Source organism: Triticum aestivum, chromosome 1B (assembly GCF_018294505.1).
Source record: "Triticum aestivum cultivar Chinese Spring chromosome 1B, IWGSC CS RefSeq v2.1, whole genome shotgun sequence".
Taxonomy (NCBI): domain Eukaryota; kingdom Viridiplantae; phylum Streptophyta; class Magnoliopsida; order Poales; family Poaceae; genus Triticum; species Triticum aestivum.
Genome location: NC_057795.1, coordinates 345,141,780 through 345,213,868, shown reverse-complemented (window position 1 = coordinate 345,213,868; position 72,089 = coordinate 345,141,780). Strand labels below are relative to the sequence as shown.

Here is a 72,089-nt window from a genome sequence, read left to right as displayed (position 1 = left end):
TAGAATTGAATGCCATCCCATTTCCTAAAGAAAGAGATTTCCAATATACGTGAATCACGAAAGAACCAATGCTGTAACTTGCTTCATCCGGCATTCTAAGTAATCAATGAGATTTTCTTCCTCGAGAACAAAAAGCTACACAAGGAGAGCCTTGTTTACTAATATGTTACTAAAAGACCAGAGGTGATGGCCTCTGAATTGCAGGGTATGGAAAGTGGGTGTTAATCAACAAGATTATCTACATTTGCGGAAACCACTACTGGAATAAAGTTAGATCTTTATTTCATTTCAAGGAAAAGTTTCAGGGTTTAGCCACCACTCAGACAGTAGTGAAAAATAAAACTAACTCTAGGCGAAAGTGCATGGAGGATCTGTGATTCCTCCTACCTTATGAGCCCTTACGAAATGCCATTTTGAATGATGGACAAATCATGGGTGTCGGCGGCCTAGTCAGAGCATTTTGGAGCGCCTGAGCAGGCAAAGTAGGTTGACCCATCCCGAGGGGGAGGGAACAAATGGGCAATTGAACACCATAGGGCACAAACGAATCACTAGTAACGACCTGTATATATCAGGCAAGAGGTGCTACTCCGACCCGGAATCCTGCGTGATGGTTGGTCACCTTACCAATAATCTTCTTAATGTTGGAGAAAATGAGGATCATTGACTTAAATTGGAATTGATACCTAGAAAACTTGGTTCTAGCTTGCCACCCCAGAAGGCAACGTATACACAAGTATAGACTATAGGTAACACTGTAGGGTACAACCTTGGGTAGTCTTAGGGTTTTCCAAGATATGATATGATCGGGTTATTTATTAGAATTGGAAATAGCTAGACAAATAAGTAGGCTTTAAAAGGACGAATAAAGTAGGCCTTCTAACTCAAATTACTCCAGCTTAAGGAAAGACATGCAACATTGGTGATCAACGTGTGGAATTTTGCTATTCCGTTCCGGGAAAACACTTGTTTTTCACGTTTTTCCTTCGCTGTTCTTTCCTGGATTTTTTGTTGATGATCCTTCCCCTTAAAAAAAGCTTTTCCCTATAAAAAATATGTGGCCCTTTTCTTTCCCGAAAAGGCATTCATTGTTCGTTCTGTGCCAGGAACCAGATTTGAACTGGTGACACGAGGATTTTCAATCCTCTGCTCTACCAACTGAGCTATCCTGACTATTTATTGTGCATCATCCTAGTAGAGTACTTGTATCTATGTCAATTAAAGGGACTCAAAAAGAAAAAAGTATTCTCAAATTGGACTTAGTAAATATCAGGATAATGATATGGATTGTGAATGACTTACTCCCTCTGTCACGGTTTAGAAGGCGCGCTTGGAAATTCTCTGGGACCTAGGTGGTTTTCTATTGGTTGTGAGACGGGCTAAAAAATAGCATTCACACTACGCATGCATATAGAAATAGTACTCTGGAGTACTAATTAGCTACTAGAAATAAATGCAATGCGTCCTAAACCTTGTCTATTGTGGAAACGCACGCAAATTTAACTGTGCCTTCTAAACTGTGACGGAGGAAGTACTTAATAATAGGGATTACTTGCCTATACTATAATATGTTCATTTGTATGAATGGGATAAGATCCAAAAAAGTCAGTTCGGATCCGTTTGTGAAAGAGTAGAATAAGAAAGATAGTGAATCTTGTTTGAACCATTAATGAAAAATAGAGGTTGGTACAATAGTTAGCAAGTAAAATGGGCTTTTTATTGGGGATAGAGGGACTTGACCCTCACGATTTAGAAAGTCAACGGATTTTCCTCTTACTAGAAATTTCATTGTGGTCGGTAACATTGGTGAATTAACACAAACAGAAAGAGAGGGATTCGAACCCTCGGTAAACAAAAGCCTACATAGCAGTTCCAATGCTACGCCTTGAACCACTCGGCCATCTCTCCTACATAATCTTATTATTGACCAGAAACTGAGTGAATAGCGAGTTTTCGTATCACTAAAGTACAGGTACAACCGATCACAGGTTCCATAGGGAGTTTGACTTCCTTTCCAATTTCATATTTCTCAACAACAACTTCTCTCATCCCCATGGATCTATTCAAAATTCTGGAATCGTCCCATGTTTCTATTTCGATTGTATGGCGTGGCGTATACACGTTATGCAAACAGAAGGTATGGTTACTTTACTCTATTTTCTCATGGCTTGTTAAACCTTTCTTTTTTCTTTTTGGATCATAACCAAATAAAAACTTCTCGAGTTATCAGAATCCATAGTCAAATTCAGTCCTTGGTTATTCAAGTTAGATGAAATAGTAATAGTTTGGCTCACATTGGTATACTACGAAATCCAATCTGATTCAAATATTGAATTTCTCTCCTTGTCGGGACAATTTAAGCAGAATAAAATATCTATTATCGATTTTTTAGAATAGAATTAGTCTGGTTTTTTTTGCTATTTCGTACTATATAATTCCTTTGTTTATGGGATCATTTTCCCCGAGGGTTTCCAATCAATGGGGGCGTAGTATAGGTAGTTAGAGAGTGTAGGCTCCCCTAGCTTGAATTCTTCTTACCCATTCTTTGAGAGTGATAGGTTTGATTTTTCCGTACCGTAATAGAAGAGCTCAGAAGAAAGATCTAATTATATAAAAACACGACCATTCAAGCTAAAGATCAGAGGATCCGTAATAGGACTCTCATAGACTTGCCGGGAAATAGAAAATTTGGAATCGGCTTTTCTTTTGCGCTAAAAAAAACTTGAGGCCTTTTCCCTTATTATATGGCATATCCATACTTTAATAACCTAGTGCCTGATCGATTGAAAGCAATATTTACTGTCAGATAGAGAGATGCTGATAGGAAAAAGGATGGTATTTACTTATTCTCAAGAATATATAGAAAGGGAAAAGCTTAATAGCCACTATTGATCCCCTGAACAGAGCACATGATTCGGGATCAGGTGCGATGTGAAGAGGTAGCCTAGCCTTTTATGAGAGTCAATTGGGAAGTGGAAAGGCAAAACCATTAGTTTAAGTTCCCGGCTTTAGTCCTCTGTGAAGTTCAGTCAACCATTTGAGTCAATTTTGAGTAAATAGTAAGACTTCGGATCGCACCATTCATAATGTTGCATCTCAATACTTGGCATCTTTTTCTCACCGCTGGCTCAGAAATTCGCCTTGGTTTCACCGGAATTCGTTTATTTCGTTCATTAATTCGTTCTGATAGCTACGCAGAGGTCTTTCCTTACGACTCCCGTGCTTAATACGAAAAGCGGTTCTTGTGTGAAAAGTGCCAACTGACTATCTCCTTATTTTCTGATTGTTCTTCCGATAGGAATATTCCCTTGATCAGCTAACCTGGCCCAAGCATAATCATAGTGCATTTCCCCTTGATGGTATGATTTACATATCTTCTACCTCTGCTACTTCTGTTCAGGAAGGTTAGTTTAGGCACTCCATCCCTGAGGGCTGCATGAGCTTATCTTTCTAGAAATCCCAGCTATAAGCTAGATCGGTATAAATAGGGCATTAAGCAACAATAACAGAGATAGCATCCATGAGTTTTTTAATCCATCCTTTAGCATCGCCTGACTCGGACAAGGTGTTTCCCGCATGCCATAAAAAATACTTCTTTTTTTATGGCCCGTCATATAAAGATAGAATAGATATGGATAGAGAGACATTCTATTGATTCGCGAAATGGCTCGTCGATCCAAATGAATCATTCTTCTGGTCTCTCTCTGCCCCCCGCCCCAAAACTTACCCACGACACAGCGCCCATTCATTTCGCGCGGGAAGGCAAGAAGTTCAGTTCAAAAGACCACAGCAGAGTGGAGCAGCCGCGACACGAAGTTCCTTACCTTAGCTGGATCTCGCTGGTGCCACCTAAACGGTAGGTATAGGCGGCGGATGTCTGACGTTTGGAGTTGTCGTTCGTGCACCTGTCCCCAATAGAAGAATGAGTGATCCCTTCCCCTGCGGATCATGGCCTTACCACTAGGTCCCCGATGGCCAGCGGGGGATTCGGTATAGCAGCTCACGTTCGTTTGCGCTTCGCGTTCCCGCTGGACTGGACACGTGTTAGCGGTAGGAAGTATCGTTACGAAAGTGACTTTGGTTTGCCAGTTCAGGCTCAACTCCTCGCTTTACGTTAGCAGACTTACAGGTCAGGCCGGGGCTCCACGCTCTTTCTTTCTGTGTGGGACGATGCCGGGGAATGTGTCGAGGCGGCGAACAACAACAAGACAACTAACTACATTTGCTTTTTCCCTCCATGAGATGAGCCAGTGCATTGGACCGATGGATAATAGAACTGAGCTGGCCAAACGCTTGGGCGCTCTACATACGATGTAGAAAAAATAAGATACATATCGATTTCTTTCTGATGGATCCAGAATAGATAGATATCTTGTATCATCAATAGATAGAAAGAGGTCAACCCTTATTATTGATAGAAAACCTTTCGATCTATCAGAACAGATCAGGCCATCTATCAATCGATTTGAATCATCTCGCTTTTCGTTCATTTCGGCCACGCCATAATAGCCGCCACAATAAGAAAGAAGCAAGCGAAACAGCTAGAAGCGCTCGCTTCGCCGCGCCCAACAATTCTTATTCATGGGAAAGCCAACCGAAAGATTCGATACGAACTTCGTAGAGCCGGTGCTGCTGCTGTCTGCGTAGGGCCGTCCCCCACTCCCGTCCCGGGGCGCTAAGGGGTTTTATTTTAGGAATAGACGGCGGTGTTTTGCTGACGCCTCGAATCGACGCTTTTGTTGCGACATGCTAAGTTTTCTCCCCTATTGCTAGTAGGTTGATGGGTTGCACGCCCGACACACATGTTTTGGCCTTGCTTGTGTGTCCATAACTCAAAATAGGTGACCTAACGGCCGCCGCCCGACTAAACATACCAACAGTCACCAAATTCATATGGGCTACTGAGGTGTAGGCAATGATCTTCTTAAGATCGATCTGTCTTAAAGTGGTCAAGGAAGTATATATTATAGCAATCGCGCTTAGAGTATAAATGAAAGGAGTGAAAAAAAGTGTCGCCTCGGGAAACATGGGTATGGAAAATCTTAAAAACCCGTAGGTTCCCAATTTTAAATGAATTCCAGCCAAGATGACGGATCCAGCCGTAGGTTCCTCTACATGGGCTTCGGGTAACCAAATATGAACTGGTACCATAGGCACTTTGACGGCAAAAGAGGCAAAAAAAGCAATCCATAGAAGGATTTGGCGCCGCTCACTAAATTTAGTGGTTAATAAAATTTGTAAATCGGTGGTTCCTGTTTGGAGAAGAATCAACAGAATAGCTAATAGCGTAAAAACGGATCCAAGTAAAGTATATAGGAAAAACTGATATGCTGCCTTGATCTTTCTTTGTCTCAAACCCCATACCCCTATAATGATGGTAGAGTCAGGGGTGGCCCCAAAGCGGAATTGACCGGTGGTAGTTGGTCGAAGCTCCAGTGGGTAGCCACTCCCTTCTCAGGGAACCGTACGCGAGACTTCCGCATCATACGGCTCCATCCCGAGCTTCCGTCGTCAGCCCTTGTCATTAGACCACTATGCTTGTCTTTTCCGCCTTGACTCTCGAATCTTTTGTTTCTCGGGTGGTGGCGAACAATGCTGCTTGCGTAGCGGGAGATGCCCGCCCGTCGTTTAGGCCTGCTTCCTGCCTGAAAGAAGGCTAGCCGGACTACTGGTAGGGGACCCGACCGTAAAAAACCCTACCCTATTCTCGAACCCTCTGCCGAGCTCTACCCTGCCCGCATTTATTTGGAAGGGGGCCAAAGAAATGTCTCCACCTGCTGCCAATAGTCTTTCTTCGGAATTCTACTGAACGGGTTGATCCTCCCCTCCGTTTGTTTTAGCAACTTATCCTAAGGTCTCTTCGCCAAGAACTCTCCGGCAACGACAGAGGAACTAACCTGCCTGCAGTGGCGGGGCGGCTTTTTTTAATAAGACCTGGACGATTATCCCTACCCTCGGTAGCTTACGAGTTTACGTCCATCCCTGGTCGGGTACAATTTCCTTTATTTTTATCCCTTGTAGCCGTTACCCGAATTCGCGCAAGTGTGTCCACACCCCCCCTGACTTGACGAGGAATTCATTCTCGTGAACAAACACACCCCCTACACACACCTAGGAGCACCCCTTCCTGCATATCCATACAAGACCTGAGTAGGCGGGTCGAGGTCCTACGAGGTACCCACTACTCGGAGTACCCTCCCACCAAAAAAAGATGTGTGGTTCGGTGGTTCGACCAGAAATGCTATGCTTACGCACAAGACTACCCCTCTTCTCGAAAGCTTCGCGAGGACCTTTACTACTTTACGACGACGGGGGACCGCCCGTAGGGGGTTTACTGCACAAGGCCCCTACAGAGGAAAAGCTTGATCCCAGCGAATAGAAGATGCTCAGCTCCGCACAACATAGGGATTGACACGCTTTTGGAAAGAACATAGAATAGTAGAGGATCCAGCATGCAGGACACGGCGATCATTAGAAATTCACGAATTAGAAATGCTGTAATATACTCTTTCCCAAAACTTCTCATACCAGACCAACCCACTGAAATGCAAACAGGGATCAGAAATGTGGTCAATATCACGAAGAATAATGAAAGACCGTCTATACCCATATACAAATGGATGTTTTCATAAGGAAGCCATCGAATGCTTTCCACAAATTGAGATTTGGCCGTAGAAGGATCGAATTGTATCCGAGGAACAGGGGGATACAAAAAAGTAATAAGAGAAACGCACAGACCAATCAATCGTATCGGTCTTATTGAAGAATTTGGAATGAAAAGAGGAGTAATGCTTCCTAGCATGGGTCAGAGAATAGGACCACTTAGATCGAAATAGCATTCATAGAAATGTTCTAACATAGAGTAGAATTGAACATTGAAATGATTAGTTGACAACTGTCAATCAAAAGATGGGGCGCCAAATTACTAAACAATAGGGGTCTTTCTGTGCAAGTCAGCTGAACACCGTAATTGATGAGTGAGTAGGTGGGTTAGGTGCACCCCTCGCCCAGTGGGAAGTCATGAGGCTAGCCCCCCCTGAATGAAGAAGTAGTGGGGCCCCCTGCCCGCCCACGTATGCGCCTTTATTTAGATTCTAACTAAATATTCTACTGAACTTTATCCAGGAATCTTTCTAAAGAATCCATCTGGCAAAACGCAATTTGTCGATTTCAATCTAAGGTGCACCTTGCCTTTTTCAGGTAGCTTTGTTACGCCTATTCAACTAGGTGGGGCATTGGTCATAGCCGAAGTCGAAGGGAAAAAATAAGGTAATGAGATGATGGTGCCATCAAGAAGTTTTCGACGAACGTAGTAGCGGCCAAAAATTAAACTCTTGCATGAAAGACCAGATTTGACGCAAGATGAATGGCGTTGGGTTTTTTCAAATGAAACCCGCGATTAGAAAGTCATCAACGGAGCCATACAATCTATCTAGTAGTGTGCCATGGCACGGTACTCCGCTTCGGCAGTGGAAGGAGCAACTATCTATTGCTTTTATCTCATCCAAGATAGTGTCTCGTCTCCCCATAAAATAGATAAGCCTGTAGTTGAGCACCTATCTGAAGGCCCAATCGGCATCAGTAGTTGCACGCAACTCTAAAGAAGACAATGACGAAAAAAGGACGGCTCGAGAAAAGGTACCTTGAATATATCTAAGAATCCGATGAACTGCTGCAAAGTGAACTGACCGGGGGGCAGCCATGAAAGGCTGACTTTCTTAGGAAAAGCCATCTGGGCAAGAGATCGTCAGATAAACCAAAATGCCGACCTACTGTCTATACTGCGTCGGATCAGATAATGGTGAGCCATCAGTCAGACGGAGTTTAACGTAAAGCTCCAAGGGAGTGTCAACAGTCTTCTCATCATTGAGTTGAGCTTGAGTGATCAAGTCATGACGTTATCTGATCTGAGATACCAAATATCCACGAGGAGAATGTGCGACCTCCAAGCCAAGAAAAGGCTTAGGGCGCGTCAGTGCCTTCATAGCAAATAATTGATGAAGGCGACACTTGATCAGCGATATGGTAACGGAGTAATCACCAGTCAGTTTGATATCATCAACATACAACAATAGAATAGAACGTCCTCGAGAATAAACTGATACGAACATGGCCGAATCATGATCACTCCGAGCAAACCCTGCCTGGATAACATAACCACTGTGCTGAACTTCAAAAACCGACGCTATCGGGGCTTGTTGAGACCATAGATCGCTTTGCGTAAAGGACAGACAAGAGAAGAAGTCAGAAGGGCAGGTTCTCTTTCATCCGTATTTTCTAGGTGCGCATCTCCATCTACTAAAAGTAGGGGTGGTTGCCATAGATAGATTGGGTCATTCATAACCTGAGCAATAACCGATGCTACTACAGCAATAACGGAAATAACCGATGCTACAACAGAAACTACAGCTATACGTGGCGGCCCCACACGCAGCTTTGTTTAACAAGCATCACCCTTCCTTTCTTTTCAAATGCTTCCTCAGTCAATCAGCAGCTTATTCGATTCCTATTCTTATTAAACATCTGATATAGATGGTGGGAACAATGAAGCAGATTCTTCATCTGTAGGTTGCAATCCGTATGATTTCTTTTCTCGATCTCCTGCTTGTGTTTCACCTCGCACCTAAGCATCACGTTCCTAGGGACAGAGACATCTGCACTCTAAGGCAATCATAGTACTACCAGCATGGTTACATCGTTCTGTGGGCAAGCTTCAACTTCAAAGTCACCTGATTTGGCACCAGCCAAAGGAGTAGGAACAACAGCTGGGGAAGCACCATTACCATCCATGGGATGCTTTGTGAACAGCCCCCTCTATTCAATACCGATACCTGTCAGATTCCATAGCTGATGAATCTCTTTCTTTTTCCACTCTTTCCCCGTCATGCAAGATGCTTTTCTGGCACAAACCTAGTAGTTATTTGTCCTGCTGATCTTGGGTGAACTGATGACACTGATGCTCCAAGACCAAGAGTTTTCACAGCCAAAGCTATTGAAGCTGCTCCCTCCCATGAATCACAGCTTTTTGGACGCACTGCTTGAACACCATGGAGCAAGATAGAGAAAAAACTCCTATCCCAGTTGATTGAGCTGAACCCACCCACCACCGGGCAGGTGCATCATCCTCTTCTTTCTAGTTTCCGACAGGGCTACCCGCACTAGCCTCTGACCTCTACTCCAAAACCTGAACTTCACAGATCCGAAGCCTAAACCTTCACTACTTCCATCACTTCACAGAGCAGGTCTTGTTTTCAAACTTGCTTTCGGGTTAAGTGCAGAAAATCAATTCAATATTCCTGTCATTAAGGATCTATTAGATGAGCTACATGGTGCACAACTCTTTTCCAAACTTGATTTGAGATCAGGTTATCATCAGATAAGAATGAGAAGAGAAGACATTCCAAAATTTTAGGACATATTTTTGTCATTATGAATACTTAGTGATGCCATTTGGACTCACTACTGCACCTGCTACCTTCCAATCTTTAATGAATCATGTTTTTGCTCCGGAAATACCTTTTGGTATTCTTTGATGATATTCTGATATATAGCAAGACCAAACAAGCTCATCTCAAGCATCTCAAGTTAGTCCTGGACATTCTAAGGTCATAAAAACTATATGCTAAGATTAGCAAATGCAGTTTTCCTGTCCCTCAAGTGGAGTATTTAGGGCATGTTATCTAAGGATAGGGTCTATCTACAGACCCCCACAAAATAGTTGCCATCAAAGAATGGCCAACACCTAAGACTATCACTCAGTTGAGGAGTTTTCTTGGTATGGCTGCAGAAAAAGAAGATTTGTCAAGAATTATGGGATAAATTCTAGGCCACTTCATGACTGTCTAAAAAAAGAATCATTCCAGTGGTCAGATGCTCAAATTGAGGCCTTCACAACATTGAAGAATTGTCTGGTCAGTGCTCCTGTTATGGCTTTGCCTGATTTGACCCTACCATTTACTTTTTAAACAGATGCATCAGGTCAAGGTATTGGTTCTGTCCTCATGCAACAAGGCAGACCAATTGCTTATTTCAGTAAAACCCTTGGACCCAGAAATGCAGCTATGTCAACTTATGATAAGGAGAAGCTTTAGCTATTTGTGAATCCTTGAAGAGATGGCGCCACTACTTTCTTGGTTCCCAATTCTTTTATTGATCAAAACTGATCAACAGAGCCTCAAATACATCACAGAACAAAAAGTCTCTGAGGGCATCTAGCACAAGCTTATGTGAAAATTGCTTGAATTCAATTACAAGATTGAATACAAAAAAAAGAAAACAAGGTTGCAAATTCTTTGAGCAGAAGAGATTCTCTTATGATGGCAGTCACTATAGTTACTCCTGCTTGGGCTTCAACTGTAGAAACCAGCTACACTAATGATGATCACTGCAAATCTCTGCTTGAGAAGCTCACTGTATCAGCCAATGCAGCACCCCCTTAGACTCTTCATTCTGGCATTTTGAGATATAAAGGAAGAATATATGTGGGATCAGATGTTGTTCTTAAACACCAAATCATTGATTCACTTCACAACTCTCCCATAGGAGGCCATGCAGGCATTGTGGCTATTTATCAAAGGGTAAAAAAGCTATTTGATTGGCGCCAGGCCAGGAGATTGAAACTTTTCTACATGAGTGTGCAATTTGCCAAAGAGTCAAGGGAGAGCATTGCCACTACCCTGGTCTCCTAGATCCACTGCCATTACCTACTTCTGCTTGGACTGACATCTCCCTGGATTTCTTTGAGGGTCTTCCCAAACCATTGGGCAAAGAAGTCATATTGTTGGTGGTGGACAGGTTCACTAAATATTCTCATTTCATTCCCCTTGCTCACCCTTATACAGTACAATCAGTCTCTCATGCTTTCATGGATAATGTTTTTAAGTGGAATGGATTTCCAAAGTCATTAGTCTCTGATAGAAACTGGATATTCACAAGTAACATGTGGCAGGCTTTCTTCAAAGCACTGCAAGTGAAATTGAGGTTTAGCTCTGCCTATCACCCACAATCAGATGGCCAGACAGAACGTGTGAATCAGTGTGTGGAAAATTACTTGCGTTGCATGGTTTTTCAGCAACCAAGGAAGTGGGCTAGTTTGGATCAAGCAAATGCCACTTGGGAGGATGTCGACTTCATCAAAGGTCTCTTTCCGGAGTTCTATACAGCTCCTATTCGTGGTTGGTGCCCTAATTCCAACACTTGACAATGCTTTGGGGGAGGTATTGCCATATCTGAATATTACTGTACCTAACTCTCGATTGAATTCAGAGTGCTGCCTTTACTTCATCTGCCGTGAACGGAGCCAAGAGGCTTGCGTTCATTTCTTCAGTTACTCGCCTGTTTACTTTCCCCAGTAGCCCAGGGTCGGGAGCTAGGACTTCTGAGGTGAACAGTCCCTCAAAGTAACCCTGTATCAGAGATGCTAACTGATCATTACCTTCGATCCTGTTGCCGTTTGAGTCATTCAGAAACTTTATTATGTTCTTCTTTTTTCTCTGTTGCAAAATGATGTGATGAAAGAAGCTCGTATTTCGGTCTCCATGGCGGAGCCAATTAGCCCGTCCTCTTTGCAGCCATTAATCCGAGTGCAAACTCTCTCAATTAAGTGTTGGAAGCAGTCGCTCCTATCGACTCCTACCAGGGAGGGGAGCCCCAAGTATTTGTCAGTGAGCGATTCGGTGACAATATTCAGCAGGTTGCATACCTCTTGTCTGTCCCCCCTATCTGTCTAAGGGTCCTTGGTAAAACTCTCTTCATTGAAGGCAGTACATGGGTATCCATCTTATCTACGGTCTGCGGGTCATCCACATGACCAAAACAAAGGGTACGAAAGCAGTGAAACCGATATATCTGTTGAAGGCGATCCCACCGGTCCTATTTATTAAGTTGCAATGGCGAGTATCTTTGGACCCCAAAGAGTTGTATAAGTTGGAAAATGGAGATTTGCCTGTGGCATTGGCCGTTGGGCAGCTAGCTATTGCATTTGAAGGCTCCACAGAAAGAACCCGCAGGTACTATTACGACAGGTGGCTTCGAATCCAGTTTGTTAGTCGTTTGCATCTCGGTTAACAAAAATAAGCTTGAATCCCTCCATTCGTAGATCAATTAGCTAAAGTTGTTAAAACAATGCCCCGGTAAAAAGGTAGCAGAAGGTCGTTCTTTCTTACTCTAAGTTGCACTCAGGTGCTGCCGTTTTAGAGCTAGGCGATATTCTCTGTGTAAACCAGTATTGTATCTGTTCGATATGGACCATTCTATAAGTATAGTCATTTCAGTCTTCCTCAAAGGATCTCCGATCTATTGTGCAACCTTCCCTTCGAAACCCACCCCACACGAATACTTCTACCCCTTATCACAGCTCCAATGCCCACAGGCATCTGTCTCTAGCACAAATCTTTTACTGAAATCAGGGAGAACCAACACAGGGGCCTCAATTAAAGCTTGCTTGAGAACATCAAAGGATTGCTTTGGCTTGTCCACACAAATGATACTCCTTTCTTTAACAAGTTCATGAGAGGTCTCCTAATTATGTATATACAGGATGAGTCACATCTTGACCGGAGCCATGCGGAGCACAAAAAGTGAAGAGAAAGGATGTATTCACCACTTTAAGCCAAAAGATAGAAATGAAAGTTGTTCCCATAGAATGAGATTAGATCCCGCAAGTGAGCTATTTATACCGAAGCTTACAAGAAGCAAAGTTGAAACGGGAGCTTTACCACCACGGCATCCAACTCTTCTCTTCCGTAAGCAAAGGGGCTTTCAACGAGATAGGGAGCTGTATAATTTCACCCGTGGGTGGGGATGGCTACGCTTGCTAGATTGGATCAAATATACGTGTCCTACGCTAGGCGGAATCGTTGTTTCACTCCTCCAAGCGTTCCTTGCCAATGGGTAAAGCCTTTATCTATCACTTCGGTCGGAGACATATTAATTACCTTTTTTATCCTTGGACCCTTGAAAGCTCGCTTCCCTTCCTGAACTGAGGGAAACCGGTGCCTGAGAGATCCGTTATCTGCAGTCTCTGAGCTTGATTGCACATCTTTTCCTGCTCATACATGTGTTTTTGCATGCTTGAGACCTCCTCTTTCGCTTGGCTATCCGAGGAAAGATGTCTTACGAGGTGGGTTGGACAACGTACGTAGTGAGCCTGTTGCTATCAGTGTGAAGATGAGCATCTATCTTTCTTTTCAGGATTTAGTGTGTGTGTGTGCTTGTTCTTAAGGGAACGTGCAAATCCCCCAATCATATCAGGATGGATCCAATGGGTGTGATTTTTGTCTGTATTGATCACTTACCGACGCTATAAGAAGAAGGGCGTCATGGAAGAGTTTGGGGTCCAAAGCCACACCTTCTTTCCCCCATAGGAACAGAGGTCAGGAGCTGCCGGCAGGGTGCTGCATTCAATCTGACTGATGGCTCAAGATAAGTATGAGACGTACTTGAGATAGGTAATTTATGTATTTCGCTATTTCGAATACCTAAACTGCTGCTAACAAGAATAAGTACGGAGCGATTGGATCTCCCTGGTGTTGGTGTCAAAAGCGGCGGATCTCGGGTAGGGGGTCCCGAACTGTGCGTCTAGGCGGATGGTAACAGGAGACAAGGGACATGATGTTTTTACCCAGGTTCGGGCCCTCTCGATGGAGGTAAAACCCTACTCCTGCTTGATTGATATTGATGATATGGGTAGTACAAGAGTGGATCTACCACGAGATCAAGGAGGCTAAACCCTAGAAGCTAGCCTATGGTATGATTGTTGTAATGGTTGTTCGTCCTATGGACTAAAACCCTCCGGTTTATATAGACACCGGAGAGGGCTAGGGTTACACAGAGTCAGTTACAATGGTAGGAGATCTACATATCCGTATCGCCAAGCTTGCCTCCCACGCCAAGGAAAGTCCCATCCGGACACGGGACGAAGTCTTCAATCTTGTATCTTCATAGTCTTGGAGTCCGGCCGATGATGATAGTCTGGCTATCCGGACACCCCCTAGTCCAGGACTCCCTCACCTGGCGTAGTCCCTGAGAAGGTTTGAATTCCTCAAGACGCTCCCCATTGAAAAGAACCGAGAAGGTAACTGAAGTCACTAACCTCATCACCATAGAAATCCCACCTTCGCTGAAAAAAGTGGGCTGGATAGCCGTCCGGGCCAGGGGCCTTTCAGGGTACATCTTAAAAAGGTCACACTTCAGAACCAGTAAAGGGCGCAGTCAATTGCTCATTCATTGCTTGAGGTACTTTCCGAGGAACTGTCGACAGAACGAACATCCTCCATTCTTTCAGTACCTTCAGCAGTATAGAGATGTTTAAAGAACTCATTCGTCATCCCACTCATCTCCTCTGAAGGGACAACGAAGGATTGTCTGAAGTAGGACCTATTCGTAGCTCATTTCAAATGGGCCAAAGAAACTAGGGCCACAGAGACCCCCCCTGTGTCATGAAAAGAGAAACTTTTGGTAGTCACAAAACCCTATTTCAAGAAATAAGTCAATAGATCCCGTATCAGCTATAGCAGTGAAGTTCTCATAAGCTTTCATCATGTCGAGCTTTAGTGCACACACCTGATCATCTCGTGCCTCTTATATAGTTTCTAGTTTAGGAGTCCGAGCTGGAAGAACAAAAGGTGGAGCTCCGCCCTAGTGTTACCCTTTGCCTCGCTCTTTAGATGCATGAGTGGTCACAACTTGACGTAGTCTAGCAGTTCTATTTGGCGCACGAATTGCGTATAGAAAAGTTGAAGAAGGCATTCTAGGAGCTAAAGGCTTCTCACTCGTCTCTCATTCGCTCGATGCTTAAGTACCGGTTTGCTTCTACATCTACGGTTGAACTTGAAGGCCTCGGATTCCGAAACCTGTAGAGCTTGCACGGTGAAGAACAAGTACGTACTTCATACGAAGAAATGGTAGTCGGACTCCTGTGGTTTTCTCCACAGTAGGAGTAAGCATAATCCTAAAGCCTTCCCAATGGGCTATATTTCTTTAGAGTACTCAAAAAGTATGCTTTTGTCGGAGGGAGATTGCCGGGTCTATGTAGAATAGAGAAGCAGCAAAAGAAAATAAATTGAGTAGCCAAAGGCCTCGTGCACAGTATGGAAGGAAGAGGAAAAATGCACGGTACGCAATGTATGATGATGAACGTATGGAGTTACTTCGGTGGGTTGGTTGGGGAGTAGGGCCAGGGGGAGAAACTTGTCCCTTCTTGATGGCGAGTATATGCCTCGATCGATTCTTGTGCTCCCTATGCGTGTGTTCTTGATCACCGAACAAGTTACAAAATAAGTTTATGCGCTCCTATCCTTGTTCTTGTGAGTCCTTGTGAAGCTACATTGGTGATGGTTGGTGGTAGATGCGGATTATCAGCGAGCTCTGGATGCTACTCTTAGGGATATTATTACTGTGCTTTTTTGCTATGGTTGGTCATGATTACTGATCAGTTGAGCGGTTCTTTTGAATGTACCAATTTTATTTTTTCATTTATTTGTTTCCCCCCATTTGAAACAGGGCTCAAGTCGCTTCCGGAGATGCATTTCACACCTGACTCACCTCCCACGCCTAAAATGTCTCCAGGTAAACGTTTTTCTGCTTGTCTAGTAATTCGGTGAATCTGCGGCCACTAATGCCATTCAGAGACTCTTGGCCATTTCGGCTTTCGCACCATATGATCCCTGCTCATCTGCCCACAACAAAACGGAATTTTTTTATTTTCACTTGTGGTGTTCTCTCCATTTCTTGTTATATGCTGCTATAGGGCTACATGAATACAGATTCAAACTTGATTGTATGATGAAACTGATTATTGATTCAATTCTTCTACTCACAGCATCTGTTCTATTAACTTGTAACTGCCTACTAATTACAGTATCGAGTGTCCTGGTGATGCGGATGCTATATATATAGTCTTCTCAAACTCTGAGTGCACAGATCTGTTAAGTTGTAACTGTACCTTCTAGTTTTTTAATCTGAGCAATCGTTGATCATCTCATCCATTTGATCGTTTGAACACTACACTAGAATTAATATCTTTGCGGAATCGTTGATCATACTTCGTGTGTACTAATTGAAATCAGTTGTGCATGTCCATGCTGCTGCCTCCCCAGGATAAGTGAAGTGCCCCCGTCGACTATGGAGGAGCTTTCAACGTCCGTGCCGCGCGATCGGTCGGGATCGGTGGCCTTCAGTTCCTGCCGGATTTCCCTTGTGACGTTAGTCCTCGCAGCAGCAGCTGCAGCCTTGATCACGTTGCAGTTTTGATACATGCTTGTTTGACCTCGCTCTTGAACTTGTGCATGTCTGCTTCGTCTTTCTTGATCGGTTCCTCGTGTTGCATACAATGAAGTGGTGTCATGTGACGCTGGGCATAATCTCTGAAAACTCCTGACTGGTTCGGTGTGGTTTTGTTTATTCAACACCAATTGCCTTAGCTTTCTTTTTCTGAAGGAGACAGAGAAGAGAGTAGTTAGATTTCTTTTTCTATTTTGATTTACAAATGGTCCGGTTTTATTTCAAAATGGTTCGTACTTTTCGATCTTTGGGCTTATTAAGCTTAAGAATCTTACTTAATAGGAGAAAATAGCCTCCTAAACATATGGCTAGCAACTGGTTCACCAGGAGTACGCAAGAAAGACAAAAGCACTACGAATTATTGATTTAGGAATGGGAATGGGCTAGAACCCTGGGTTATTCCTTATATAATTAATGGTCTTTTCATTCTAATACTCTATCCGAGAGTTCTCAGTATTTAGCAAAGATGTTCCTATCTAACGGATAAAAACAGGATCAAATGACAAAGACATTGTTTGTGGAGAAAGAGGTGGCTTTTCCCGGATGAAATGAAACATTTGATTTGTGTAACAGGAGAAAGATTTCCCACTCCTTAGCCATAAAGATATGTGGCCATGAAAAAGGGAGGGGATTCAGTGGAACAGGATTGGCCGGGCGGTAGAGTCGTGGAAACACTTGTTGATTCCTATTTTGGACCCTAGCTCCATGGAACAATATGCTACTGCGGAAACATGGAAGAATTGCAATCTTAGATCAAAACACTATGTGTGGAAAGCTTGATAAGGGTCAGTTACTTGTACATTTGATTAGTATGAGCCACTCACATCGTTTTTTAAGGATAGGTGGGAGTAGGACCCTACAATAAAGAGCAGATAGCCCACATGAATCATGGGAATAACAATACGAGGCCTTTGACGAGTAAAGGAGAAATGCAAGATTTGGATCCGCGATTTCAACAAGTAGTTCGTGCTTCGTCGGCAGGGGAGACTATAGGCCATGAAAACCCACCCCTGGTATCTCCACCTGTGGATTGAGAGTCAAAAAGTGTGAATTTCGTATGTCCCGCTGGCACACAATTTCGATTACTTTTCTTGTTTCCCGTTTTGGAGATCCGATAATGGAATGCTAAATCGATATCTTGGGGTCGAGCCAGGGTACTTATCCTCCCGTCTATAAATCAATGACCAATAAAAGACCAAAGCGGTGATAAATCAAGGGGCGGACAGGAGCAGCATCGTAGCTAGGAACATGTGCTGCACCGTAGCTAGTAGGAAGAAGTACAGCATAGCTACATTCCCCATAGGGTTGGCGCCCCTCTTCTCCAATACAAATTGAATCATAGCAAGGGCTAAGCTATCTTAAAACCTACTATCAATCTGTTTATAGAACTCAATACTACTATCCATGAGATCATCATAACAAAAACTAGAATTGCCCAGCGAAATAGGAATAGAAAGAAATCTAGGGTAACTTGTATCATGAGATGGGTCCATTCCAATTGGAATTCCGTATGGCTACAACTCTTTTTACCTTTCCGCATCGTCCTTCTCTATTGGGGGCTCCCAACACCTCAGCCAATTCGTGCAGCATCTTATTCAGGATCTCGGTGCTCCCAAAAGTTGTGAGCGACTCCAGGAACAAGACTCTGCCACCTCTGTGCGTTACCGAATGAAGGAAGGAAAGAGCATGTCGTACATAAACCTGGATTTTTTCCATGTCGTCCGTATCTACGCACGGCACGATACATAAATCCTGCAACAGGAAGCACAATTTTGCTACTGGATCAACATCCACCGTCTTCTTCGGACTCATACACAAGAACGAAACCGCCAAAAACATGAAACAGAACAAAGAGGAGTAGTACAGCAACTGAATCATAGTCTGACACCGTCGATGGTTGGCTGTCGTGAGGAGGGTGCATTGCAGCAGTTGCTGGTAGGATTTTGGTGTTGCTATGTTCTTGCCGCAGATGATGATATATGTAGATGGGTGAGGTTTTGGACTCGAGATATTGCTGGGAGATCACATTTGCCGTCGCATTCCAAACAATTCGTGAGCCGTTTAGCTGGTTTAGAGGACATTTGCCTTGTTGATCAACTGTTTGGTATACCCAGTTCTGTAGAATTGTTTTGTTCCTGGAACTCCGAACGACCCTTATACTGTTTTGCTTTCTGCTGCTTCTTGTTCTGCTTTGCCGAGAGAATTTCACCTCTGTGGAATGCCCTATAGCTATATTTAGCTATATTACTCCTCTAGCTATATTTAGCTAGTTCACCACTGTATACGACCAAGGTTTACACCTGAGAGTCGTAGTAAATCCTTGCATTCGTGAAACTGACCAGATGAGAACGAAACTGGTGGGAACAATCAACTATACGGCAGCTGTGAAGTTCTAGTTGGCTTCTGAAAATCAACTATGCTGAAATAGATTCTCTTTTGAGAGCCCTACATATACCGATCAAACATTCCATTTCAGACTTGTCTGCTTTACTATCTAATAAGTTTGATAGAAATCAAGGCGGGTATAGCTTCCTTTGATCCATACTGTAATATTCAAGCTGACTTTGTCAACTTATTCCCCTTTTTTCAGGTTGAATTGACAACGCTGTACTTTCTTCAACCATAGGAATCAGAATTTCGTAGGTAGAGGGGGCCAAGGTGCCAGAAACATGGATTTCATGGAAACAAGGTAATCCGTAGTTGGTAGCAGATGTTCCGCGGGATCAGATATCCTCCGTCTTGTCTCTGCATTCGAGGAATGCTTGTAGCTGTGCTAGGCATGAGAAGAACTCTACAATACGATTTCTACGATTGGTACCAGATTGAAATTCATTCTCGGAACTCTCCTCTAGAGAATGGCCTGGCTAAAGAGAGTGATAGATCCATCGTGTCGTGTGGAAACTAAAGCTAGGCGCTGCTATTCGTCCTCAGCCGTATTCTCATTCTGGGAAAAGGTATGGCTCGTTCTGGGAAACGATCAGTAGTAGTGGTGGATGGCAGGTATGGAAGGATCCCGGCAAGTTCCTATCTGAGATTACCACTGGCCCTGCCCTTAGCTGACTTCTTTGCTAGTAGTGAAGTGCGTTTTCACTTAGCTGGAAAAGTCCATAATCCGATTTGACCTCGGGAGCCTATCCACGGATCTGATCAAAGTATGATTCCCTAGTGCCAAAAGTCCTAAAGCCTATGGCGCCAAGCATGGGGAGTCCGCGGAGAAGAAAAACTCTATTTCGCTATGGGCCAAAACTAGTGTTTTTTCGGATTTCTAGTCTAGTTTAAGTGCAGGGCTAGAGAATTCTCTTCCAGTATTCTTAGCTGACTGTCCGCTTGCTTGACTCGAAAAAATAGCTTTTGTTTCCACAAGACGGATTCTGGCTGGAAGGAAGGGTTCTCGTATTGGTTCTTCTGGTGCGCTACTTCCTTGTGCTGTGCCAGATTGGAATTGGTATCGGAATCCTGGTTGGTAGAAGGAAGCTCGGGTATTGCTTATTGTTGAAAGCTTCGTTTGTTCCGGCTCGTGAGTTCAAAGCACTCATTTGTTCTGGCCCGTGATGTGTCTGACGCATGCATAGAATCAAGATCTATTGAGACCAGGATGTTTGTTTCTTCCTCGAAACAAGAGATATGCTCTGGCTTATTTGCATTCGACCGGAGAACCTCACTTATCAACCGCCCTGGATTGGATCTACTTACGATTTGAGAAACTGGCTCCAGAACCCCTATTTTTGATGCAGAATCGGTGGTTCCTTCTCTTTTTCGTGATTTCATCCATAAATCAATGGAAAGAGCACTTTATTCAGTGAATTGACACGTTCCTGATGCTTTTACAGTAGCAGCAGTCTCGGTAGCAGAAGTAGATCCGAGTGTAGATACCGGGATCATATCACCACTATTGACTATTTCAATTCATTCACATCTGCTCGTATCAATCAAAGTTTCCTATCAAGCAATCCCGGCAGCAATCAAGTTGGCACCCACTATATAAGATGCACTATTTCCTGATCTTGTCCCAAACCCAACTCGGCACTTTTAGACCTGGCCTGGATCCCTCCATTCTCCGACAATATATGCAACCTTAAAGAAAAGAGACCACTCTCAGAACGACCCTTCGGAAAGCCCCAAACAAGCTATCCCAGAAGAAATTGTATAACTTGGCCAAAGTATTCACTTCCAGTTCCCTTTGCAATAAGATCACAGTAGATACTGTTTAGAAGGCTCACTCTCTCGTCTACAAAAAAGAGATGTGTGCTTACTTCTTGGAGATTGACTCCTGCCGGTAAGTGCACACCCTCAATAGTATCTCTATAGACTTTATAGAGTATTTCCAATTGATAAATGATTTGTTCTTTAAGAACATCTTTGGATATATCAGTTACTTGTGTTTCAACATTAATAGCATTTATGTGATGGATCATCCGGCCAGCCCTAACGGCGACAAGAATAGCTATCGACAATGACAAACCCAATGAGACAATATACTCAAATAGAATCGTTTCCATAAAAATCTGCCATCATTTTTTAGTCATACTTGTCCCTTAGCGAACTCACTCTTGTCTTGCTTCATCTAAGGAGTGATAAGTGCCAGGAGTCTGCCTCTAGCATCAATACATGTCCTAGTTACGAACAAAGAAGCGGTGATGTCTCCTTAGGGTTAGCGGCCTTATGCCTATTTCAGTATACGCCCGTGTCAATATGTCTAGACTTACCTATACCCATGCTTCCTTCTTCTTTGACTAGCTTGCTTCCCCTATCAAATAGAACGGGAATGACTGCGTGCTTGGCCATCGTTAGTAAGCCCGCGTAGGGTAGGACCATCATCGAGCAAATGTTCCTTCAAAGGCGCGGAGCGTGCTATCGCAGATTTTCATCCCGCAAGAGGATGCGCCTAACTAAAACGCCAAAAGGCAGTGCAGCCCAATCCGTTGCTTTGCTTGTTGGGTCCACTTTTTGAAAGTTTCTTTGTTCGTAACATTAGTAGTTACTCATTGCATTAGTAGTTACTCACTGGGTGGGTGCACCAATGGCTTTCTAGGAATTTGAGTTGCTCAATACGGACGGAAAGATTCTTTCGTGAAATAAAAGAATGGCAGGTTGACGAGGGAAAGGAAACCAGATCTTTTTTCTATGGTATGGCCTGGGTGGCCTAAGCAAAATCCCGAGATATGAAGGAGCCGATCAATCTACCCGCCCGAGGTAAGCTTGCTCCTCACTTGAGTTGAAGCTGCCTCCGCTCCCTGCCGTCATACGGATTGATTTACTTTATCTTGACATACGCTACGCATATATTTGCTAGAGATATCAATCAAAATAGGAGCTTTCTGAAAATAAAATCGATATATCCATGGTATTGAATGGACAAGAATTGAATGGGATTGTGGCACCCAGTGATACACTACGCCATGTTACGAACAAAGAAATGATCAAGAATTTCATTATGGCATGGCGCTATAGGCCATCGATTCGGTTATAGGAGTAGACGCGGGCAATGGCAAAGAGGAACATTTGGATGGACGACCTCCAAGACACGAGTCACTACTTTAGAACTACGTTATTCCCTGGCGTCAGGTACACATCCGGGATTGAAGAAGGGACGCATATCAAATAAACGCGATCTAGATCCCTTTAACAGATTAGCAGCATCTTCGCATTCCGAGCCGAGACTATTATGATTACCTACCGAATTGGAGGAATCAAAGATCCTTACTTGAGGAACTTAACTAGCACTCTACTGATTGTACTTTACCGACTTCAGAAACCAGACAAGATTCTATACCGAGCTGACCTATCAACCAGACGGACTTGAACAACTGACCTGTCTGCTATTGTCATTGCCGGGCCTCCAAACCATACCAATTCACCAAGTTAGAAACCGGACCAGAGCTATTAAACGACTTGACGTGCTTTCCTGACTGACAGACCGGACAGACCAATCCAACGAACTGACTTTGCTAGCCTATCGAGCCGAGGAGACAACACGGATCCATATAATGATACCAGCAACCCGAAGAGAAGAACCCCAGTTTATTAGAGAGATCCGTTCTATTTCACTAGTTGGGTTTCTGTCTTGGCCTGGCATCTTTGGACAAGAATAAGAAGTATAAGTAGCAGCTTCCTATTCCTTAGTACTTTCCTGTAGTGTAGTTTCTCAAACTAGTGCTTTTCCTAGAATGGATAGAATTCCTCAACTCTAGGAAAACCTGGTATGACAAATTCCGTATAATATGCAAAATTCCGTTTTCGTATAAAATAAATAAGTAGACTAGCTCTGGACCAGAAATCGAAACCCTGGAAACAAAAGACGGGACAGGTATGAATCACTAAACCTGAGAGCTTCCTTCTCTTCTCCCAAAGCCAACTCTGGATTTTCCTCCTTCCGGCAAAGTCAGAGTGATGCTATCTCTCCTCTCCCCGGCCCTCCGGGATGAAGAATGTCCAACATCCTCTTCTTGGATACCAGATTCCATCCTTATCCACCTGGCTAGAAGCTGGCTAGAAGATCAAATTTCTTGGAATGAGTATCTTTGAGGTGTTTACGTAACTCATCCAGTCCAGAAATAGCTTGACCTGTCCAATTTCGAACGAATCAAGATATCCTATCGTTCCGGTAGCTATAGTAGCTATCTGTTCTTCCACTGGGAGAAGGTTTGATTGGGATTGTTTAAGCAATTCCCGTCATAAAAACAATGGATTCTGGCTAGTTTTATCGAGGGCAGAGGCGAATAATAGGCTTGTCACTCTACGAATTGAGCTAGTTCCTATTTGGATTTGCCAGCTACTTGTTTCATTGCGGCACATTTGAGCCGCTGATCCTACTCTGGAAAGTGAAATACCCACATGAATAGCAGGTCGAATTCTGGCATGGAATAGATCCGCAGATAAGAAGATTTGTCCATCTGTAATGGAGATTACATTAGTAGGAATATAGGCGGAAACCACTCCAGTTGGGCATACTCTCTTCACCTAAAAGAGAATTGCATTGAGTGGCTCTTTCTAAAAGGCATGAATGCCAATCAAATCAACCCTATCCTTATGGAGAATAGAGATCCACCCACCCACCTTCTATATTCTCCCATCCCCGAGGGAAGACCACGCACGGCCAAGAAAGAAGTGTCTCGTGTTCAGCAGCTCGCCTAAGTCCTAACGTTAGTGGAAAGAGTAAGATAAGAAAGCTTAAGCATGGTAGCCCACAGACCAAATATGAGAAGTTATGTTTTGAAAGCTTATTATTGAGTCTAATACTATCCTTTTGAAATTCTTGGTCCTCAGATCTGATACCATAACCAGCATCTACATGCTCATGCTGCAAACTATCACATAGGTCCTATTTCAGGTTCATTTACTTTCTCAAATAAGTAACTTTGTCTAATGTTCCCCGAACGAGTAGTTAAAACAACCACCCCCTGATCCAAAAGGAATGGGTGCTCCTGAGGCTTATTCAAAGGGCTTTCTAGTGAGTTAATGGGGAATGAGGGTATCACCCATAACCAGTTTGAAGATGCAAAAATTCTGTTCTTGTCAAGGAGGGGGATTAGCTACACAACCAAGGAAGGCCTTTTTAGATTATTAATATTCTGACTGCTTTTCACTCTTGTCTAGATCTTGCTTTTGCTTAGAGGGCAGGCCGCAGGACAAAGCAAGAGCTTGAATGCGAGGGGCGCTGCGAATGTTTGCTTCGAAGGAGCCTGTGAGCCAGCGATAATTAGACCCGTTAGTTAGTAGGGACAACTTGAAGTAGGGACAACTTGAATACTCCGCCTATGTCTAATCATCCACTCGACCAGCCAATGAAAAGAATTGAGATGAAAGTGATCAAAAGTTATCTCCCGTGGAAGGAGCTATGTTTGCGAAGGATCGAAGAGAGCGTTGAGGGCGCTAGCAACAGCGTGTTTGTTTCAACACAAGAAGTGCCGATCCAAGCTTTAAGAACTCAATCGTCCATCCGACCGAATCACTCGTTTATGGCTCTGATTCCAAGTCAGGGTTTAAAACAGCAGTGACCCAGCTAGTTGAAAAGTTTTTACTTGGAACACCAGACATGAGAGCCAGCTACAGAGACATCTAATGGTATCAAAGTTGACGAAACAAGAGAGTTTCATTCAATTCTTTTCAGAGTGTATGCCTATGATCAGTAGTTCCTTATGTAAAGTATCTTTCCCTTCTCATATTCTATTCGAGAGTTCTCAGTATTTAGCAAAGCTGTTCTATCTAACGGAGGGCTATTGGATCAAATGAAAAAACATTGTTGAGAAATAGTAGCCACCCAAAGTAGAGGGAATCCAACCTTGCCCAGTCGATGCTCAAGTGGCCCAAAGAAGCAATCTGAAAAGGGAAGAGCTTGTTCTGAAGGAACCGCACTCAAAGGGAATGTTTACTTTATCAAATCATTCTTACTCCTTGGTTACCCCTGATGAAACGAGCCTATTCATTTGACCATTCACTAGTTTGTAAACTGCGCCTACTTCATGCACAGAACTCCGCTCTACTAGAGGCTTGGCATGCTCGAAAAGAAAAAAAGCGGAGTCAATCTTTTCAAATTCCTTGCGAACAATACCGAAGACTTGCGGCGTGTAGTTGCTTGCGTGAGATTTCTCAAGATTGTAGAAAGGGGTTTTTAAAACAGGTTCCTTCCGTCTGAGAGGCTTTGCAATCCAACTCAGTCTCCTTTGTGTGCGCGCACACGCAAGCCAAGTTTCACTTTTAATACCCCTGCCTTCCCGACCACGGATAGGCTGCGGGGCTTTGCACTTCGGCCCCATTGTGTGAATACCACATCAAGGTGACAGGATTCGAACCTATGGCCCTCTGTACCCAAAACAGATGCGCTGACCAGACTGCGCTACACCTCGTCCCCCCCTCAGAACATATGGATCTACCCGATCATTAAAAAAAAGAACCGCAGCGCTGTCGCCCACCCCGCTTTGGGCACGGGGAGGTGAGAACCACCGCTTTTAGGAAAGAAGCCTACAATTTGATTCTCGTCTCGTTTCACTTGCATTTTATTTCGTTCAGTCTCATTCTGAGAGTGGAATCGAACCACTCACTCCGTTTGGATTTCGAGTCCAAAGGGCCCAGCCAGCGAAAGAGGATTTACAGTCCCACGCAGCCTGCCAGAACCTTTTTCTTGCTTGATTTTTATATGATTTTTTGAGCAACTAGCGCGAAGCCGTTGCGCGTTAGCGCATCCGTTTTCTTGCTTGATTTTTATACGATTTTCTAAAGTGATCTGTCCAACTAAGTAGAAAAGGACACTAGAGTGTGGCTACACATGGTATAGGGCTGCTCGTCCCGCCTGGTGTTGAGAAATGACATCCAATCTTTCGGTACCTATCATATATTCTAGGTGGATAAACTTATTTTTGATCAGCATCAATGGGAGATCTGATGTTTTAGAATGACCTTCCCCCGATCAGAGAAGGGGCTTGGTCTGGAACGGATTGAGACGGAAAGCGGTAATCAATCTTCGCGTGGTGGAACGCTTGTTGGAGAAGGGTAAGCGCCTCCATGTCGTAGGGGTGGGTAGGCCAATAGAAGACTAGGGAACTTAGCCTAGCCACTCAGTTCTGCCCCGAGCCAAGTCTATTTAGTGTCAGCAAACACATACCACTATCTATATATAGGTTTTTCTTTTTCGTAGAGGTTGTCGCTTAGGTCCTTGGACCCTTCCTTCATGAAGCTTGAGGAAGCCCTCACTTTTCTATCCACGGCATTCTTGGTTCTGCACTTAGTCTTGAACCTGTGTTGGTTTGGGACGTCAATCTCATTCGTCAGCGGTGTGTGCCGCGTACTATGATTGCTTTCTTCTTGCTGTCAAATCCCAGTCTATCTTTCACTGAGCTTCCTTCGCTTGGAATTCAAAGTCCAAAAAAAGAAAGAAAGCGTACTGTGAGGTATGAATGATCAAATGTCTACGGGTGTCATTGAATATCATGGGGTACGAACTTCTAAGGTCATGGCGTAGGGTATTAGATAGGCTGGTCCGCTGGTCGAAGTCATTGCAGGGTGTGCTACGGACAGCTATTGTTCCTAGGCATTTCCTTTCTCTCGTCATCACGCCAACATACACAAGGCTTGCCTTCACAGGGCCCCACTTTGACTTGCCATCATGGCTACACTCTTTTCATCAAAGCAACTCTTCTTAAGAAGACCCCTTGGTCCCCACAACGAAGTTCCTCCATAGAGAACCCAACTGCACAGCACCATCACAAAGGTTTCTTCGTAACTCGATTAGTCTCACTCAAGAGAACTCATCTACACGGAAGGTCTTTTAAGTGTCAGTTGTACCCGCACAGAAGTTCTGCGCCCTCAACTACACCAGGATGCCCCCTGCAGTAGCATCACAACTATTCTCACCATGGACAGCTCGCTAGTCTTCTTGCATCAGCCGCACCTAATTACAAATGACCTTGGCCTCTCCATGCTCGTCATTTACATTTAAACTGCACACCCCCTTGTTGAGGTCTTACTCCAAAGGTACGGCCTCTAGCACATGACCATTCCTCACTCAAGTCATCGACACCCTCGTCGATGTACGTGTTGAAAGAAGAAATTCCACTATCTCTCAAACGAAATGAGGTTTTTGAACTCCTATATAACAGAGTTTCATTAATGCCAAAGGGGGTTTTCCTCAAACGATTGGAACCAGAATAAAATAAAAAAAGAATGAAAGAGTCAATCTATCTTAGTCAAGGCGCTCGCTCTGCCACAAAGGGAGGCACTGGCAAAATCTAAATAGAAAAGAGATGTTTCTAATTAAACCATAGATGTCCGCTTCATACTTATAGTATTCTATTTTGGCTTGCTTGGGTTCATTCAAAGCATCTTCATATCTATTAAAGAAATCAACCAGCTTCTAATTAGGTCCCCCAAGGCGAGCGAAGTGACGTTTTTATTTCTCTTCCTCCGGTCAGAAAAAAAAGATTTCTAGGACCGGATGCATAACAAGAAAAGACAGAATAGTAGTGGTGCCTGCGCGCAAACAATCTTAGAACTGAGCTCTTGTAAAGGTGGGCGTTCCTACGCTCAAAGCCCATATCTCAGATGCATGCCCATTGGAATAGCCCATCACCAGGATGAAATTATCCATTTAGCGCAGTTCCCCTTTCCTCTCTTCTTATATAAACTTCACATCCTAAACACCAAAAGGAAGGGAGAAGCGAACTCGACCTGGTGGTTTTTTATCATTTCATTGACCTTCGAACCGCTCTTGCCCTCCCCTTTCACTTTCTTTCCTAAATGTGTGACTGATACCAATCCCTATGTTGTGCACTCTTCCACTAACTAGAGAGAACCATGCCTGAAGTAGAAAGAACCAATTACAAGTGTTCATAGTGGTCTAAGAAAATCAACCCTGACCGTGAAGGTTCCTAGTGTTGATACCAGTTGTTGGAGATAATGGAAGGAAGCAACAAAACAGAGAGAGGATCCAGTGTAATCTTAACTACATCTCAGCTCTTATATAAAAGCTTATGTTACAATACATGGTACCAGTCCAATTTATAGAAAATAGCAAACCGACACAAAGTCATTATCGACTCAAGTAACAACTATTTCGATTTTGTTCACAGCTCATTCCTAGCTAAGACATAATGGCGGGTAGGCAAACAACTTGATTCAGGTCAATACAATACTCTTCTTCGAACTTGCAAGCTTGGGACACAAGCGTAAACTGAAAAAGAAGTAAGACCAGGTACACTGCTAAACATAAGTATAAAGAGGTGGAAGGCTGGCTGTGCTTGTGCTCACCTACAGGTCTGTCCCAGCATACAGTATCGAAAAAGACTATCTCTTATTTTTGATTTGTCTGAATCAGCGTATATTAACTAATACTACTTTATCTAGTCAATAATGAATTGAAAGGTCGTCTTTAATTCAAAAGTGCATAAGAAAGCAAGGAACGGAAGGCATGCTAACTACACTACTAGTCAAGAAAAAAAACGACACTACAAATCAAACTACTTGAGTAAGAATCAAAGCTTATTGAAGATGCTAGAAAATCTATGAACAAGTACCAAGTTAGTAATTCAATTGTGATATCTTCTGTAGCGTTTTCTCTCTGTTGCTATTCTCAGCACTTTGGAAAGTATCTATGCAAAGGAATTAGTATTAAGAATAGCTTGGTTTGGTGCAAATGTAATATAAAAAAGGCATTCCCCTATATGTTGTTAGATGTACTGCAAAAAGGTCAAGTTAAAGAAATATGAGGAAAATTGTTTCGGCTGTCTGTGCTATCATTTTTCTAGAAGCTTTTAAGCCTGTTGTCCAGATGCTGCTGCCTAAAAGTAGTTCTTTTAAATTGTTTTCTTGTGGTCTTGTTCTCTGTATTGTTTTTGGAAACAAAGTACTCTGTATTGTTCATGTGCTGAACTTCATAGTTGGAGGTAGCACAGCAGCATCAGCTACTCTCACCAGGTGCCTTTCGCCAAGGATACCGTCAACCAATTAAACCTTTGCTAATGGTGGAATTGCCAAACCTTTGCCCATGCCGAAAAAGAGGCCAAGTCCGATTCAATAATTACCTTTCTTTTGTCTCTATCTTTGGACTGAATCAGAATCAGAAGAAAAGCAAGGCTATCCTTCCTTGCACACCTAATGGAAAGCACTGGCTAGATTTCCAATGAAGGAAGCCGTCTACTAACCGGAATACTACAGCAGAGGACAAAACTAGGGACTTCGAAAACGAGGATAGTTTGCCAGGTAGGGATACCGTTGTTCGAATTGAAAAAAGATACCTTTCCCCAGAGAGATAGGATTCGAAAACAAACCATTCATGAAACTCATGCAGGAGCATGCGGTGGTCACATAATGGACATGCGCTAGCTAAGAGAACTTCTTAAGTTAGGGTACTATTCTATTGGCTGGCTTACTAAGGGTAAGGGGAGAAGGCAAGCCGCGTATGGATTGATCCCTAATACAGTTCTTTTTTCGTGGTTTTCTTTCCATCTCACAACTTCCATTTCTTGAGCCGACCTTGCCCGCTGGAGGTATGATTCCGATCTTTGAATCGAATTGGATTTTTTGTCTTAAAGTGAGGGCGATGAGTGGGGAATGAAGCTGACGATTTTATTAGTGTGTAAGGTGGCCCCGAGAGCTGAACCAAAGCCGGCCGTCTCGAGACCAGGGAGCTTTAACAGTTTCTACTTAAACAATGTGTTCAGCTATGTGTTCAGATTATGCTATTTTATTAGTCGCTTTCGGTCTCGATTCGCCCTTACCTCGGAGGTATCAACTACTTCTCTTAGGCAAAAGATTGAAAAAGTATGTATCTGTCTACATGTGCCTCCATCTATGTTACCCCTTCCCCGGAAAGGAGATTATACATTTAGTAAAAAAATGAGAATAAAAAATCAAAAAGAAAGAAGGGAAAGAATTGGGAGTTGGCGCCTACATAACAGGTAGCTTGCTTACCAAGCCGTCCTGGCAAGCTCCTACAGTTCTCTTATTACTCTTGACTTGACTTATTAATAAGAAAACTACTCACTAACAAAATGAAAGACGGTCTAGAATCTACCCAAGAAGATAGAGAGTCCCACATACGAGAAAAGGTCACAAATGGAGTTGAACCAAGTAACATTGCAAAGGCATAATGATAGTAGGGTCGGGATATCCCCGCCCTCCGAACCGGACGTGAGGGTCTCCCCTCATCCGGCTCCCCGCAGGGGAATCTCCACTCACCGCTTCCCCTAATATCCTCCCTTTACCACATCATGGGGGTTTACAGGAGATCCCAGAGACTCGCTCGGAAAGGCTGCTATACCAAACATTATTACTTAACTACTGTCGGTGTCAAAACCGGCGGATCTCGGGTAGGGGGTCCCGAACTGTGCGTCTAGGCGGATGGTAACAGGAGACAAGGGACACGATGTTTTTACCCAGGTTCGGGCCTTCTCGATGGAGGTAAAACCCTACTCCTGCTTGATTGATATTGATGATATGGGTAGTACAAGAGTGGATCTACCACGAGATCAAGGAGGCTAAACCCTAGAAGCTAGCCTATGGCATGATTGTTGTAATGGTTGTTGTGTCCTACGGACTAAAGCCCTCCGGTTTATATAGACACCGGAGAGGGCTAGGGTTACACAGAGTCGGTTACAATGGTAGGAGATCTACATATCCGTATCGCCAAGCTTGCCTTCCACGCCAAGGAAAGTCCCATCCTGACATGGGACGAAGTCTTCAATCTTGTATCTTCATAGTCTTGGAGTCCGGCGGACGATGATAGTCCGGCTGTCCGGACACCCCCTAGTCCAGGACCCCTCAGTAGCCCCCGAACCAGGCTTCAATGACGATAATTCCGGCGCGTATATAGTCTTCAGCGTTGCAAGGCGGGTTCTCCTCCAAATTCCGTGTGTTTGCCGAACAGTGTCCGGCTCCCTTATCAATGTTGCGCTTCTTGGCTTCCACGCCCAATAATGGCCATCTTCCACGCATCGCACGAATGCGAAAAGCCAAGGCATCTTTTATGTTTTACCCCCTAGCTGTGCAAATAGTCTGCCTATAAGAGAGGCAAGAATCCAGATCCAAATCACACCATCTTCCTTCCGCGAGTACTCATCAGAGCGCTTCTGACCAAGAATCCATTCTATCATGGACCGTCGACGCGGCTCCTCCTCTCGCGCTCCTAGCCCTCCGCTAGGAGATTGGAGGAGATGTTCTGTCCCGCACAATGAGCTGGTGACGCTCCAAGCAAAGGGATATCTCCCTCCGGCCTTCATGGTCCCGGTTCGAGCCGGGTTGGCCACCTACCAAGGTGGGAAGCAAGCGGAGGCTACCCCAAGTCCCAACAAAGGGGAGCGGGTATGCTTTGTCCCCTATCTGATAAGGGGGCTCGGGTTTCCTATACATCCGTTCCTCCGCGGGCTCCTGGAGTTCTACGGACTCCAGCTCCATCACCTTACGCCCGCCTCTATCCTGCATATCGCGGGTTACGTAGCTCTTTGCGAGCTATTCCTGGGCGTTGAGCCCCATTTTGCACTGTGGAAGAGGTTGTTCTGCCTTGTACCCCGCTCTCACGAGGGGTCCATATATCAAGTGGGCGCCGCCGAAATATGGCGCATTGCCAGGACCGGATATCCATCCGGAACCCCTAAGAAGGCGTCCGAAGACTGGCCTTCGGAATGGTTTTACATAGAAGACGCTCCGCTGCCGGACCCTGTTCGGATCGGCCTCCCGGAGTTCATTAATGCTCCCCTGAAGAAACGCCTCAGTTGGCGTCCGCGGAGCCCCCAATTGGAGGAAGACAAGAGCGTCCATTATTTGATGGGCCGGATAAGATTATTGGCCCATTCCGGGTTGACCATGATTGGAGTCATGGCAACATGCATTACGCGGGGGGTGCAGCCACTGCAATACAGGGGCCACCCCATGTGGGATTTCAACGGGGAGGACGATGCCACCCGTCATGGCCGCAAAGGACCGGATTCGGCCGAGGATCTGGCGAAGATCCTGTCCGGCCTGTACAAGGGGGAGAAGGAGGACTTTCTCCGGACAAACCCGTTGAATGGGTTCTCCATGAATAACCCTCGGCGTTGGGTGAGCGAACACTTTACGGGCCCGACCCATGCTTTCAAAGTTTAAATTTCTTATATCATGTTTTCAATGCAGGAGCTGCGTCGGGTTGTGGAGGACATGCTAAGTCCAGCTCCGCAACCCGAGGATCCAGAGAGATCCCAGGATCCGGCCTCCGAAGAGGATCCGGACATAAAGGTGAAGCTAATCGATGGGGTGTTCCATCAGCTCAGCATTGATAATGCTTTAGTCACCATTACGGCTGACTACCCCGGACTATATCCGGCTTCCCAGGTGATTGTGACCGAAGTCCCGACACCATTATCTCTTCCTTGCTCATTTCTGACCTTCGCATACGATGGTGTTTTGCAGGAAGCGCCTTCAAGGCGGGAAGCCGAGCCCGCAGCGGCTGACCAACAAAGGCCAGTCCGGACCAGTAGGCGGAAGAGGAGCGCGGCGCGGACTGAAACGTCGCCGCAAAGGTATAGCTCACAGTTAATTATTTGGAGCAACGCTCCTAGGAAGCCTTTGAGTGCTCATGACTTTTGTAGGAGAAAAAGCGCCCGCCGGACTGCGGGCGTAGAGGTTGCCAATCCAACCTCTACCAGCCAGGCTCCAGCACCTGGTCTGGAGGGGGAGGCGAGCGCAAGGCGCGAGCCGGACACTCCTCCAACGGAGGATGCCGACAGACTGTCCGCCACCATGTCTCAGGTGGAGAGCGCCATGAACCACAGGCGCTGCCAGACAGTATTTCATGACGCGTGCTTCTCCCCTGAGGCGTTGAATGCCTTTAAAACGGGGGACGCGCACCTCCGTGCGGCTCAAGATGGTTTTACCAGAGCAACGGAGCAGTATGTAAAAGACATACGGGTAAGAGAATTTAATAGTTGTACGTGCCAGTAGCCCCCGAGACTTAAAGTAGTTATATTAACTGATTTAAGGATCATTTGAAACGCAGGGTCTTACGGAGAAGAATACCCAACTGTCTCAGGAGCTGCAAGAGTGCAAGGCCCAACTCGAGGCCGCACTTGCTGCCGCAGGAGGAAACACAGAGACCCCTCCTGGTAACACATTATTTTAAAAAGATAAGTGGTGTGCGGTGTGCGTGCAAGTCTAATAATGTCGTTGCAGGTGCTGCCGGACAAGATCCGGATAGGCAAGAACTACTGCGCCAGCTGAAGGCCGGCGAGAGGGTGCTGAATAGGGTGCAGCAGGAAAGGAACAAGCTCCAGGATGCCCACACCCAGCTCGGAGAAGAGCTGAAAGGTGTTCGGGCCGAGCTGTCCGGCTCCGTTAAGGAGACTGAGCGGCTTCGTCGTGGCATCTATAGTAAGTGCTTGAGCGGACTCCTTTGAAAAGAAGAGTTTGGCGAGGAAGTCAATTGACAAAATATGTCTTGTAGGTATACTCACAGGTCGCCCTGCGGAGGAGATGCCCGTTGTCGGTGTCAAAACCGGCGGATCTCGGGTAGGGGGTCCTGAACTGTGTGTCTAGGCGGATGGTAACAGGAGACGAGGGGCACAATGTTTTACCCAGGTTCGGGCCCTCTCGATGGAGGTAAAACCCTACGCCCTTCTTGATTAATATTGATGATATGGGTAGTACAAGAGTGGATCTACCACGAGATCAAGGAGGCTAAACCCTAAAGCTAGCCTATGGTATGATTGTTGTAATGTATGTTGTGTCCTACAGACTAAATCCCTCCAGTTTATATAGACACTGGAGGAGGCTAGGGTTACATAGAGTCGGTTACAACGGTAGGAGATCTACATATCCGTATTGCCAAGCTTGCCTTCCACGCCAAGGAAAGTCCCATCCGGACACGGGACGGAGTCTTCAATCTTGTATCTTCGTAGTCTTGGAGTCCGGCGGACGATGATAGTCCGGCTGTCCGGACACCCCCTAGTCCAGGACTCCCTCGGTAGCCCCTGAACCAGGCTTCAATGACGATAAGTCCAGCGCGCATAATGTTCGGCATTGCAAGGCGGGTTCCTCCCTTGAATAATCCAGAGAAGATCATGAACACCAGGATAGTGTCCGACTCTGCAAAATAAATTCCACATTCCACCGTAGAGAGAATAAAATGTACACAAGTCCAATCTACTGACGTATTATGCGGCATGGCATCACACCGCTACCAGGTTTTTATTTGAATCGTTTTTTATTATACCACCTCAGCGCGTTTAGCGAAGCGGTTTCCTTGGCACGTCTTGTCGAAGCAGAGATCCTGTTCCCCTTATTCCGGGATTCATCAATACGTGCGTGGGTAACCCAACCATGCCCGTCGCCACGCCTCCTCCATCGAGGGTGAATCCCGAACGGTCACGGAGACGACCCTTGGTATTTTTCCCCTTTATAAGAGGACCAAGGTTCGTTTTTCTTCAATCTCGCATCGAATCTCCTCCTCGCTCCCAGTTCCAACACCCAAAGCCTCAGATTCGAGCGCTTCGGATTCTTAACCATGTCCGGCTCCGACCTCCAGGGCCGGTGGATGCCCTCCTCTGTCACGGAGGAGGACGTATTGAAGCTGCGTGAGGCCAAGTACCTATCCTACGAGATTTCGCACAGGTTGCCCGCCCAAGGGCAGGACGTGCCTGCCCCCGAGCCTGGTGAGTACGTTGTCTTCGTATCCCACCTCCGTCGGGGTTTAGGCTTCCCGACGGACCCCTTCGTGAGAGGGCTCATGTTCTACTACGGGCTGGATTTTCACGACTTGGCTCCGGAGTCCATCCTCCATATCTCCGCATTCGTTATCGTCTGCGAAGCCTTCCTCCGCGTCACTCCCCACTTCGGCTTGTGGCTGAAGACCTTCAATGTGGAGCCGAAGATGATCGGGGGGCGTCAAGCGGAGTGCGGCGGGGCGGCCATAAGCAAAAGGGCCGATGCCCCGTGGCCCGAGGGTTCCTTCCAAGAGGAACTCGGACTGTGGCAGCAGGAGTGGTTCTATATCACCGCTCCGAAGGGCAGCAAGCAAAAGCCGCCGCCTTCATTCCGCCCGGGACCTCCACGCCGACTGATGTCGTGGGTCAACCAAGGGCTCAATTGGGGGCCGTCCGAAGACGTGCCCTCATTGCAGGGCCGGATTCGAGACCTCCAAGCGAGGGAGATCAATCTAGTCGTGGTGATGCAGGTTATGCTAATCAGGCGTCTTCTGCCCTGCAAACGCCGTCCTCTCCGTCTATGGGAGTTCAACCCGGAGGGACCTCGGATTCTCCAACACTTCATGGGTGCGACACCCGTGGAGATGTACCAGTTGTTCTTCGGACCGCAGGTGGCGTGTCCGGAATTGACCGAGGACGCAGGCCTAAGCTGCAATCGCCCGGATACTCAGGTAAATAGCTCAGAGTTCGGACGTTCTATTTATCTGCCTTTCTAGTGTTCGCCTCCTGACCCATTATTCTTCACAGGAGTGGGTAGCGCGATCGAAGCTGATAAGGTGTCCGGCTCCCCTCCCAGAGACCGCACTGGAGCCCGTGCTGGTCAGAATGTTGGAGGTCGCGCCCGTAGAAGGGAGCGACGGGGAAAATAGAGGAGCTTTTATTTCGCCCGAAGGGGCGTCTGAAGAGGGGGGAATAAAAAACCCCTCCTTCCAGGGGGGAGAAGAGGACCGCCTCCGAAGATCCGGAGGCTAAAGCCCCGAAACGGGGGAAGAGATCTTCACCGGGGGGTCCGGCGTCCGAGGAGAATCCGTACGTACAATCATTGCCAAAGGATCAGCCCTCCAGCGAGCCGTGAGTATGAAAGGAGGAGTTCATTAGTAAGAAAATACCTCCATTCGTGCTTCTGTGGGTAACCGTATTTTTTATCTTGCAGTTCGGATCTGCAGCCTTCTCAGATGAGTTCGTCTTCGGGGGACCTTCTTCCGGAGATGATGGAGAGCGAAACGCCTCCGTCTGCTGCGCCGTCAGATAGGGCAGACGAGCCTGAAGTATCGTCACGGAGGGTATCCCCGAGTCCGGAGGGGCCGGAGAGTTCGGCGCCCGCTAGTATCCGGCCGGGAGAACTGAAAAATCTGCTTGAGAGGGCGTCCATCTCAGAAGATCACCGTGCGTTGATGCGTATGGTGATTGGAAGGATTTCGTCCGCCGAGAGCGGATTGCGTAATGCCGCTACGAGTTTGCTGGCGGGATTTGAGGTACGCGGGAATGACACACCTTTTTTTTGACAGTTTTGCACATAAAAGTGCGCCCTGTATAGATAGTAGCCCCTGAGACTCGGTAGGTTGTCGAAAACGACAGCGTGCCGAGGATCAAAATCGCAAGTAATGAATGTCGCCGTTCCTATGCAGGTGGCGGATAGTCCGAGGGCTAGCCGGACTACTGGAGTTGCCGAGTTAATGCGGCAACTTGACGTGGCGGATGCGGACATCGCACTTGTCAACCGGCGACTTGACGAGTCGCAAGGTAAATGAGTTTTCCACAGTCGCTTTATTAAGGGGGTCAAAGCCCTCCTCTGATAAATTATATGCTATGATACAGATGGTGCTGCTACTGTGGAGAGCCTTCGGGCCGAACTTGCTCAAGCTAAGGAGCAAGCCCGAAGGAGTGACGCGGATGCCTCGAGGGCAGCCGAGGAGTTGAAAGCCGAAAAGGCTGCACACTGCCTAAGCAGGGAAGAGATGGCCAGATTGGCCGTGAAATTAAAAGATGCTGCCGACCGCAATGAGGCTCTTGAAAAGGAGCGCTTATCGGAGCGGGAAGACCTGGGGAAGGCCACCGCCGAGGCCAAGGATGCCCGTTCTGCAATGCGGGCCATGAAGGAGGAGCTGTGCCAGGCCGGAGATATCGTGGCTGGCAAGCCTTTTCTGCTGCGTTGCCGGTTTACGGATCAAAAGTATGCTCAACTTGTCCAGCTGTGGAGTCTGGAGGATCCGTATATGGACTTAGCGGCAAGTGCGGATGATGCCGTTGAGCACTTCCGAAGCCAGAAGGATCACAAGACGGAAGAGCTATTCTGGTCTCAATTCCAGAGTCCGGATCATTCACTTCCGTTGACCGATCGGTTGGCCGAATGGGCCGAGCTGAATAGATTGTCCGGACTTGCCATGACTGACATCGTGGCTCATGTCTGGCCAGAGAGGCCCAAGGCGATGAGCTATTTCGGCTTACTGCAACAATTTCTAGGAGCGGTGCCGCATATCAAGGAGATGAAGCAGTCGGCCTGCATCGAAGGCGCATGGATGGCTCTTGCCCGTGTGAAGACACATTGGACAGAGATGGATGCCGCCACTATTGCCGCCCAGGGTTCGGATGAAAGCCGGCTCCCTGCCGAGCACTATTTTGGGGAAGTTATGCGTGGCGCTCGTGTAATAGAGTCGCAGTGCTCAAAAAATGTCATGTTCAAATGAACGTTTTAGCTTGTAAAACGATGATTATGCTGTAACTGCTTTTTATACTTGTGTGTCCCAAGTAGTAAAATTTCTCATGTGCGGCCGTTTACATATACATTTGTATAACCTGAAAGATTGCAGTCTTCGGCTTCAGCCCCCACGCACAAGGTGCGGGGGTGTTCGCAAAAATAGCGCGTTTTCACACTTAATCCGGCGTCTTGGTCCTGTTAAGGAGGTGATAGCGTAGCAAACAAGGCAATCCGGACTATGATGCTTTATCACTTTCACTTAGCCAGTGGAGTTCGAGGGTGGGGCTACGATATAGCCCCTTGGGGCACCACACTTCTCCGAGTTCGGGGCGCGTGTGTGCCTGACCGGGAAACGGTCCTTCGTCAAAGCGGGGAATTCTAAACATTCCGGTAGTCGATCGAGTGGTTGACCAGTCTCTCGCTATATCATGACAGTCAGTTTTCGGCTTTCTCTATTGAGGTGCTCGCCCAGCCGAACTGGGGCACAATCACAGTAGTTCTCCTGATGCTGCGTTAGCCGATGATACGGAACGTAAGGCAGCAAAACACAGGAGCCGGGCAAACCCAACATTTGACCAAAGATATGATTCGGAGCTGATGCATATAATGCCTAACTGGAGACGCCGAACACTCCCTAAGGTGTTCGGTCTTTATAATAATGGGCAGAATAATGCCCTAAGCCCCTAGTGTCCAGGTACGGGCATGGTCCTCTGACGCGGCCGATGCCAAAACATCAGGCTCCGCTTTGGTTATAGGAAGAAACCAAGGAAGAATAACAACAAGAGACAGTAAAAAAGGTTTACGCAGGGTCTTAATCTGAAAAGAATCCTCGCAACGGGTCCCTACTGCACGTCTGCGCCTGTGTCTCCGTTGTGCCATTATCCTGGACGGGTGTGCACGTTGTTCATCTGTAAAAAGAGAGGAACTTTAGTTTGAAAACAACTCGTGCGAAAAAGGTATGTGTGAAAGAAGAAAAATAAGTAAAGCGGAGTTTGTATGAACTCGCGGTTGTTTGTGCGCGCAGCCCCTTGTGAAGGGGTGTGCAGCTAGGGAGCCCCTAGCCTACTGATGCCGGACTCGTCTATCCGTGTCCGGGGTCTTTAAGTGACCCTTGCACTGAAATGATGCCACGTGGACCGGGCATCTTGAGTGTAAGAGACGTGTAATGCGGTATGGCGTTGAAACGGACAAAAGCCTTTCGTCCCAAGAGTGCTTGATATCCACTTTTAAATGGGACGATATGAAAGACTAGTTTTTCGCGTCGAAAGTTGTTCGGTGATCCGAACACAACTTCTAGTGATAGGGAGCCTGTGCACTTGGCGTAAGGGCCTGGCGTCACTCCTTTGAAGGAAGTGCGGCTGTGTCGAATTTTAGTAGGGTCTATCCCCAACTTGCGGATTGTGTTTGAGTACAGCAAGTTTAAGTCGCTGCCTCCGTCCATCAGGACTTTAGTAAATTGTAGTTCGTCGATTATGGGATCCAATATCAGGGCAGTCCGTCCTGCATTTCGAACGCTTCTGGAATAATCCAGGTGGTCGAAAGTGATTGGTTTTGATATCCAATCTCTATGGTCTGCTGGGTTGGACCGTGCGAGGCTCCTTTTAGAAGGTGCAGCACTATTTTTCCGTATTATCACATGAAGTGAGTTTACTGCTTTGACCTCTTGTGGGAAAGTCTTTTGCTTTCCGGTGCTCTGCTGGTGGGGTTTATCGTCTTCGCTTGACGCGTCGAGCCCCTTGTGTTCGGTGTTTAGTCGGCCAGACTATTTGAAAACCCAACAATCTCGATGGGTATGGTTTGCAGGCCTTCCGGGGGTACTGTGGATTTGACATATCCGACCCAAAATCTTGTTTAAGTTGGACAACTCATCGCTGTCATCCTTAAGAGGTGGTGTTTTGTTGTTTGGCCGCGAGCTTTTGAATCCGGCATTGACTGCCGTGCTCTTTGGGCTTTTCTCTTTATTCCGGCGCTGCTCTTTTCTGCGCCGTGATTTTCCGTTTCCATCTCTTGTCTTGGATGTACTTGGGTCGCTGGTGCTGCATCTTGCTAGCCAGCTATCCTCTCCCGCACAGAAGCGGGTCATGAGGCTTGTTAGCGCAGACATCGTCCTCGGTTTCTCTTGGACGAGGTGTCTGGCAAGCCATTCGTCTCGGACATTGTGTTTAAAAGCTGCTAAGGCTTCGGCGTCCGGACAGTCGACTATTTGGTTCTTTTTGGTGAGGAACCTGTTCCAGAATTTGCGCGCTGACTCTCCGGGCTGTTGAGTTATATGACTTAGATCATCTGCATCCGGAGGGCGGACATAAGTCCCTTGAAAATTTGCTCTAAACGCGTCCTCGAGCTCTTCCCAACTTCCCATAGTGTTTTCTGGGAGGCTTTTAAGCCAATGACGGGCTGGCCCTTTGAGCTTGAGGGGTAGGTATATTATGGCGTGGAGATCATCTCCTCTGGCCATGTGTATATGTAGTATATAATCTTCTATCCAGACTCCAGGGTCTGTTGTTCCATCGTAGGCCTCTATGTTTATGGGTTTAAATCCCGCTGGGAATTCATGGTCCAGCACTTCATCGGTGAAACATAGTGGGTGTGCGGCGCCCCTGTATTTGGGTGTGCCACTATCTTCGGACACTTGACGTGTTGCCTTGCTTCCTGGGGCCTTCTTCTTTGGCCCGTCAATGGACCTGGCTGGGCCATCTATCTTTCCAGGTTCATTAGTTGGTTTATGTGCGGCGCCGCTTTCAGAATTTGGCCTATCATCCGGTCGTCTATCCAACCAGGCGGCCTCTTTGTTCTTTGACTGTGGGGGCTCTGTGGCCTCCTCGTTGAATTCTGGTAGCAGCTTGCGCTTCGGGTAGCTCTTTGATTGGTGGCCATTGCCGTATTTATCCGCGGTTTTGAGCACTTTGCTCCACCTCATCCTAAGTGTGCCTTCCGCTGTTTTGAGCTTCCGCTTTTCCTTCTTCAAGCTTCTTGCAGTGTTGACGAGTCTTTTCCGAAGGTTTTTACTCTCCGGCGGCGTGTCCGGCATGAGATCGTCCGGACTGTTGTTTTCGCCGGGCCTAGAATGATTATCTGACTCGTCCTGTTCGGACGGTTGCTTGTCTGCATGTTCGTCGTCCACTTGTGTGCCATGCTGTATTGCGGGGTCCTTAGGAGCGTTGTTGTTGTCGAGGCGGGACTTAGGGCGGCGTCTGCGCCGCCGTTTTGGTTGTTTGTCGGCGGGGTTATCTTCTGCCGCGGCCCGTTGGTCCTCGTTATCACTCTCTTTTTGGGGTATCCACCATATATATGTCATATGACGAGGTGGTCCTCTCGTGCCCTGTAGGCGTTGGTTCTTGTTCATCTCTGGCATCATCGTCTATACCGTCAATGTCTTCAGAGTCATAGTCTGGCATGTCGGTTAGATCGTCGATAGTGGCTACAAAGTGGGTGGTGGGTGGGCTCTGAATTTCTTCATCGTCCGCATCCCAACCATCCTGGCCATAGTCCGGCCAGGACTCTCCCGATAACGAGAGATGCTTTAGCGAATTTAGGATGTCGCCAAAGGGCGAATATTGGAAGATGTCCGTAGTGGTGAATTCCATAACCGGCACCTAATCCGAATCGATTGGTAGGGGCGTGGGAGGTTCGGAGTCCGGCGAGGAGTCCGGCACCTCAAAATCACGAGTTTCACGGGGGACAAGATTAGCGTTCGGCTCCATCGCCGTGGAAGTTGAAGCCCCCGAGGTGGTGTCCATCCACCTATCCTCGATCTAGGCGATTGGCTCCGGACTAAGGGCCGAAGCGGATTTGTGTGCGGCCACCAAGGCACTGTTTGGCGGCAGAGCTAAATCATGCCCATCGTAACAGTGCGGTGCACTTGGCTGTGGCTCGAGCCCGTCGAAGATCAAGTCTCCGCGGACATCAGCCGTGAAGTTTAGACTTCCGAATCTGACCTGACGGCCAGGGGCGTAGCTTTCGATCTGCTCCAGATGGCCAAGCGAATTAGCCCGCAGTGCGAAGCCGCCGAATACGAAGATCTGTCCGGGGAGAAAAGTCTCACCCTGGACAGCGTTGTTGGTTGAAGATGCCATCGAGCCTATCGGTGATGACACAGAGGAACTCTCAATGAAAGCACCAATGTCGGTGTCAAAACCGGCTGATCTCGGGTAGGGGGTCCCGAACTGTGTGTCTAGGCAGATGGTAACAGGAGACGAGGGACACAATGTTTTACCCAGGTTCGGGCCCTCTCGATGGAGGTAAAACCCTACGTCCTGCTTGATTAATATTGATGATATGGGTAGTACAAGAGTGGATCTACGACGAGATCAAGGAGGCTAAACCCTAAAGCTAGCCTATGGTATGATTGTTGTAATGTATGTTGTGTCCTACGGACTAAAGCCCTCCGGTTTATATAGACACCGGAGGAGGCTAGGGTTACACAGAGTCGGTTACAATGGTAGGAGATCTACATATCCGTATTGCCAAGCTTGCCTTCCACGCCAAGGAAAGTCCCATCCGGACACGGGACGGAGTCTTCAATCTTGTATCTTCGTAGTCTTGGAGTCCGGCGGACGATGATAGTCCGGCTGTCCGGACACCCCTCCAGGACTCCCTCACCCGTATCAACGGGTGATCAACTTCCCGAGCTGTTGCAGCTGCTCGAACGAGTTCGGCAGGCAATGAGCGGCGTCGTCCAGGCTTTATGGCCAGCCCTCTCCCTACCCGAGGGCCTTGGGGAGCTTGCGGAGAAGCTTCAGGGAGTGCGGCAGTGCTTCCGTTTATGGAAGATTTCGGCCTGCCGCCAAGGTGCTAGGGAGGCGTGGGCCATGGTGAAGACGCGGTACAAGAAGGCGGATCCCAACCACATGGCCGAGGTTGGACCTATGGGGCCCGATGGGAAGGAGATCCCTGTGAGTTTAGTATACGGCCAAGTAGAGTTGGCCGCTAAATTTTCCCAACGGGACTGTAAATTAGACAGCCTATTAGATGGGATTGAGGAGGAATACAGTCAGTAGATTTGACAATGTATTTTAAAATGACATGTGAAATGCCTTCTAGCCGGATTGTAGATCGTTTATCTTTGCTGACCTTTTCGCTTCAACCTCGGGACCCTAGAGTCCGGAGTGTGTCCGAATACCTTCTCGGTTAAGAAACAACCGGGGTATGCATGGAGACCAGTCGTAGGGGTCATTAGTGCTTTATCAGACAAGTGCCCAACTAGTTATGTTATATTACATGGTTAGTAAGAAACATCTTCTAGGGAGAATAGTTCTGTTAAGGGTTCCTTTCCCTGGGAGGCATGCCCTAAACTGCATGTCCGGACTGCGAAAAGAGCAGAAAAACATCTGGGGGCAGATAAATAAGTAGGTAAAAAATCATCTTTCAAGTCACCGACCGAATATTCCCTTAAGAACGCTAACTTTCAGCTTCACCCAGTCTGAGGTACACATCCGGCTGACCCGGCAGTAACAATCACAGAGGTGCTCCCTTTACCTCCTAGCCGAACAATCGGGAACGTAGAGGTAAGCACAGGAGCCAGGCAACCCAGCTTGGCCAAAACTTAAGTCATATCGATGCATATAATGGTGAATAAAAGGTACATGTGGAAGCTTGACGCATGTGCTGAGCATGAAGCCCTTATAATTAAGCTTCTGGTAAAGAAGTCCCCCAGGTATAATGAGTGTGGATGGCACATCAAGTGAGTGCGAACAATGCGCAAGTAGGCCTTTAAGGGCTTTTTAGGAAAAGGGTTGAGAGAAGAAAGAGAAACAAAAGACAGCTACAATGTAAAAGTTTGGATGGGGGAAGGGGACGAACTCTTAGTCCGGCGCTAGGCATAGAATCTTTGGAGGCGGGCTGCATTCCATGGGTTCGGCTCAAGCTGGTTTTCCTACGCATTTCATAGACGGTACGCTCCGCCGGTCAGGACTTGATCGATGATGAAAGGGCCCTCCCATTTGGGCTTGAGTTTGTCCTTTTTCTTGTCCGGCAGGCGTAGAACTAGTTCGCCAACGTTGTAAGTCTTGGCCCGTACTTCTCTGCTTTGATATCTTCGAGCCTGCTGCTGATAGAATGCGGAACGAGCCTTGGCGACGTCACGTTCTTCCTCCAATGCATCCAAGCTGTCCTGCCGATCCAGCTCGGCTTCTCTTTCTTCGTACATGCGCACTCGAGGTGAGTCATGAATGATGTCGCAGGGCAGAACTGCCTCTGCCCCGTATACCATAAAGAATGGTGTGAATCCGGTAGTACGGTTGGGCGTTGTCCGCAGCCCCCAGAGTACGGAGTCTAGCTCCTCTACCCAATGCGTGTCAGATTTCGTAAGTGACCGCACTAGTCTGGGTTTGATGCCGCTCATTATATGACCGTTCGCTCGTTCCACTTGACCGTTGGTTTGATGATGATAGACTGAAGCGTAATCGAGCTTAATGCCCATATTTTTGCACCATGATTTAACCTCGTCGGCTGTGAAGTTCGTGCCGTTATCGGTGATGATGCTGTGGGGGACACCATAACGGTGTACTACCCCGGAGATAAAGTCTATCACTGGTCCGGACTCTACCGTTTTGACTGGCTTGGCCTCTATCCATTTGGTGAATTTATCCACCATGACCAATAGGTACCTTTGCTTGTGGGTTCCCCCTTTAAGGGGTCCAACCATGTCAAGACCCCAGACCGCGAACGGCCAGGTAATGGGTATAGTTTTGAGGGCGGTGGGTGGCATATGGCTCTGATTAGCAAAGAGCTGACAACCGACGCATCTTCGGACTAAATCCTGAGCATCTGCCCGGGCCTTCGGCCAATAAAATCTTGTATGGAATGCCTTTCCTACAAGGGCCTGAGCTGCTGCGTGGTGTCCGCCTAGTCCGGCATGAATTTCAGCCAGAAGGTTTCGCCCTTCCTCTTCGGAGATACACCTTTGAAGGACTCCGGATGTGCTTTTCTTATAGAGTTCTCCCTCATGGACCTTGTAGGCTTTAGATCGCCGGACTATGCAGCGGGCCTCATTTTGGTCTTCGGGAAGTTCCTGCCTAAGCAAGTAGGCTAGGAATGGCTCTGTCCACGGGGCGATTACTGCCATTATGTCGTGGGATGAAGGTGTTATTTCATCGGCTGAATCGCCAGTTATGTTAGATTGCTCAGTGTCGGTTGGTGTGGCTGCTTCCGGTTTGGTATTTCCGGACTCCTCTTCCCATAGTACGGATGGCTTAAACAGCCGTTCCAGGAAGATGTTTGGAGGGACAGCGTCACGTTTTGCGCCGATGCGTGCCAATACGTCGGCCGCTTGGTTATTATCCCTGGATACGTGGTGGAATTCAAGTCCGTCAAACCGAGCTGACATTTAGGACAGTGTTACGATATGCTGCCATTTTTGGATCCTTGGCATCAAAGTCTCCATTTACTTGGGACATTGCAAGGTTTGAATCCCCGCGCACCTCTAGGCGTTGAATGCCCATGGAGATTGCCATCCGGAGGCCATGTAAAAGGGCCTCGTATTCAGCTGCGTTGTTAGAGTCCGTGTATACATATTGGACTGTGTCTCCGGTTGGGGACGTCAATATGACGCCAGCCCCCAATCCGGCCAACATTTTAGATCCGTCGAAGTGCATAATCCAATTGGAGTATGCGACGTACTCTTTAGGGAGTTCGGCTTCGGTCCATTCAGCGACAAAGTCAGCCAAAACTTGTGACTTTATAGCTCGCCGAGGTTTGTAAGTTATATCGAATGGTAAGAGCTCAATGGCCCATTTTGCAATCATGCCCGTCGCTTCGCGGTTGTTTATGATGTCGTTGAGGGGTACTTCAGAGGCCACTGTTATCGAACACTCTTGAAAGTAGTGTCGGAGCTTCCGGGATGCCATGAACACCGCATACGCTATCTTTTGATAGTGCGGGTAATGGGACTTGCAGGGGGTTAACACAGTGGATACGTAGTACACTGGTTTTTGAAGAGGGAATTTATGCCCTTCTGTCTCTCGTTCGACGACGAGTACCGCGCTTACAACTTGATGTGTTGCCGCGATGTATAACAACATTGGTTCACCCAGGTAGGGCGCAGCCAGGACCAGATTTGTTGCTAATATGGCTTTTATTTCTTCGAGTCCGGCAGTGGCAGCATCCGTCCACTTGAAGTGTTCGGTGCGCCTAAGGAGGCGATAGAGGGGCAATGCCTTTTCTCCTAAACGGGAGATAAAGCGGCTCAGAGCCGCCACGCATCCTGTCAATTTTTGTATTTGTTTGAGGTCTTTTGGAATATCTAGTTGTGACAGAGCTCGGATCTTAGCTGGGTTTGCTTCAATTCCTCTACCGGATACAATGAAGCCCAGGAGCTTTCCGGCCGGTACTCCGAAAATGCATTTATCCGGATTCAGCTTGATGTCATATGCTCTGAGGTTGTCGAATGTGAGCCTCAAGTCGTCTACTAGAGTTTCGACGTGTTTGGTTTTGACGACTACGTCGTCTACGTATGCCTCTACTGTTTTGTCGATCTGGGTGGCCAGACATGTCTGAATCATGCGTTGATATGTTGCGCCGGCGTTTTTGAGTCCAAAGGGCATTGTGTTGAAGCAGAATGGTCCGTATGGAGTGATGAATGCTGTTGCGGCTTGGTCCGCTTCTGCCATCTTGATTTGATGGTAGTCGGAGTATGCGTCAAGGAAGCACAATGAATCATGTCCTGCGGTAGCATCGATTATCTGGTCGATGCGAGGGAGGGGGAAGGGATCCTTTGGGCAAGCCTTGTTGAGGTCTTTAAAATCGACACATAGGCGCCAGGATTTGTCCTTCTTTGGTACCATTACCAGGTTTGCTAGCCAATCCGGATGTTTGATGTCTCTGATGAATCCGGCTTCCAATAGTTTGGCTAGCTCTTCTCCCATTGCCTGTCTTTTGGGTTCGGAAAATCGTCGAAGAGCCTGTTTGACTGGCTTGAATCCTTTTAGGATGTTTAGGCTGTGCTCTGCCAATCTGCGTGGGATTCCCGGCATGTCTGAAGGGTGCCAGGCGAAGATGTCCCAATTTTCCTGAAGGAATTCTTGCAATGCGGCGTCTACATCAGGGTTCAATTGTGCCCCGATGGAGGCCGTCTTTGTCGGGTCCGTTGGATGGACCTGGAATTTTACTATTTCGTCCGCTGGTTTAAAGGAGGTGGACTTGGATCTCTTATAGAGTATCACATCGTCCCTATTCACCGTAGAGTGTAGCGCGGTGAGTTCTTCTGCCGCTAGGGCTTCGGATAGTGCCTCCAGGTCTAATGCGGCTGTCTTGTTTTCGGCGCGGAGTGCTATGTCCGGATCACTAACGAGAGTGATTATTCTGCCGGGCCCAGGCATTTTGAGCTTCATGTACCCGTAGTGGGGTACGGCTTGAAAAATTGTGAATGCCTCTCGTCCTAATATAGCATGATATCCGCTGTTCAACGGGGCCACCTGGAACGTGACTTCTTCGGATCTGTAATTGTCCGGCGAGCCGAACACCACATCGAGTGTGATTTTTCTGGTGCAGCGCGCTTCCCGGCTAGGGATTATTCCTCTGAAGGTTGTGCTTCTTCGCTCAATGCGGCTCCAGTCTATTTCCATTTTTTGAAGAGTTTCCTCGTAGATGAGGTTTAATCCGCTGCCGCCATCCATGAGGACCTTTGTGAGTCGAAAGCCGTCTACTATTGGACTAAGTACCAGTGCGACTGGTGCTCGGGATGTTCGGAATTTAGGTTCGTCGTTGGCGTTGAAGGTGATGGCTGTGTCGCTCCATGGATTTGTTGTTGCTACTTGGTAGACTTCGGCAAGGCTGCGGATTGTTTGTTTCCGCATATTATTTGATGCAAAGGTCTCGAAGACTGTTGATACCGTAACGGTATTGTTGGAGTGGTTTTCCGGGGCTAGAAGCTTCTCGCCACTTTTGGCCACCTGCCGTAATATCCAACATGCTCGAAGGCTATGTGTTGGGGTGGCGCCCTCTGTACTGTGAATTTTACAGGGTCCGCTAAGCCACCCCTCCAGTACGGTTCCATGCCCTTTATGGGGTTTTTGCTTTTTGGTTTTTATACCCGGTGCCTGAGTGTAATGCACCCTTTTATTGCGGACTAGGGTTGTATTCGGGGCCGGATTGTCCCAAAACGTAATTTCGGTTTTCCGGAAACTCTCCATCACACAGTACTTTCGTACTATGGACGCCAGGTCGGCGAAGCGTGTAACTTCACGACGGCTGATGGCGTTCAAGATTCCCTCGTCCGTGCAATTATTGCAAAAGATTGAGACTGCGTTTTCCTCTCGGCAGTCCTTTATCCTGTCCATAACCAGGAGGAATCTGGCCCAGTAATGATGTACTGTTTCAGCGGGCTCTTTCTGGATTAGAGATAGATCGCATATGTCTGGGCGGGTGGGTGGAATTGAGTCCGGAACCCTACCCATCTCAAGGCTCAAGGGCCGAGAATTTTCTGAATTTGGAAGCTTGGAAAGTGGAACGTTGTCCAACGAGTCCGGTCCAATGCCTGACTTTAGGTTCAGTGCTTGATTGAAGTCTGTCCCTCCGCGGGAATCCGGCATGGAGGGTTCGGCAGCCCGGACATGACTAGTTTTCAATACAGGAGAAGAGTCGCCGCATTGTTCCTCTACCACTGCAACGTGGTGGGTGACCTGGGGAGAGTTAATCTCTCTCAGATCGGTTTTAAGCCCAATCTGATTGTAGTCTATAGCGACTCCCAGGGCGGCGATGCGATCCAAGAGCTCGTTTACGGACGAGAGCTCTATTGGATCCAGCCGCTCGGCGAATTCTGAGCTGACGCGAAGATTGCTTTTGACGACTTGAGAGGTCATTGTCGAAGCGGTGGCCGGACAGGCGGTCATAAGAAAACCACCTAGCCGGATAGTTTGGCTGGCGGCCAAGGCTCCTTTGGCGAAAATACCGTCCTTGAAGATGGGAGGAGGCATCCTTCCTATCGGTGACGGCATAGGGGAGCTCTCAATGAAAGCACCAATGTCGGTGTCAAAACCGGCGGATCTCGGGTAGGGGGTCCCGAACTGTGCGTCTAGGCAGATGGTAACAGGAGACAAGGGACACGATGTTTTTACCCAGGTTCGGGCCCTCTCGATGGAGGTAAAACCCTACTCCTGCTTGATTGATATTGATGATATGGGTAGTACAAGAGTGGATCTACCACGAGATCAAGGAGGCTAAACCCTAGAAGCTTGCCTATGGTATGATTGTTGTAATGGTTGTTGTGTCCTACGGACTAAAGCCCTCTGGTTTATATAGACACCGGAGAGGGCTAGGGTTACACAAAGTCGGTTACAATGGTAGGAGATCTACATATCCGTATCGCCAAGCTTGCCTTCCACGCCAAGGAAAGTCCCATCCGGACACGGGACGAAGTCTTCAATCTTGTATCTTCATAGTCTTGGAGTCCGGCGGACGATGATAGTCCGGCTGTCCGGACACCCCCTAGTCCAGGACTCCCTCAACTACAAAGAAAGAAAAGACTATAGTAGTCACTAGACTTACTATAGTAGTCCGTCCGGCTGCTCTTGCTTAGATCATTACTCTTCATTCTCCCGTGCTCTAGAAATTGCGCTCCCTAGACCACTACCATTTAGTTAGGTAGGGACAATCAATCCATAGTTACGGGAATAACGGAATGCATGGGGATAAAAAAATAGAAAAATGCAGATTTTCTATGAAATCCTTTCTTTCCATAGATGTATCTGGTCTGAGACGGTACAGTACTCTACGAGAGAAATGCAATGGGATGGATGGTAGAGGGCCGCCTGCGCCCAAAAGCGATGATTCACTTGTCCCCTTGTCTATAGGGACCTTGTGGCATACAACCGCCACGACTCCTGCGTTATAGCCGCCCCTTTCTCTCTTTCTTTTGACTGCCTCGTGGACGGACGAAAGAAGGGAAGTTACAGAAGGGGGCAGTGAAGGCTCGCCAAGTAGACAGCAAGCCCCCACCCCGTCAGTCCTGTGTTGCCGTAGCGTGCCCTACTTCAATAAGGTATTACCTCGCCGATTTTAAAGGGGATGGGATTGGATTCATTCACTTGCATTCCTGCTAGCACTACAAAAAGCTCCGGTCTTAACGCCCCTACCAATGCTGTGAAGCCTTTCCTCGGGTTCGTAGAGTCGGGTTTCCCGTTTACCCACAACGTAGGAGCCGCCCCCACCAACCAAAGCAGGTAGGCGGCCACGGTTCATAACACACTCTTCGCACAATAGATCCACTTTGAAGTTGACTTATTCGCTCGGCCAAACGTCGGAATGTGTACGAGATACCATAAGGGCCCAATATCTCAATAGCACCCTTGTCTAAAGCTTCGAATGAGACTGAATATCCGAAACGCAGGAACGATATGACTAGAAAGTCATCCAAAACTTGATCAAAGAACCAGCGTTTATTGAAGAAGCTATAGAGTCAATTACAAAAAGTACTAGTTTGAAAGGCTCATTGGAATTGATCCGCTACGAGATTTACATTATACGCTAGAGAAGCACCTGAAGTACTAAACAGAATAGGTATTAGTTTTGTAATGGTTGGGGCAGCAAACTCGGATTCGGCAAGAATCTCATTTTTTGGTAGTACGAAGGGGGAATTGGCCCAAAAATTGGATAGGGGTAAAGACGCAGCCGGGTGCCGGCGGCTTATTCAAGTGCCCCCCGAACCGCGTGAAATGGTCGCCTATTACACGACTCACAAACTCTGCCTGGGGTGGGGCTACCTATTATTCATAGGCGGTACATACGGTGCACGCAGGGCCTCGGTTTGCTGCGTGGACTGTCTATGCATTTCCTATAGAGTGTAATGGAACCCAGCTCAGCTCCGCTGGGCCAAAAGAAAAGAACAGAACAGCCGGAGGCGAAGAGTAGAGTATAGCCAAGGGGCTTTCGTCGTCCGTAAAGGACCTAACGGAAGACCGTGCTCCGAAGTGTGCACTTCGAGTTTTGTTTTAAGAACACTTGGCCTTACCCCTTCATTTTGAGCCATGTCTAGGTAGAATCGGCAAGATTGAACCGAGGCCCGCCCGGGCACCGCCAGGGGACAACCAGACCAACCAGTAGGCTTTCTTTCCGAAGTTTCCTCCCGGGGCCCTTAAATCATTGAATTCATAGGCATAGGGGCGTCCCAGACAGTGGTTCATTCAATGAGAAAGAAATACAGGAGGGCAGGATTCATCGTGTCGGGCTAATTCATTCTGGGAAAAAAGGGGGAAGGGAGTCACCTGAGCTATGCGAAGGGAAGGAAGTCGTGGGCTGAGCCAGAGGTCACTTTTCCCGATCCATCCCGAAGGTTTTTTCCCTCTCTCGCCCCATCATCGTACCCAGTCCTGCTATCGGCTCAGCCCTATCTATTCATCTCTCTTTTTTACATGGAGATTTTTTGGATCTCTCTTGTTCATAGATCTTGAAAGCGGATCAATAGAAATTTCTCAAAGGATCTATCTATAGAAAGATCTAGATCTCTATCATCATCTATCTCTATATCTAGATATGGAAGAACCCTCGAAGCCTGTCCCCGACGACGATGCCCCCTAGGCGAAAGGAAAGGGGCCGCCATTCTCTTTATTTCCTCAATCGTTTCGATCATTTCTCTCATTCCCTTTTGTTTGTTTTTTCGGGTTGGTTTGTTTCCTCCTCCTATCTACGCAATTCTCTGTCTTCGTTCGTGATCATCTTAGGCAAAAGGATAGGTATAAATTTTGTGGAGGGGCGGCTGTGAAAGGGCGATTCCCCCTTTTCCATTGAAGTAGGGAAGGGGGTGATTGATCTTTTTTTGAATCAGGCCTTACTGACCAAGTGGTGGTATAAGCTTCATTGCGGATGAAAAGAAGTTCTTGTGAGCGGAGCTACAAAAGGAAGTTCAAGCTCAAGAAATCCTCTCAATAGGGATTGGGCAAGCAAGTTGTTTGTTTATTTGATCTTACCCGGTTGTGAGACGGGACGTGAAGTCAACCAAGTACATGTGTGTTCATAGTGTCCCCGGCACCTTCCTCCTAGCTGACTATGGATGCTGAAGTTAGCAGGAGTGTGGGGCGAGTGCGTGGTAGATGGAACTCCTATTTACCGCATTTCTTCTTGCACTTCCAACTTGAAGAGGAAGAAGCATCTCTCTTTGCATCTTCAATAGATAGGAAAAAGGATCTTGACCTGAAGCCTTCGACCAAAGAAAGGGAGACTTGGTGAAGTCAGAGGTGGTTTTCCTTCCCTAGATTCATGGAAGGACTTTTTGAAGTTTGAGTGAGGAAGGAAAGCGGGAAAGGTCCGATACAAAGGAAAGGGTTGCGAGGCTTAACGATTTAGAATATAGCTGTTGAGGTGGCACCTGTTCCCCCGGGGCAGGGGTATATGCCCGTAGCTTTCTTCTGTCACTTCTTTCAGATCAATGAAGTGGAAAAGTAATAGAGTAAGGGACCCTTGTTTACAAAGAAAGCTGTCACTCCAAGAACTCGAAGTCAAGCATCGTCGGGAATATCCAGATTAGTCTTCAACTAGAGAAAGGATAGGAATCTCCTTTGCTGAGTTTTCTTCTCAAGCGGATGTAGCGGTAAAAGATTCTATTCTTTCCGCAGTCTAGTTATGTCTTTCCTCTCCCTATCTAAAGAGCTCTATTAACATAGACCCTCTCCTGACTCTCTATCATTTTAAGAAAGCAGCAAATCCTTCTCTCTATTCTACTATCCGATCTCGTCTGTTGAAAATCGATCTAAAATATGGTCATATCTTCGTTATCCCAATAGTAAACCTTCTTACTTCTCTTCGCATCTCGAAAGACGCAAAAGATCTGTTATTAGCTTATTTATAAGCTGTCGAAGGTCCTTAAAAGCCTTGATTTGTGGCTTACGGCTTACTTGCCTTTTTCCTTAAAGCCTATATAGACATACATAGACTGAGGGCATTCTGGGCATCCATGCTCCTGGCAATGGCAAGATCCGAGATGTTAGTTGCTTGTCTTCAAGCCTCAACCTTATTCTGACTCCTACTAGGGCAATCAGGTTTAAGTTAAGCCCGAACAGCTTAGTTTTCCACTTCTCTTCCAACACAAGCTTCTTTGCCAAGCCGTCCCCATCAACTGGAAATCCAGTAAGAAAGGCAAGGGGCGCAATGGCAAGGCAATCTCAAATCATAATGGGAGTTTTATTTAGGTTTATTTAGATAGATTCTCCTTTGGGGTTGTTACAGAATCGGTTCTTCAAGAAGGAGCTCTTAGTACGGTGGATGCATCGAATGCAAGCTATAAGGAAGAATAATTCTCTTAGCGGACAAGAATGAAATTCAATTAGTCCCACACTTCCCGCAGGAATCGAAGAGTACGCAAGCACATTCATTTAATGGGAAAGCTTTCCTTGGCTAGGCCCCTATGAAGAAAGATGCCAATTCCCAAAAGCAGTAACAATAGCAATAGCAGTAGGAGTAGCATTAGGAATTAAGACCGTCAGGCCTCATTCATCAAAGTAGCAGTCCTTAGGGGCTGAAAAAGAGCCTAGATTCCCCGCGACAAGCTTGGAAAGGAAGAAGACACGAAGGGAGGAGTTCCGCTTAGCCTTTGCTCCTCTTTGATAGAAGTAGCTCTTTTGTTCGCCAGAATGGCTTGTTAGCAAGAAAATGCCTTCTTAGGAAGTGAAGAAGAATACGCCTGCTTGAGAATGCCCTCTTGTTGTTCTCGAAAGATGGAGGGGGTCAGGTTTCACTAAGGAAAGGAACTGAACTAATGGACGAGGAGGAAGAGAATATAGAAAAATTTCCGACATTCAAACATACTATAGATGTTCCAGAACTGCTAAAGGGAAGTTCTAGTAGAAAGGACAACTAAGCGAAAGGCCTTCTTAGAAAGGCAGAGTGACAGGTAATGCCCTATTTCCTAACAGTGAAATCTAAGATCAGACAAGAAAGAAGCTAAAGGCTAGGCAAAGAAGACGAGGGAGAAATCGTAGGTGAAAATGTCGGGTTACCAACTCGGGTGGGTTCTCACACCAAAGTTCCTTTGTTTCGGGCAAGCCCAATTACAAACAAAAGAGAAGGTCGGTCCCGTACTCAAACCAAATCAGAAGGGCGGTACTCACTCGGATGGAAGAATCCTAGGTCGGTCCCATACCCGAACAAAGGCTAGACCGAAGGTCCCGTCCCACGGGTTAGGTGCTTAGCTGAAGGTGGAAGGCGAAGCCAAGGCAAGAGCAGGGGTTGAAAGACAATATAGAAGAATTCCATCTCCCCTATTTGTTCCATTCTCAATGGTTTGTCAAGTTGAGATGAACTACGGGAATCTATATATGGACTTCAAGGTCAATCAACCCATGCAAGGAAACTCGACGGAATTTGTTTTTTGATGGATTCAAGCAAAGAATGAGAAGTATGGCTTGGCTAGGGAAGCAGTAGTAGTGGCAGAGGTCGAGCTTTGAGATGAGAAGAGGGCTGAGTCGTCTAGCTTTTATTCAAAAATCACGTATCGCCGATCAGCCTATTCGAGAGGAGCTGCTTGCCTTGCCCACTTCAATAAGGAAGACTCCATCCATCTAACCCATATCCATTGGAACCAAAAGCGAGTGGTAAAGTCACCCTTTGGCTAAAAAAACAATTTGTATGCGTGGCACAACACACACCTCTGCAAAAGAAGAGAAAGAACGGAAAGAAGCAGGCCCACAAGACGACGACTGGATTGAATATCCTTTGCTTTTGTCACCGGTGCTATTGAATCTGCATTTAGAAGAAAGAGCTCCGGGACTGAATTGCTTTGAGTGGGGCTTGCCCATTAATTAGATCACCTGAGTAAGCCAAGAAAGACGAAAGCGATGGATGTATGTGACAAAGAGAACTTATGAACATGAAAGCCAGCCTGTTCCCTAAATATTTTAGGAAGCGAAGAAGACAGAAAAAAGTTCGGTAATCTTCTCCCTTTGGTAGGCATTTACCCAAGGCACTGATATTATGAGTCTCTCGATTATACGTGAAATAGGGAGTTCAAGGTCTTATTCGTCTTTCTTGGCCTATGTGAATACGAGCCAATTCCGGAAAGTGAATAATTCACTATTGAAAGTGCAAGTCGACGTTCCTAATATGAAAGTGAAAGTGGAGTGAAATCTGGATATGAAGGTTCAAGTCCAGTTCCAATCTGGATATCAAAGTGTTGTTCAATCGTCGAAAGTGATCTCTCTTTTGTTGTTCTCTTTTAGTCCGCTTTTCTTTTTTCTTTCTTTGGAGTCGGGTTCTTAAGACAGGACTGGAAATCGGGTTTTCTGAATATCTCTCTTCCGGAGAAGTAAGTTTGTTCGAGATCGAAAGAGTGCCCTCGAGAGACTAGACTGATAGTAAAAGTAGTGCTCCTTCAGTTGAGGAGAACTCTTCACAAGCAGTGGTTATGAGCTCTTTCTTGTGGAGGTTCAGAATAGGTAATTCCTTCAATTCAGTTGCACTAGTGGATTGAATAACCTTTTCTTTAGTTCTAACAAAGTGCATGTGTTGTTGGTTAATAAAAACACGAGTTTCGATAGGCTGGAGGAAAGATACTATAAGTAGGACAAAGAAAGACCCTATAAGAGACCGGAACTCAATACGATTCAACCAATCCAAATTGCTTTGCTAAAGATACCCGTTCCGATGTTCCTTTACCGGCAACAACTATTGAATAACAACCTTCGCTTTGCTTTCGCATTGGATCTCGGCATTAGCAAATCTAAAAATAGAGTAGATCCCGGGGCGTACCTAATGGTTTCGTTGATTTGAATGGATTGATCCGTTGTACCGTTGTAGGAATCCTCATCCGATGTACGAATCCCGTGGAGGAAGTGGGGAAACAAATCCAATTATTTGATTTTGATAGGAGCAGTGCTGGTATTGAGGGTTTCTATATCTCTTCACTCATGAAGTTAATACAAGTGAGGATTGATTTCAGTTATTCATATAAGAAATAAGAGGAATAAATAATCTCGGGGAAGACATGCTTTCTCGCTCTCGGCACATCTTCGCTAGGGATTCTTCTCTACCTTCTTGCGTTGAGATGCCATCAACTCTTTCCTGGGGAATCAGGTCAATACAATACTCTTGGAAAAGCAAGCTATAGCAGATCCTTGAGTATAGAGAAAAAGGAATGGGGTTTCATTAGCTCTCTGCGCACATCCAGTATAATACCTTTGCGAGCCCCTACGGAAAGGGGTGTCGTGTTCTCTTTACAATGGGGGTGATCCTGGTTTCCAAAAGCTGTTGGTTGGTTGTATCTTTTTCTATTGGCAATCCCCAATCCGTTGCTTGTTCGTTACGAACAAAAGAAGCCGATACCAGTTCTGGTGTTTATCCAGCGGAGGCTCATATATCTTCCATGTGAGACCAGCGACCTCAGATCATCCCGGACTTATGTGCTGGAATAGCTTCGTTATGAGTTGAAGCAGCCTCAGCTACTATTCCTACTAAGGAGGAGTCGCCTTTTTCAATTCCCTCCCTTTTTCAATCCCATGTTGATGTAAGGAAGCTGCTTTAGAAAAAACATTACATGCAGGTCCAGATCTCCTTGCGTTCGTTGGTGGTTGACTACCGGGAAAGGGCAGAATAGCAACAGTGAGGAAGCATACCACCCAAAGCAAGACGTGAAAACCTTCTTCGTATCCAAAAGCCCCTTTTAGTCTGTCTGGCCTTAGTATTTATGATACATAATCGCATCTTCTCCCCCTTTCTCGTATCTCCACGGAAGTAAGTACTGGTATGATCGGAACTAGTATATAGATATATGTGACCCTCTAGCGGTTTGACTCCGTTGATGGTATACGGAACTTCCTTCCTGTGAAAGGTCGAGTTCGTAAATCAAGCTTGTAGAAAAAGCGAGTACCGGTATTTGATGGTGATGGTGAGGATGACTAACCTCGCTCTTGCAACCATGAATATTTTCTAGATACTACGAGCATATACCTTCTTCCGAAGGGTCCCCGTCCTATCTTTTTCGCCTTCCACTCTGGAATCGACTATTGGTGGGTTGTAATGTGAACCTATGGATCTCAATGAACAGCTTCGATACCACAAAAGGATGGGCAAGAAAGACAATAGGTGTTGAGCCAAAGCCCTAGTTCATACACAATCATAATGTTGGTCAACTATCCGAACTGGGATTCCTGTTATTCATACGAAGGAACAAGAAAAGAAGAAGTATGGGATAAATGGTTTTTGAGTTGGGCATGATGAAAGCGGGTACAATGGCATTACTTAGAAGCTATTATGTCCTGTCTTGGCTTTAGCAATAAGCTTGTGCGACTGATGACTCCCTCCATCCCTGGCATCGCCAAGACTAATGGATAAGGTTTTGTCGCATCTTAATCGAACCGCATGCGGAGCTCAGCTCTAAGAAAATAATAAGAAATATCTAGTTTTGTTTCATAAGTGGCGAGCCAAAGAATAAGAATACCGCCCCTGATCTGTATTTCAAAAGCGGATTCAGCGCTGCAAGAAATAGAATTATGCATAGATTGACTTGTAAAGAAAGACGAACCGAACAGTGCTAAGCAAAACTCTCTTATTTCTATGCTCGATTCAATCTCTACTCATCTGCTTTTAGTTCTACTTTATGTATACGAAGTCCGAGCTTTTCGAGCTGCTCAGTTCTCGCTATGTCATTTCTTGGTTTTTAGTGCATTCACTCAATTCTCTGTGAAGTCCATGGACATGTTGTGGTTCATTGCAGAGAACAGCCATCACATGGATCAAGCTATAAGGAATCACCCGCGAGCGAGGGCAAGTCTCAATTACGGTAGGAATGGAATACACCAATCATAACTCTGGTCTGGTCCCTAGTTCCCTAAGTAGTTAGTGAAACTTCCAGCTGGACTGACTGGATTTAGAGCTTAATGCTCCTATCTTTGAACTAGAATCTTAGCGCTTATTTCATGAAGATAGCTACTTTAATTGATACAAGAATGCCTACTTTGGACCAATAGGATCTACTCCTACTTGAATGCCAATCCAATCTCTTTCCCAATAAGAATTCCTAATCCCTAAATCCAAGCAAGGCATGATTGTTAGTCAGGATAACCAGCTTACGTACCGCATTAAGAAGTACCGACTATGCTTTTTTCCATACTTTTCTTGCAGTACTTCAGTAAAGCTACCCCATTTTAATAAGATAGGGATTCGAGATATCAGCATTTTCACAGGTCCTTGTCAAGCTGCAGCAGAATCAGATTCGAGTATAGCATCATTCAGTTGGAGTTCTGAAATAATCTGGATCCCCTTTGCTATTTTAGCAATCTCTGCTGCTCAATTTCATCCCTTTCTGAGGTAGAAAACCCATCCATATATGTACGAGTGAGAGATGTCTTCCGTCCCGGAGAACCGTCTTCTCTCCCTCCTTAGGAAAAGGAGATCTAGGTAGAGGAGGTAGAAAATAATAGATACCGTCTATTCTATTAACTAGTCATCAAAAAGCAACCTATATCGAGGTCAAGTTTGATAGGGTGAAGTGGACTATTAGATCCCCGGCTCACCATTAGAAAGAAAGCTTAGCCGCCGACGTCAATGTGTTAAGCACATAGGATATATTCGGCGAAAGTCAGTAAGAAGTAGAGTGAATTCTGAAACTCCAGCATTTAGGCCCGGATAGAATGGGTCCTCAAGCTTAGAATCATTTGGCCTAACCTTTAAGAAAAGTCAGCATCTTTTCATCCGGGTCGTACTAAAGGCAGGTAGACCGAACACACGGCACCTGTCCCAATGACTGGTACACTGACGGTGGCTTATTGGTTCCTTCCTCCCTTCCATCCTCAAGTCTTACTTTCCTTGATGCCTTAGTTTACTTGATGCCCGATTCATTCCTCCCTATATTCAATCTCTCATGCCATATTATTTTTCAGGTTTGACATTACTTCCCTTTCCTATCTTTTTTACTTTTCTCAAGGACATAAGATTCTTCAAAATCCCTTTCGCAGATCCCTTTGATTCCAGGTTCAGATCCATCTATCTCTTCTCTCCCTTTCTTTGAACCTTACTTCACAAAGTAGGACATGCCCCCGGGGATACTCATCATTATTATGAATAGGTTACTCTATCCAATTCCCCGGAATCATTCACTATCATAGTCAGTCTCACCTTCGCTTAGTTGAGGGATACTAACATCACCATCTGCACTGAGGAATATCTGAGATTTCTCAGGGTTCACGTGCATGCCCCCGCCACCACGTTCGATCACGGAAATAAATCCACTTAGATTTACGTGCCTTAAGATGTCCAGAATTTGAGGACGGTCAAGCTGATATGAATCATAGCGTGTTGAAGCTAGAAGGACATTGGTGTCCCATCTTGTATAAAGAACACCTTCATACTGGCTTAGGACCTCCCTATCGAATTGATGTTGCAAAAAGAGATGTAGGAGCACGTCGCTCAATTCACCTATCAATGGTATACAATTCGAATGAGGAATTTGGAGGTTAGTGGCAGCATTATATATCGGGAGAGATAGAAATTCCTTTAAGATGTGGGAAATCACACCCAGATTGTGTAGACACTTTAAGGTATTCCATAGACGTGGAGTAGAAACATACCGGATACTATGACTGAAATCCACACAGACTATTTTCTCTACACCACTTTGACCATGCCAGAACCTTTGGTGGTAATCCAACATTTCATTATAATAAAATAATCTAGACGGAAGATTGTTTCTTATCACTAGAAACTCCCACATTAAGATATTAGCTAACGCTTTCAAAAGTAGTACATCTATTGGAAGAGATGGCGTAGCCATACAAGGCCAATCACCAGCATTGATGAGTGGGCGCCTGGCACTTAAATAGCCAAGCTCATCTTGCCTTTCCAGAGTGAAATGTTCCTGCAAAGTCATACCACCCCTACCATATTTATAGGTTTTGTATACCAATTTGGGATGAAATGAAGAATAACCTTCGTGTATATGCGACACCATGGTATCGATTGATGCGGGTAAGACGCCCCGCTCTCTCCACATATCATTCGAATTATAGAGTCTCTTGACCTCATTAATCAATAAGTTTCCAAAAACTACCATGAAATCTCCTAAGAAAAGTGACGTTGTGATTACTTCTAGATCCAATGAAAACTTTCGAGATAATACAAAAAGTGGTCATCATTTCTTCCTCTTGGTAAGTTGGCTGGTTTCTTCCCATTCTTTCTTCTTTCCACTAATCTAATGGTTTCATTCTCCCATCGAGAGGTTATGATACTAGCAAGAGTCCTATTCTTCTCCTCTTGGTCCTACCTTGGGTTATGTTTGATAGGGATGGTCAGTGAACTTCTATTGGTTTCAAAGGAGTATAGAGATCCATTGGGGAAGGCTCGAAAGGTTATTCGATATCAAAGGTTGACCCTCGACGCGCCGCAGCCACTATTTTTACTCCTTTTATGCAATTATGAACGAAACTTTCTCGATTCCAATGCAACTTATCCTTTAGGAGTTGACGTAACAAACTACGCGAGCCTCCCGATGAAGCCAACAGAAATCCTATCCGAATACTAAAAATAAAAGGCAATTTAATTGTGGTGGTATACCAGCCGCCAGTTCTGGAACTTTCAGTTCCAATCGGAGCATATAGATCCGTAAATGGATTTGTATGTATAGCCACTTCAGTCGTGCTCCTCGTTTCTTGAATGGAAAAGAAGTATCTTCTTTCTGGGAACATGCTAAACCAGAAATTCTTATGTTCGTGATTCTTCATCCACCGATGCAGAAAATCTTCCAGTTTTCCATTCTCATATGAGGCAGGAAAGTTTATGGGCAACAGGTCGGCACGAAGTGATTCATCATGTTCAAACATGAACCTTTCGCTCGTTGGGGACGGTTTATAAATCATCAAATTCCCACAAATGGAATGAGAAGTGGGTCCATGTAAATGATCGAGACCTCGCAAACAACAATGTTCCTTCCCCATATGGAGTTCGGGACCCAAGGGCAATCGTTGAGTGAACTGTATCTTATTCGTATTAGTTGACCTAAGCCGCACCATTATTGCAGGGGTGGGGCTCGGCCTCCGAACCGTACGTGGGACGAGTTTCTGCCTCATACAGCTCGGGCCGAAGACCGGGGAAGTTGAGGAGAGATGGGGAGACCCAACTGCTTCCGATCGGGACGGACAGGAAAGGGGGCGGGGATAACCTTGTGAAGAAGCAAGCTTATTGCCCCACGCCCCAAAAACAAACCGACCCAGCAAGAAAACGTATGCGCTTTAGCAACAAAGCGCTCATCCCTTGCTTGCTGCTTCGCGTTCTTTCTATTCCATCCCAGTCCATTCCGGGATAGGCGGCTAATAGAATCTAATATGTGCAGTAGTCGTCGTCTGACCAATCGGCTCGGACACCAGACCACTTGTGCCCGCCCATTCTGTCTCGCCCTAAATGGAATGGCTCTCTTAGTTATGCTGTGCCCCGACTCGAGTCCCCACGTCCGCTTTTATCCGCCCGCAACCCGGCCAACACAACATTAGGGCCGTCCCCCCCATTCTATGCTGACCCGGGCCGGGGCTCGCTTTTTGGGAAGCCCGTTCCCACCGCGCTCACGGCCCGGATGGCCTGCCAGCGGTAGTGGGAATTCTCTCGTTCCTTGGTCAAAAAAGGGTTGGTTGGATGCGGGATCTACTCCACGAGGAGCAGTACTGACGTAGATGATATCATCACGACCTCTCTTTGCGTACCGCTAGGGATGCTTAACGCCACTTTGCCAACTGGCATTACCTGCGCTTTCGTGTCTCTCAGTGTGGTCAGCACTGGGTGTTTCCGAGCAGCGAGGCTTACACCCATTCGCATTAATTCATCCAAAGTTCCTTACCCTTATGCACGAATTTTGGAATAAGCCATCTTCCTATCAAGGTTAAGGAGTCAACTGAGCATCTCAGCGGTGGGATTGAATACCCGGGAATCAGAGTTCACGCCGCCCGCCCTGAACAAATAGAATAGGAGGCGTGGGCCACAGGTCGCACATAAGCCATCGGGTTGCACGACAGAAGAACACCCAACATAAAGATGCACACTCCTCCATGTGAAATAGAAAGATTCATCTTCAGTTTTTTGTAGTAGTCGTGACCAACAGCCATCAGCAGTCGACTCGTTGGTAAGGCGAGAGCTTCAAGCCCGCTTTCTAGTGGCACACCCCCCAAACAAGCACCACTCGACGAGGGGGGGGCGGGGAAAGCTACAGGCCCAAAACCTTCGACCCTTCTTTCTATATGGGGGTGCCCGGGGCACCTCATCTTGTCATTTTGTTGCTCATTCCCCTTAGGCCGAAGTGTTTGGCCTTTACTTCGGAGCGCCCGCTCACGCTTCGCTGACCTATCGCGTGGTAAAGATAAGAGAGTACGAAAGAATTGTAAACAGAACAGACCGCAGAAAGATTCTAAATATGACAAGTCCCCCATGGATTCGATAATAAGGAAATGAAGAACGGGAACGAAACGAAATAAAGCATTTCTAGCGGATGAGCTTCTCTCCATTTTGTCTGGTAATAGAATAGGGCGGCTTGCTTTAACCAACACTCCACTTTTTGCTCTGTCCATGGAGCATATGAATTTCCTTAAATGTAGATAGACCAAAAAGGGAATAAAGGGATAGGAATAGGAATTATAGTACCATTGGGAGAAGAGGCACCAGTGGGAACATCTCTACTGATGAACCATTTCAATAGTATGGGTGCTGCCGTGCCACGGGGCACGACCATGGAAGTAATGAAAAAGAAGTTCTGTAGTTGGACCATCTGCTCTTTCCGTTCGATTTGAGCTTCTCTAGAGAAGATGAGACGCTAAAAATGAAAGTGTTCGCAATGCATACCGAAAAAGGGTACCTATGTTGCCGACCATTAATGACTAGTTCGAAGACCAGGAGCAGGGGCACGTGCCAAGAAAGATTTGTTACTTTCCCTATGGTTTTCGAACGTTTTCAATAAAACCTTCTCGTAGAAGTATTTTCACAAAGTTTTCGGTAATATTAGTATATGCTATTCGAACCCTTCCTTTTATTAAGATTCGAATTCTTATTCTTATTATTATCTAATTATTCTTTTTTTTCATGTATATGCGTTAGACACAATCTACTAATTGATCTATATTCTGATACCCTACTATATCATAGTCTCTACTACTAGTATTTTTAATACCTCAGGAGCTCATGAGACTCTTTTAGTGAAATTCATAAGTCTCAATTCCCGAGCGATCGCACCAAAAACTCGAGTTCCTTTTGGATTTCCTTCTTGATCAATGACAACCGTCATCAGATCGTATTATCATACTGTTGTCACGTTTGAGTTCTTTACATGTACGTACAATTACAACTCGTCTTACTTCTGTCTGATCTTTCTAGAGGCATTTTGGGCACTGCTTCTTTGATTACAGCAACAATAACGTCACCAATATGAGCATATCAGTGATTACCAGCTCCTAAGATTCGAATACATATCAATTCGATAGCCCCACTCCGTTGTTATCTGCTACATTCAAAAGGGTCTGAGTGAGATGGATCTTGGAAGTCTGGTTTTTGATTGGATAGTGATCTCGGGCACGAGTGGTTGATCTTCGCGGGCCGTGAATGGCCATGGAAAGGAGTATTGATGTCAATATGTTCGATCGAGAAGATTGGACGATGAAAGACGGATCCTTTGTGGTTTGAATAATAGGCTGTGGTCTCGATATTGGGTTGTGGGCTGATTGCTTTCTGTATGAGCCTCTTGTGATTGGGCTCTCGTGGGCGGATTACCCGATGTGTACTCATCTTCCAACAAAGAGGAGAAGACATAACCAGAAGAATTGTGAGAAATAAGTTAATTTATCAAGTTGAGGCATTTCGATTTGGATTTCAAATAAGAAAGACAGAAAAAGACTCCTGCGCCCTCGAGAGCATTCTCTTTCACTTGCATTTCTTCCTGAAGTTGGCTCGAAGACCTGTCCAGCCTTGATTTTCCCAGTTATTACTCGAGCGCGCTGAGGCAACTCTGAACTAAGCTAAGGGAAGGGGTAGTAGGTATGCTTCAAACCCTCCGGCACCTTGAAGAACGATGGCACTAGATCGGGAAAGATGAATGACCAATGAGGACAGGATAATGGGGGAAGTTGGTAATAGAGAATCCTCCCTTCTTCTTTGCTTTCTTGCCTGAAAAAATCCAAAACTAACCATTGGAACCTCATGGGCTACCGAGTTAGGAGATTCATTTTCTTTATTACTTTTACTTTTTTTACTAAGTTATTCTAAAAGATAAGAGCTAACCGACCATCCTGATTGAATGTTTGAGTACTCGGAGTCTCTCGTAAGTATGGAAAGAAAGTCTCTTCTTTCCACAACTCCTAAATTTCCCATCAGCCTATCCAATCTAATTCCAGACAGAGTCAGTAGACCTTACTTTAGTGTAGGTAGTGTTAGATAATTAGGAAGTCTTGATAGTCTTTCGTATAATCTCTTCTTCAATCCTAGGAGCAAAAAAGGAATGTCCTTTAGGGACCTTTGGATAAAAAGATTTCCAACCTCTTACTTTCGTAGTTATGAATTGCGTAATAGAATCAATTATGAAATTCATAAGTATATATCCCTCATCCCTATTGGTATCGGTTTGGGCCACTACCCAGAACCCTACCAGAGCCCTATTTTTAAGAAGAAATTGACAGTCTTTTTTAGAACTATAACTATGGTAAAATCCAGTATCGACAGGCCTAGTTCTTTTCCTTTGGTTATGCAGGGCAAGAATTTGTCGAGTTCAATCAGTACAATAAGAAATCCTAAGTATTTTTTTGGTCAGGCAACACCCAGATTTGAACTGGGGATAAAGGATTTGCAGTCCCCTGCCTTACCGCTTGGCCATGCCGCCAAATCCGATCCAAAATAGAGCAAAATCTTATTCATCCACATTATTTTACTAATTTTTATTCGTAGGAGGGGATTATGAAACCCTTTTTTATTTTTTTAGATCGTTGAATCCCTTTGTACTTATCCCTTTCCAATCCCTTTGAATAAATTCATTCCTGTTTTTTATTGGACCCAGTTTTATTCTCTTCGATTGATTGTATCTCAAAACACACATTGCTTAAATACCTTCTCTTTCTATTGACACGAAAGTCCAGTGATAACGTTGAAGTACTTTAAAGAGTCCCTTTCAGCCCCCGCTTTATCATAGGAAGAAGAAGAGTAATCTAGTTTAGGGGTAAGTGCCCTTTTGTTGCCAATATCTAGAGTCCTATTGTGTCGATAGAGCTCGGAATACTCCTCTTTTAGTGATGGATTCTAGTAGCCCTATGCCTAGATTGCACAAGAACTACTCCGCTTCTATATTGGAAAACGCTGTGTTTGAGCTTCTGAAAAGAAATGAAGCTGTTACCTGATCCAAGCAGATAAGATGCTCACGGCCTGTCCTGAGCACTACGGAGATATTTCTTGATCCACATGAGAGTCAGCTCCCTACACCTACCCCGGATTATGTCAATGAGAGCTTGCCAATAGAGATACTTCTGACTTAGAGGCACCGGAGTTGGCCAACTCAAATTGCATTGACAGTGAACCCTTGGTAGATGATTCAGAGCAAGATCAGATTCTTGATGATTTTTCCCTTTGTTTGATCGAGCGATGCCGAATCTTTATAGCGCATTTCCACCTATCCATGCTTTACGACTTGTCGCCATGAAGCACATGCCTGTGAAACCTTCTTATTCTACAGAATAAATAATAAAGTACTTAGAATGAATGGACTAAAGATCCACTTTTCAAAAGGGACGGCTCCGCCTACATGTGAAGATCTTTCAAGCGAAAATAATGGGTAGCCATGAGAAATCTCGATCGGTGACTCTGATACCATGATATCATTGGTCGAAGAATTCCTTGCCTCGCGGGACATGTAAAGAGACCTACCCACCACCCTTGTGCGTGCGAACCTAACAAGAGATGTTGATGCCAGCTACACCGCGCTTTCTTTCCGACCGACCTGACATTTCGAGGAGAAGAAGGAATGGTTGTATGCATGCGCCGGACGCCTATCAAAAAGTAAAAGAAACCATGGATGGGGATAAAGAAATCCCTACTTACTTGACAGGTTTCCGGGTCTCAGAAACATAGAAAGGATTTCACAAATAGGATAAATGTCCAGTGAGGACATCTCCTTGCTTGCTTTTTCATTGACTGATTCTAGTGGCCGGCCCAGTGAGAGAATTACCAGTGTCTGTCATTAGACTTTATCTTTCCACGGTGAACTCCTTTGTTGTTGAAAATCGGCTGGCTGGATTGACCTTTGGGATTGAGTCACTCGTACATTGAATCAGAGTATTTCGTATAACTCTTACTTAATAGACTTAGTGGATTGATTGATTGTTTCTTAGTTAGGATTTTCTATTCCTCCTAGCTTGCGAAATTCCCCTCTGCACTTGCAGCTTTAATAAGAAGTAGTAGATGGGAGTAAGGGCTCAGCTAGTGAGTAGTAGGAGTAAGGGCCCGGCTAGTGAGAACTAGCTTATACTATCTTTCTGGTGTAAGAGCATCTCGCTTATACTTTCGGAGATCTCTCTCGTAATTCGTAGATCTAAAAGCCTAATCTAGAAAAGGGTTTTTCTCAGAGCCATAAGTCAAAATAATAAGTCCAAATTCCGCAAGAGCTTGACAAGCAATCCTTCCTACACAACTCATCGGCGGTGTGACCTGCTTGACTTTTATCTTTGATTCAACCTTGGTATTCTCCTTTCTGAAACTTACTAAGACTATTGAAAGCTTTTTCAATGATTCAAAAAAGCATCCCTAGTATAAGAAGATGTACCTGACCTACTCCTACTATAGTATTAGAAAAAATAAGAAGCTTTCAAAACACCACTACTATATCTAATATGCCCCGCCAGACCAAGAGTGAGGAGCTTGACTGAACCTCTGAGCGAGCTATTAGTACCTTCTTCCTGAAGAGTAGTAGCCTTCATTCATAGCCTGACCAACTCGTTCGTACGCTAGTCAGCTATGAATTTCTAGTCAGGTTGCTATTCCCTTCTATTGAAGGCTTTTTACCACTATCATACATGACTTTTTTCGCCCTTCTTTTTAGAACTCATATAATACTACTGCCCTTTCACTTGCTTCTGCCTTTTCACAAGAATTAAGATAGTGTCCTCTCTGAATTGAGAAAGAAGAGAGAATACCTATGTGCTGCTATGCCTATGGTCCAGAATTGCTATCCGTACGACCTTGGTCTTTGATTGTATAAAAAATACATACTAAGCAAGTAAGCCTGCCTACACCTCTTCTCTCGATTTGAAGAGATTACACATCACTGTGAACGAACTTATTCACTCTTCGAAGCCCCCACCACCTTCTTTCTTTGAGCTGAGCACTTTACTTTGGATGTGGTCATTGCCTACCGGTAAACTCCCATACTTCCTTCTTTTGTTCGAGGGAGGCCATACATCTTCCTTCTTTGGTTGGATCCAGGTCAGAAAGTTATAGGAAGGTTGTGTGTGCAAACAAGTATGAATTAAGAAGAAGGGGAGCGAGCAGTACACTACCCATTTGGGTATTGGCAAATCACAGTCATACTTCTTAGAGCGGGGTGGAGCACCAGCACCTTAAGCTGCACCAGTATCTTAGTAAGATAGACACCGATTAAGAAACCGAGAAGTCTAGATTATGGAGACTCTCTAAGTTTTTCTCTGATTTCCTGTGTCTGTACTACTTCACTTTAGACCCGGCATATTGTATGTATCCTTCGCCCTTATTTTAAGTTCAGAGAATCCGCCTTCACCCTTCGGAGAAAACATGGTGGCCGGAGACAAGGTATGTAGATTAATAGAGTAGCTCTTACTTTTTGAATATATCATTGATCAAAACTGGGTTCTCATGGATGAAGTGTTTGAGTAGACAAAAGAAGAAGAAGCTGCTACACGAAGTGAAAACCGGTGCTAAGAGCAGGATATTCTTATCTATGAGAGAGAACTGGTAGAGAAGTGCTAAAAGTAAGTGTAAGTTAACGAGCATGAACCTCCTCGTTGAGCAGCCGCCTGAGCTTTCTATTTGTTTAGAATTGAAAGAGAAGTTTTTGGTAGTGGGGTGCGTGGTGTATTAAAAGTTGATATAGACCCCGGACAAGAAAGCCTTTTCTTAAGCACAAATGCGGTACTATTTTTAGCAAGCAATCTCTTCTACAATAGGCGGTCTGATCAATCCAAAATATTGAGGCTGGATTGAGATTTCTCTCTAAATCAAACCGGATTGGAATGCAGGTATAAACCAGCAGCAACCAATAGAGGAGTCGGCCGGTTATGATGCAGCAACAGGTAGACCACTCAGAGACTGAATACAGCTAACATTAGCTGCAAGTGCACCATCACTAACAGGAATCGTAATGGTCTCAAGCATGTGCTTCCTTTCTTCTTGAAGGACCTTGTTTTAAACTTTCTTAATGTCAGGAAGTAGAAGTATGGTGAAATAGATCGAGTATCAAGTATATTAGTGTGTAAGGGTTTCAATGCAGACTTTGATGGGGATCAAATGGCTCTTTCTGGAATTGACTTTTGAAAGCCATCAACCAGAGAACGAAGAATCACTGTGTCCGCCGCAAGAGCAAGAGAAGGGAAAGGACATGACCTCTAAGCGAGTGCGAGGCGAGATCTGCGAAACCAATTTGATGCATCCAACGGGCAGTAGTATTGAGGCGATGTGGCCTACCTGAGTGTAGTCACCACAATTTGAGAGTCCATCATAATTTTTCCCTCACCTTATTCTGCTGAGCTCTATTCTCCTCTGCAATTCTCTTCTCGTTCGCATGAGAAAAATTCAGAGAACTAGTTATTTTCCTCTTGTGCCCATACAATTGGTTCCGCTTTGCTCCGCATCATCTGGAATCTCGCGCGATTCGTCTCGAGATAAAGATACCTTACCATTAAAATCATCTTCTTCCCGTTGCTATTTCTTTTCGCACGCCTCGCTTCATACAGAGTACCTAATATCATCTACCACTCTTTCCAATCTTGCCCTCAGCGAACTGGTCGACTCAAAATCCGCCCCAGCTTTACTATCAGCCTTCGATTTCATTTCTTCGCTTTTATAGAGCTTTTCCTTTTACCTAATGCCGGCTACCGACAACTCTTGCTATCCAATCCTGACCCAATGTACTCCATACTGAGGGGTATGGCGCATACCCATACCCATGACCAACCTGTAAGGTGTTCCCTAGTGAACTGCATTTCTGGGAACATCAATAGAAAAATGACTGTGCACTCTAATTTGGTAGATAAATATATTACAACATTGTTTAGCTATCTATACTCTGACTCTACATTCAAATAGGGGTCAAAATGCTTGGTGTCCAACCAGATATCCACAGAGAATAGTCAGTATTAGTTTACCATTTTCTAGTACATATTTCTAAACCAATTGCATCTCTGGTAACTCTGAAATTACTTGAATCAGTATTGCTATGAGATCCCCTCTCCAGTACTACATGTTCCCTTGCCTCTCCAGTTGGTTTACTCCTAGAGACATGATTAGTACCACCAAAGCTTGAATCAATCATTCCATCCCCAACTCCTACATCAGAAACAACAGTGAGAAAAAACTCTTCCATTCTATCTATGGTAGATAAAGGAGCTTCAAAGCCGTAGCCATCCTCATGGCCTTTTCACCCTACAGCTGTTGCACTTTTTTTAATAAATGAAATAGTTCGTTTTCTCGCTCTTAACTCGAAAGTACTAACTAAATAGGGGCACGGGAAATGCATCCTCGCTGGCTTATGATTGGTTGCTCAACCCTGCCTTTAAATGCATGAAATCGAAGCAAGGCAGCGGAAATCACATTGAATGCAATGCGTTCTCTACTTTCGTATCTCCATGTTGATAAAAACTATTAGCAAAACATGAGGAGAGAGAAAAAGCAATCAAGTGGGAATTCAAGTCCAATCAATCTTCGAAAAACTCGATCAAAAAGAAATGCCGGACATCTAATCTAGTCTTTGCTTTCTGTCTTTTACTATTACTATTATTTATAGAAAGGCATCCTCTCTATACTCTAAACCCTTATCGGGGAGAAGTCACTCTTCTAAGTGCTATATACGAGCAAATGGAGGAGGTCTCTATGGATAGAGTTCTATCAGAACCCAACCCTGAAAGCTATGACATTACGGGCCACAACGGATGAAGTGGCGGAGATCGGGGAAAGTGGAAAAACTCAGACAGCTACTACTAAAGAAGACTCGGTCCTATAATGCTGAGTTCCTAGTTAAAGTTATGGTTACTACCCGGAGAGGAAAGTGATTCAGATTATGAAGTTTCCGAGAGGCGCCTAAGGCTAAGATAAGGTTAGGGAAAGAAGAAGACAACAAGATTATGGCAGACAGCCAACTCATCGAGTAAAGGCTTCCACGGCGGGTTGGCCAAAATGAGGATCCCAAATGGCATGAGCAATAGGTCTTACGTGTAAAGGATCCTGTATCCAGCCTTGCCAAGCTACATGAAACAGATTTCCGGACGTCCATAGAAAGATTATTGCTAACTGCCCAAAGTGAGAAGCAAAAATGTTCTGATAAAGACGTTCCTTAGTAATATCATCATGACTTTTGAAATCATGTGTGGTAGAAATACCAAACCAAATACGACGAGTAGTGGGGTCCTGAGCTAAGCCTTGGCTAAACCTGGGAAATCTTAATTCCATAATGCCTTTCAAATCCTCCTAGCCACTATCCTACTGCAATAATTCTCGCTAAGAATAATGCCCATGTCGTGGCAATTCCACCCAGAAGGTAATGGGTTACTCCTACAACACGTCCTTGTATAATGCTCAAGGCTCTAGGCTGAGTAGCAGGAGCAACTTTGAATTTGTTATGAGCCCAAACGATAGATTCAATGAGTTCTTGCCAATAACCACGGCCGCTGAATAAAAACATTAAACTGAAGGCCCAGACAAAATGAGCACCTAAGAAAAAAACACCATATGCAGATAATGAAGAACCATAAGTATATGAATGACTTGCGATGCCTGTGCCCACAAGAAATCTCAAAGCCACCCATTAATCGTAATGGAACTCTGTGCAAAGTTTCCCCCTGTAATATGAGTTGCCACCCCTTGATCACTTATAGTACCCCAAACATCCGACTGCATTTTCCAACTGAAATGGAAAATGACTACCGAAATTGCATTGTACATCCAGAATAAACCTAAGAAAACATGATCCCAGGCGGATACTTGACATGTTCCCCCTCGGCCAGGCCCATCGCAAGGAAAGCGAAAACCTAGATTTGCTTTATCGGGTATCAAACGGGAACTCCGAGCAAATAAAACACCTTTCAAAAGTATTAATACAGTCACATGTATGGTAAATGCATGAATGTGATGGACTAAAAAATCTGCGGTTCCTAATGGAATAGGTAACAAAGCCACTTTGCCACCTACTGCTACTAACTCGCCGCCTCCACACGCTAAGCTAGTACTTGTTGTTGCACCAGGAGCTGTTACGCCAGGCGCAGTAGCATGGATATTTTGTACCCATTGAGCAAAGATAGGTTGTAATTGTATGGCAGTATCCGAAAACATATCTTGTGGACGGCCTAAAGCACTCATGGTATCATTATGAATGTACAAGCCAAAACTGTGAAAACCTAGAAATATTCATACCCAGTTAAGGTGGGATATGATTGCATCGCGGTGTCTAAGGACGCGATCTAATAGATTGTTGTATCGAGTAGTTGGATCATAGTCTCTTACCATAAAAATTGCTGCATGTGCAGCAGCACTGACTATTAAAAATCCGCCAATCCACATGTGGTGTGTGAACAAGGAAAGTTGTGTACCATAGTCAGTAGCTAGGTATGGATAGGGAGGCATAGAATACATATGATGAGCTACAACAATGGTTGTAGAGCCTAGCATCGCTAGGTTAAGAGATAATTGAGCATGCCATGACGTTGTTAAGATTTCATAAAGACCCTTATGGCCTTGTCCTGTAAATGGGCCCTTGTGAGCCTCCAAAATATCTTTAAGTCCATGGCCAATACCCCAATTGGTCCTATACATATGACCTGCGATTAGGAAAAGAATAGCAATAGCTAAATGATGGTGTGCAATATCGGTCAGCCAGAGACCACCGGTTACTGGATTTAGTCCTCCGCGAAAAGTCAGAAATTCTGCGTATTTGGACCAATTTAAAGTGAAAAAAGGGGTTGCTCCTTCGGCAAAACTAGGATAAAGTTGAGCCAAAAGGTCTCGATTCAAGATAAATTCATGAGGAAGTGGTATCTCTTTAGGATCCACCCCAGCGTCAAGAAATTGGTTAATTGGTAAAGATACATGAATTTGGTGCCCCGCCCAAGAAAGAGAAGATAGGTCTGTTTTCATTCGTGTAGAACTGCTACCTCGTTAACGAACTTACTCAAAGAGTGCTATAGAGCCGAGTCTAAGAAATCCGCCCTATTATTATTTTCTTAACCTCAGAAAGTCTCACGCGCGGGGCACCTCACATTGCACTAAATCACTACTATTAGGCCCTTCCTATCATTCCACAATCCGAAGGAAAAAGAGTATCCTATGAAGGAAATCGTATCTGATCTATCACCTTCCTCGTATTGATGCTTGCCACCGCGTCACTAGGTTGTTCATAGCTCTTGCTTAGCTTAATGGATCACCCAACTGTATTCCAGGATGTGTGCATTCCACAATCCCTTAAGGAAGAGGTTCACTACAGACTTGCTTGTTAATGGGTTTCTGACTTCACAGCAGAGTGCTAGACTAGGGATAAGCTGGATACTGACTTCTTTCCAAGAGCTCCATCGGCCCTGCTTAGCCATACATCAGCTCTACCATTACTATACGCATTCTACCTACGCTTTTATGGAAAGAAAGAAGAAAGGTTGGATGGTTGATCCACACAAATAAGAGATATGTAGGCCCAACCTTCAATTGCAGAGAATAGCAAGCCCCCTTTGCTGAACAGATGTATAGAGGAAAAGGGTGACCCACATCACAAGGGCTTTTCGATTGTGTGAATCAGAGCCCAAGAGAAGATCAATTCATTAGGAGACAGGTATCGATGCTTGCCAGCAGGA

General features: G+C 45.6%; 1 long non-coding RNA gene, 4 other non-coding genes and 1 pseudogene across 5 annotated transcripts; 1 reads left to right on the top strand and 5 right to left on the bottom strand.

Moving 5' to 3' along the window:
• Positions 1 to 1,100: 1,100 nt before the first annotated feature.
• Positions 1,101 to 1,173, bottom strand: TRNAF-GAA (transfer RNA phenylalanine (anticodon GAA)). Its single transcript has one exon. It is a non-coding gene; the product is annotated as a tRNA-Phe (tRNA).
• Positions 1,174 to 1,821: 648 nt separating this feature from the next.
• On the bottom strand, positions 1,822 to 1,908 carry TRNAS-GGA (transfer RNA serine (anticodon GGA)). The gene has a single exon. It is a non-coding gene; the product is annotated as a tRNA-Ser (tRNA).
• A 23,144-nt stretch (positions 1,909 to 25,052) lies between these two features.
• TRNAP-UGG (transfer RNA proline (anticodon UGG)) lies at positions 25,053 to 25,127 on the bottom strand. The gene has a single exon. It is a non-coding gene; the product is annotated as a tRNA-Pro (tRNA).
• A 4,513-nt stretch (positions 25,128 to 29,640) lies between these two features.
• LOC123123074 (uncharacterized) lies at positions 29,641 to 49,456 on the top strand. The gene is made up of 3 exons (XR_006460497.1): positions 29,641 to 29,869; positions 41,029 to 41,033; positions 49,339 to 49,456. It is a non-coding gene; the product is annotated as an uncharacterized lncRNA (long non-coding RNA).
• Positions 49,457 to 59,390: 9,934 nt separating this feature from the next.
• LOC123123068 (cytochrome c biogenesis CcmF C-terminal-like mitochondrial protein) lies at positions 59,391 to 61,804 on the bottom strand (annotated as a pseudogene).
• Positions 61,805 to 63,830: 2,026 nt separating this feature from the next.
• Positions 63,831 to 63,901, bottom strand: TRNAC-GCA (transfer RNA cysteine (anticodon GCA)). The gene has a single exon. It is a non-coding gene; the product is annotated as a tRNA-Cys (tRNA).
• Between the last annotated feature and the right edge of the window lie 8,188 nt (positions 63,902 to 72,089).